The sequence below is a fragment of the Miscanthus floridulus genome, chromosome 3, assembly GCF_019320115.1.
Source record: "Miscanthus floridulus cultivar M001 chromosome 3, ASM1932011v1, whole genome shotgun sequence".
In the NCBI taxonomy this organism is placed as follows: domain Eukaryota; kingdom Viridiplantae; phylum Streptophyta; class Magnoliopsida; order Poales; family Poaceae; genus Miscanthus; species Miscanthus floridulus.
Genome location: NC_089582.1, coordinates 98,879,611 through 98,951,699, shown reverse-complemented (window position 1 = coordinate 98,951,699; position 72,089 = coordinate 98,879,611). Strand labels below are relative to the sequence as shown.

Genomic DNA, 72,089 nt, shown 5'->3' with positions numbered 1-72,089 from the left:
GATCTGTTGATCGAGGCATATCTAGATAGCCCATTGATAAGTCGCCCTGGCGTTCTTGAGTCCAAAGGACATGGTGGTATAGCAATATGCGCTAAAAGGCGAGATGAATGATGTCTTGATCTGATCTTCTCTCTTGAGAGAGATCTGGTGATAGCTAGAGTAATAGTCAAGGAAAGAGAGTAATTCATAGCCAGCGGTGGAGTCAACAACCTCGTCTATTTGAGGCAAATCGAAGGGGTCTTTAGGGCAGTGTTTGTTAAGATTAGTATAATCAACACACATTCTCCATTCTTTATTCTTTTTTCGAATGAGAATAGGGTTCGCTAACCAATTAGGATGATACACTTCTTTTATAAATCTGGCAGCTAAGAGTCATTTTATTTCTACCCTAATAACCTCCTTCTTGTCTGGCGTGAATTGGTGAAGTTTCTACTTGATCGGTTTGGCTGTCGGCAAGACATTCAAGGAGTGCTCGATCTTCTCCCGCAGTAGCCTCGGCATGTCTGCAGGTTTCCAAGCAAACACATCGGCATTGGCACATAGGAAGGAGACAAGCGCGCTTTCCTATTTGGGGTCAAGGTGAGCCCTAATCTTCATAGTCTTGGAGGGGTCATCGAGGCCGAGGCCGACCTCCTTGACTTCCTTTGACTTGGTGGAGGCATGGGGAGGCTCTAGCTCTAGAATCTCCATGTCTTTGGTAGGCACCATCTTGGCTTCGGTGACCACACTAGCCATCTGGATGGAGAGGTCGATAGCTTCGGCGAGGGTGAGACTCTCTGTCTCAAAGGCGTAGGCGATGGTGAGGTTGGCCTGTAGGTCCAAGACTCTAGCAGGCGAAGGCATATTCAACACCAGATAGGCATAGTGTGGCATGGCCATGAACTTGGCCAGAGCTGGCCAACCAAGTATGGCATGGTAGGCAGTGTCGAAGTCAGTGACGTAGAAGTTGATGTGTTCGACATGGTAATTGCTTGCCATGCCAAACTGGACTAGTAGGGTAATCTCTCCAAGTGGTTTGGAGGCCCTGCTAGGTACCACACCCCAAAAGGAGGAGTCAGAAGGTGTGAGATCTGACAAACCGAGGCCCAGCTCTTTTAGGGCTCCGGCGAAGAGGAGATTCAAAGCGCTCCCACCGTCGACGAGCACTTTTCTGAACAACACCTTTTGGACAGTTACGTCGAGGACAAGGGGGAAATGCCCTATGTAGGGAATGTCCACCCACTGGTTGTCCCTGCTAAAGGTGATGGGAATCTCAGACCATTGGCAATAGCTGGGGTTAGCGACGGCGTCCTCCGTGGTGACGTTGAGCACCCATCGTGCGGTGAGCTTCCATTCCCTTCTGCTTTTGGTGGAGGCAAGGCCCCCGAAGATGGTGGTGACCACCTTGTCATGGTCCTGGAAGGCATTGCCATTGCCCTCAGGTGGTCAACGACCTCCGGCTCCATCATTGGTGTCGTCGTCTAGCTTTTTGTTCTAGAATTCCTTAGCCAACCCGAGGCAGTCCTTCATTTTGTGCTTGGCGTTCTTGTGGAGTGGGCATGGGCCATCGAGGATCTTCCTGTATTGCTCATCATAGTTGCGCTTGGCGTGAGGTTCGTTGATGGCAGCGATGATGTGGTCTGGCCGACGGTGGCAATTTTGGCCAGACTTGGGCCCTTCTTGCCAATCTCGACCGCTGTTATAAGGATAACTACGGTCGTCGAAACGGCGGTCGCTATGGCATCGGTCGCCGGGGCGGTTGTCATACTGGCGTGTTGGTCGCTGGGTGCCCGCATCCTCGTTGAAGCGCACCTCAGCCTCCTCGGCATTGGCATACTGGTTGGTGGTTGTGATCATCTCGCCGATCCCAGTAGGCGGCTTGCGGTTGAACTTGAAGCGAAGCTCATGGTGGTGGACTCCTCGGATAAAGGCTGTGATGACCTCAACTTCCATGATGTTGGGGATAGAGTTCCTCATCTCAGAAAAGCGTCGGATGTAGCTGCGGAGGAGCTCAGATGGCTTCTGGTCAATGCGGTTTAGGTCGTGCTTGGTGCCTGGCCGAGTGCACGTGGCCATGTAGTTATCGGTGAAGACTTTTTTCAAATCCTCCTAGGATCTGATGGAGTCCGGGGCAAGGCTAGTAAACCATCTCATGGCGGCAGGCGGCAGCATGATAGGAAGATAGTTTGCCATGACATTAGAGTCTCCTCCGGCAGCGTGGATAGCAGTGGCATAGGCCTATAGCCACTATGTTGGGTTCATTCTTCCTTCGTAGGGCTCGACCCCAGTGATCTTGAAACCACAGGGCCACTGAAGCGTTCGGAGTGTCCTTGTAAATGCCAGAGGCCCTTCTGAGTTGTCGACGCTGTCGTCAGTGGTATTGCCATCGGCAAGTGGTTCGACAGCTAAGTCTGGGTTACTGTACTCTTGTTCGTACTCCTGATGGCGGCGGATTTCATCTTCATGGCGACCAAATCGGTGTTCGTCGATGCGCCGTCATGCATCTCGATGATTATTGAGATGCACCCGGATGTCTTGGTCGACCTCCTGGTCATGTTGGTGGTGAAGTTCAGCACGATCGCCCCTATCTCCACCTTGGGGGCTGCCTGTCATTGCGGTGTTGGTCGGTGAAGTGACTTTGGCGGTGGTCGGTCCTTGTGGCAACTGATCGGCGGATCAAAGGGTGGAGTAAGAGGGTCTCTGATCCTGGTGGATCTCATTGACCTAACAGTGTGTTGCTTTAAGCATGGCAGCGACCTTGGCGAGCTCAGGTGTCTATGGAAGGTGGGCGAGCTCATTAGCGGCTACTACCAGATTGGCGCTCGGAGTCCTAAAAATGTTGTGGCCATCAACGTGGAGAAACTCTTCATCGAGGTTGCGCTAGAGTGGCCTCCCTTGTGAGTCGAGCTACTGCTCGGCCATCACAAGGGCATGCTCATTTGCTCGGCATTGTGCATGGTTGGTGTTCTAGTTCTCGCAAGCGGCGCGTTCCTCCTCGGTCTCGCCGTTCCAGAGGGGGCTATCGACGCTGATGTTGAAGATCACGCCCCGCGGAGAGGAGGGAGAGGAAATTTTTCAGCGGAGATTTCGATGAGGGCCTCTATGGAGTCTTGGGACTCGGAGCCTGGACTCTCCTCCAGGATGGTGTGGAGGGATGCCCTAGGGTGCCGACTAACATGGAGCATGTTGACGGTCAATGGAAGCTGGTCGGCGAACTGGTTGGTGAAAGGATGAGCGTCTCCCACCTGGTCAGCGAATTTGCCCCTTAGGGCATCTTAGAAAGTGGTGGCGGCGTTGGCGAGCCCGAAGGGTAGAGCCATAACTCCTGGAGTCTTCTGAGCAGCCTCCGTGAGGTCTTTATTGGTGGGTGGTCGGCGCTAAACAAGGGTGTCTAGAGCTGATTCGGTGATGGAGAGGCAATCGATGAGCTTGTGACCAACCTAATCAATGGATGCAATCAGATAGTTGCTATTGATCTGCCTCCTCTAGTAGCAAGGAAGCAGGCAGCGGGTTGTTGATGAAGGCAACCTCAGAAGTGGTTCCAATATCAGATCTGCAGTCGTAGGTGCGGGGGTGATCGATGCAGGAATGATCTACATCGGCTCAAGGAGCTCTCTGACTCCATCAGCATTGATGATCCACGAGATCGACACGACCGTGAAGATCTAGCTAGGCTGTGGGAGGGACAAAGAGCCTGTGGAAAAAACCATCTTGTTCGACAAGGAAAACAACACACATAGCCCCTACCTAGCGTGCCAACTGTCGACAGAATATCATCGCCATTCCTCCGAGGGGTATCCCACGAAGGTAGATTGATCGGTAGAGGAGCGTGAGATCAAGAACAAGAAGGCAATAGAGACACACGAGTTAGACAGGTTCAGGCCGTCTGTATGACATAATACCCTACTCCTATGGTCTGTTGGTTTGTATTAGCTATCGTATGATATTGCGTGAGTTTGTTGGGGTCCCTGTCCACCTTATATAGTCCAGGGAGCAGGGTTACAAGTCGGTTAGATCTGAGAGATAACCAGAAAGTAATAACTGATTACAAGAATCTTGGGATCATACATATCCTAACAGATCTCATAGTATCTCTAGGATATCTTCCCGGTGTCTTGCGGGAAGCGCCGAGCAGAGTCATGCCCCGCAAGGCTTCGTCTTATGGGCTGGGCCACCTTAGGGGGCGCAGCCCATGTGGTCTGTCATGGGTATCCAGGGCCGTACCCCCCACACGGAGCTAGCCCTCAGATGTTGGGCGAGGTGGACCCAGCCCTCAGACATCGGGCGAGGTGGAGCCAACCCTTAGACATCGGGCAAGGCAGAGCCAGCCCTTGAGGGTAGGGCAAGGCAGACCCAGCCCTCAGACATCAAGCATGGCTGAGCTAGACCTTGGACGTCGGGCGAGGAGGACCTAGCCCTCGGGGGTCGGGCGAGTTGGAGCCATCCCTCAGGGCTTAGTCGAGGCAGAGCCAACCCTCAGGGGTTGGGCGAGATACGGCCCATAGCCATAGCGCCCACCGAGACAGAGCCAACCCTTGGGGTCTATGGGTTGGAGCTAGCCCTCGGGGATCGGGCGAGTTAGAGCCAACCCTCGGGGGTCGGGCGAGATAGAGCCCGTGGCCGCAGCACTCACCGAGACAGAGCCAACCCTCGGGGTCAGATGGCGTAGGGCCCACCATCTTGGTGGCCGGACAAGGCAGGACCTTGCAAGCGGTGTAGTCACGCTCTTGATCGTGCGAATGATCAATGTTGATGGTCATTAGCTCCTCCTCTTCAGGTATCCTAGTATTGGTCCCCGACACCCTTGTTCCTCTAAAATTTGTCTATATATTCTGTAGCACATATAAGCATTATTATTGGTAATATTTCATATGTAATATAGGAAACAACAAATTAGCTTATAAAAAATCATACTTAGTTCACATATGGTCCAACCTCATCGTAGTTATTAAGCACATACCAAGCTAACTTATTGATTTTGGCTTTATCCTTGATGTCCTTTACCCTAATCTAGCTAATGGGCTTGACACCATTCATGAAAACAGAAGTCTCACCAGGTACTGGTCCATCATGTCACATATTGTCGTCCTGATTATATCTTGTTTTAACATTGTCCATGAACCTCTCCCAAAATACCAATGTCTCACTTTCTAAGTAAGCCTCTGCAATTGATCCTTCAGGCCTAGCCTTATTTCTTAATAAATTCTTCAACGTGCCCAGTCACCATTCTGTTGGGTACATCCATCCATATTGTACGGGCCCTCTAAGAAGTGCCTCATTAGGTAGATGGATAGCCAAGTGCACCATAACATCAAAAAAGGCCAGAGAAAAAAATCTTATCAAGCTTGCATAAGATGAGTGGGATGTCCTGTTTCATCTTTTCCACGACTTCTTTCCTTAGAGTTCTACTGCACAGTTGCTTGTAGAAGTTCCCAAGTTCTAAAATAGCTTCGTATACATCTTTGGAAACAAAACCTCTTAAGCCTACAGGTATGATCATTTGGAGAGGGACACGGTAAGTATGCATTTTCAGCTTGCCAACTACATTGGTACCATATGCACTTATGGATTTTGCTAGGTTGGCTGCATAACCATTTAGAAACTTGACACCTTTAAGGAACTTACAAAATTCTGCTCTGTATTTTTCTATCATGACATAGTGAGCTTCTGGGAATTTAACCGAGGTGCCTTGCGGCATGCCGTGATATTGAGGCCTTATGTTCATATCATGCAAATCTAGCCAAGTGTTCGTTGTGTCCTTTGCCTTGCCCTCCACTTTCAACAATGTCCAAAGAATGTTTTCACATATGTTCTTCTCAATGTGCATGACATCAAGATTGTGTGGCAGCAATAGGTTCTTCCAATACGGCAACCCCCACCAAGCAGATTTTCGATTATAAATCACTGGCTCTTCTCCACGCTTTCATTTTCTTTTTCCACCGTGCTTACCTAGGCAGACATCTTTCACCTTCTTGAGTTCCTCAAGGACCTCCTGTAAGGTGAACTTTTCTAGTGCATCTCGGTCCTTAGTTTCTCCATCAAAATCCAAGCTCTTCCTCCAAGGGTGATCCCTAGGAAGGTAATGACGGTGTCCAAGGTACCCTAGCTTCTTTCTTAGGCTCCTTGACAATGGTTTTTTGCCGCAATAAATACATGCATAATAACCTTTTGTAGTTTGACCTGACAAGGTGCTCAATGCTAGGAAATCATGTATGCACCAAAGCACGGCAGCGCGCAGAGTGAAACCTTTCTTATTATCATGATGTAGTACATGAAAAGTGTCGACACCCTTCCATAGTTCTTTCAGTTCTTGTATAAGAGGCTCTAAGAATACATCAAAATCGTTTCCTAGAGAGGTTGGGCCTAGGATCAGTAGAGACATAAAGCAATTTGATGGGTTCACACATTCCCATGGTGGTAGGTTTAGAGGTGTTACAAGAACAGGCCACATATGATATGTCGAGCTAAAGTTGCCAAATGGATTGAAACCATCTGTGGCGATGGCAAGCCTCAAGTTCCTTGGATCATCTACAAAAGTTGGGTGCTTTCTATCAAGGTCCTGCCATGCCTCCCCGTCTGCTAGATGGCTCATTTCACCAGTATTCTTCTCTTGCTTAGTCTCATGCCATTCGGTGTCCGCTGCTGTTCCTCGAGCAGCAAAGATCCTCTGCAACCTCGATATTAGAGGAAAATGCCTCAAAACCTTATGAGTAACCCACTTGCTACCATCTGCATCCTCCCATCTAGACTCTTTGCATTTTGGGCATGCATGCAATTCCTCACAATCACCCCAAAACAACACACAGTTGTTCTTGCACACATGGATACTTTTATAACCTTGTCCCAATTCTCGGATATATTTGCATGCCTCCTCACATGATTTTGGTACGTTGCTACTAGGGAATGCATCTGACAGCAATGCCAATAGTGCATCAAAATAGCTATTGCTAACTCTATAGTGGGACTTGATATAGAGCAACCTGACAAGGAAGGAGAATCTTGAGAAGGTAGCTCCAAAAGAAACTAATTGCTTCAACTCATCCAACACTCTTTCAAAATTTGGGACTCTTCCAGCCCACTCTTTAGATGCCAACAGGTTTTGAACTAAATCATCAAAATATGGTAATATGTTATCATCGCGGTCCTCCTGCTCCTCCTCCTCCACAATCCAACCATCATGATGGGATCCATGCACATCTTATGGCTCTATAATGTCAATACCTCCTCCCTCTTCCCCATGATGAATCCATGTGGTGTATGTGGGTGACATTCTGTGTATAGGTAAGTCATCCTTCATCTCCTGCCAAGTTTTAACCACCTGGTTAAGACAATATGTACACGGGCAAGGGATCTTTTGCTTTGGGTATTTTTGTTTAACCATATCCATGAACTCTTCAACTCCTACGATGAACGTCGGCGAGAATGGTCTCCCATTAGGAATCTAGGATCTATCCATCTGTTGCTGCAAAAGTATGCAAAGTCTGTTAGAGTTTCAACCATTGGGTGGACAATGGCAAAATTTGCATTAGAACAAAAAGCATACAATGTTCAAGAGGACTAATCTATGAATTTGTTCATATCATACTATGGGACAGTCTGGTTTTCTATTTTTGTGTGATAAAAGCATTGATTTCAATTGAAATTCATATAGAATAGCCATTCTTTATGTGTTCTTTACTTTATCGTGTACAGAAAATGGAGTTCTATAATCACAGAAGAAGGTACTCAGACCTTTGTTCTACAAACTAGCATGGCTCGGCTGCAAGCCGCCTCTGCCGCGGCCCACACCTGATCACGCAGACGCCAATGCAGCCACCCTCCACTAGGAGAGCCCCACCACTCCACCAAAAGGATGCCTAAGCCACCACAGCAGACTGGGGATCCTCCGCCTCCGCTGCCGCTATCGCTGCCGTTGTAAGTCTAGTGAGCACATATTTGTTTCCACTTGCAGGGGATATATCCAATTTAGGTCAACATATAGGGCATCCACACAGCCAAATAGGATACTATAATGACTCCAAAGATATGTAAGCATAGCCAAGCGTCTAGCGCAATGGTAAAGACCCTCCGATCCTTGGTCTAGATCCTATGTTTGACTCCTAGGTATCAGACCTTTTTTGAGAAATTAAACCCCGACGGCACACATGGTACAAGTGACACGCAAACCGTTGGGTCCCATAGGTCAGAAGGAGATGGAGAAAGGTCCCATAGGTACACGTGACACGTAAGACGTCGGGTCCCATAGGTCAGATGCAGAAGGACCGAGTAGAGACTTTTATGATGAATTGCAAGTGTCAAGTGACATGCAAGCCGTCGGGTCCCACAGGTCGGATGTTGATGGGCCGTCGGGTCCCATAGGTCGGATGGAGATGGAGAACGGTCCCACAACTACATGTGACACGTAAGCCATCAGGTCCCACGGGTCAGATGCTAAAGGGTCCCCTAGGTACACGTCGGATGGAGAAAGGATTGAGCAGAGACTTTTTATGATGAATTGCAAGCATCACGGATGAGTAACTACAGGTTCCATAGGTACACATCGGATGGAGAAGGGTCCCACAGGTACACGTCGCTTGGAGAAAAGATCGAGCGGAGACTTTTATGATGAATTGCAAGCATCACGGATGAGTAACTGCAGGTCCCATAGCTACCCATCGGATGGAGAATGTACCATGTGGAGATCTATGATGAAGCGTCATTCATTACAGATTGAATATTGTTCATCATAGATGTGTAATTAGTTCAATGATGAAGCCCTATTCGTCATAGTATTAAAGGAGATCATCACAGATGAGTCGTGCGAGTGATCTATGACGAAACGTTGTGCTCTTCTATGACATTTTTTGTGACGATGCCTGATCTCATCATAGATAGGGAGGGTTGAAGGATCGACACCACTGATCTATGATGAAACGGAAAAATTCGTCATAAAAGCGATCTTCTATGACGGTTTTGGAATCATCATTAAGATTTTTGACATAGAAGTGGATATTTCTAGTAGTGATAGTAATAACAACCAATTGCGAGTGGTGGAGTATATACATACTCCTCCATTCTATCTCTTCATAACTCTTGGACACCACTAAACTAACACTTTCCAAAACTCTTTAGTGCTTCTCCACTCTCTAGAGCATTTTGTGATTGATTCTTCAATTCTTGGAGGGGTTTTGAGGAGTTGTGTACGGAAGAGCAAGTGGACTTCATATATGTTGATCTTTGAGCACTTTTGACCTTGCTTGTCTATTTCAATTTGTTACTCTTGGATTGGTTGTAAATTCTAGATGGCTAGGTGTTGCCTGTAAACCTCCCAACTTGTATGGTGTAGCTCCAAGACATTCATATTACCTATCGCTTTTCTAGTGGATTTCATCAGGCTTGATCTTTATATATGGTCGCTCGACAAGAGGGGTGTTAAAAGAGACTCAAGACCTTTGTGGCCTCAACAACGAGGATGTAGGCACGCCTTGGTGGTGTGGATGAACCACAAGATAATCGTGTGTTGTTGTGGTTGTACACTTGTTCTTTTATGTGTTCTTTCTTGATCTACTTGCTATGAAGTTGCAAGGGACTTTCAACATCCCAAAAATGCCTATCCTACCCCTCTCCACTTGTGGTAACCTCATATCTATCTTTCATTGGTTAATTTTGTGGAACGGTTAGCTCCAATTCTACCTAGGATTCAAAATTTGGGTCCAGGACAGAATTTTAGATCAAGGTCGAAATTTCCGATGATTGGTGGCTGATCTGTTACCGAGTTGAATTTTTTAGATTTAGCCTATTCACCCCCTTCTCTAGGCACCTTTGATCCTTTTAGTTGGGCTCCTGGTCACCAACAAGCATCATCAGGCTTGACTCGATGTCCTCTAGGTCATAGTCATTCACCATCGTGATGTAGAACGGGTGCTTGCACTTGTGCCAGCTGAACTACTTGTCATAGTTGAAGCATAGACCAACTCAACGATGTTATGCCATCTCTTCAACTATGAGGCGTTTGAAGGTAAGAGGCGGTGAACTAGGCAGGTTTGCTGTTATCGTTGTAGCAGCAGGCGGTGTTGGCGTGGTAGATGGCACCGGGTTGGGAGCAAGCTATGATCGGGGTGATATCCATGCTAGACTTATGGCTATGGACAACTTCGTGGGGTCGGCGACGATGTTAGCTCACCACTCATAGGCCCTAGCGAGAGTTATGGCACTCATTGTGTTCTCTAGGTGGAGCTTGTTGAGGTGTCCCGCACTTGCCACAAGTGCAAGGAAGTGCTTATTGAAGTCATTGATGGCACCGAATCGCTTGTTAAAACAATGAGATAAGTTGTCATAGTCCTTGGTTGTGTTGTCATGTGTGAGGCACATGTACCACTATTGCGCTCCTCCTGTTAGATGAAAAGATGTGTCCCCACACCTTTTCATTCGTGGGGATCCACTAGTAGTCGAAGAACTTCTTGCAATGATTCAACCACACGGTAATGGGTCCTTCTTGCCATTGAAGGTTGGGAAGGGCAGCTTGTGATAGCGTAGCTAGAGTATGGGGAAGGAGACCGGTGCCGATGACTCTTTCGGCACCGGTAGGGGGTCTCAACGTTTGGGGGTGGGTCGGTCTTCGACGGTGTGGCAAATAGGGTGAACGTCATCTGCTGGACGATCTCCAGGACACCTAAGGGCAAAGAGTTTTTTGCCTTCTCTTGGAGGAAGGCATGGGCGGTGTCCTCCATGACATGCCTAGAAGCGGCAACGCATTCACGCTCATCTTTGCCCATGTCTGTGGTGGCTGCATCCTTGGTGCCTTGCTGCCACCTTGCTCTACGGTGATGAGACGACTGTTGACATTGTCAAGGTGATGCTGGACCTTATCCATGTGGGTGTTGCATCAACTGAAAGTGTCTTGAGCCACACCTTGATCTCTAAGGCGGTGATGAATGTGTTGTTGCTATAGCCTATAGGTAATGGATTCCTGGTCTCCAGATATCAGATATGATGTTCGTAGATTGGTTTTTTGGTTGGAAGCGTAAGTCATATTGGAAGGAAGTTGGAAGGCGGGGAATGGGGAATCGACAGTGGTTCGTGGCTGCCTGTGACCCCAACAAAAACCAACACTCAGATTCCATCCGAGTTTCCATCTAAACCATCCATTCCTCACCAGTGGAACCACCTTATTTTTAAATGGACTTAAAATTTGATTTAAAAACAACTTAGTTTTAATATTTTTCTTAATTTGAAAGCTATTGAAAATATTATGAAACACTTTTGAAACTTAATGGGTTTAAACCTTTTGTCTTTTCAAACTTCTCCAAACTCATTTGAAATCCTTTTTAAACTTTATTTTCAAAAGCACTTAAAAACTACTCTCAATCATCTTTTTGAAAGGAAAATTTGAAGCAAAATTTTCAAACAAATATTGAGCTTATTTTAGGATCAAAGTTTTGAATTTTTTAAAAGAGAACAAAAACCTATTCAACATTAAACGGATTTTTAAATTCATTTCCAAATTCCAACACATTAGGGCACTCCCAAACCAAAAACCACATGGTGTCTACGTTCATTAATTAGGGTACCAGTACCAACTAAGCAAAAAAAGATGATGTGGCACTGCAATTAAACAAGTGCGAAAGATAGGAGGAAGAAATGGTTTATTAATAAGAAACCATGTCTACATGGGAACAAAAGACATAAAACGATGTGATAGGTTGATGAGGGAGAGAAAAGACATGTAATTAGACAAAAGGTTATTGTGTAGAAACTATCCATTAAAATCTTAACTTCTATTTGTAGTGTCTACACAAATTAAAAACTATTTGTGATTTCTAGCATTGTGACTGCCCTAAAATTTGTGTAGCACTGAATGCAGCAGACAATTAAATTGTTTTTTATAATTAGAAAACCACATTTTCACTTGTTTCAATTGGCAATCACTTAGTTAAATCTTTGAAAACGTTAGAAAATATTAAAATCAGTGCTTTATTAAGCATTTTTTATTCACAACTCAAATAAAAAATTTAATGTGACACGAGCGAGGGACTGTCAAATCTGACTTCATATACCTCGATTTACAATACTTGTCTGAGTGTTGAGCTCAAGAAGTAAGGAGGTAGATAAAATAATGTCCTTACCGTCGTTTTGTATCATCTAAAATGTGCAATGAAGAATCAAGAAAAAACAGTTAATGGTGCAATTAAGGAGGGTTAGTATTGAGGAGAGAAGGAGGATAGAGTTGCTAACAACAAGGGTGTTGAGTAGGGATGAAAACGGTACGGATATTTTCCGACCGTATTCGAAACCGAATCCGTTTAGAGGGGGTTGAGATCTGTCCGTATCCGAGTCTGGATATCCAACATCCGATACCGTATCCGTATCCGAATACTCAAATCGCATATTTATGATGTCGATATCCAATCGTATCATATCCGACATAGTTGACACTATCCGTATTCGAATCCGAATCCGGATAGAAATATGAAAACAAATGTAATATCGGTGATATTCGTCCGTATCCGATCCGTTTTCATCCCTAGTGTTGAGGATTGCAAAGAGCATAAAAATTAAGAAATGATTAGAATTAAAGAGAATATTAAACTTATACTCATTATGAATGTATATGCAAGCGAAGTTATACTCGTTATGAAGTGTATATGCAAGCGAGGCCCCTTCCCGCTATTCCTACCGCAGGGCTGCAGCTGGACTTCAGTAGCAAAAGGTTCCCGGAATGATGGAATCAAGGAATGGGAACGTGGAACAACCTGAGTGTCATTAAAAAAAAATTATGGTACAAAAGAGTGTATACTTATTTATATTGCTCGTTCGAGATATAAAATATGTACCTAGTATAGCAGCAACAATGTTATTATAGTAATACTTTTTGAAGTAACTAATATAAACTTGTTTTATTGTTGCCCGTTAGATTTTTCATCTAGCGTCCATATGGCGGTTATATAAATATCGCATAGCGGAATGATGTTTTATATTATTATTCCAATTCCACAATATTTGTGAATTAATAAGTTAGCCAAATATAAAACGAGGTCACATTTTGCACGATTCAGACTGCTAATCCTATTGCACCCGGCCCGGGGGAGAAGGCGGGACAGTACGTAGTACTGACGCTGGGACACAGTAGTACTAAGTGGCTATTGTCGCGTATTGTTGCCGCCTAGCAGTCTTCGACGGCCGACAGGCGGCGGTGCTGCGGTGACAGCGCCGGCAAGCCGCGGTGCCGTGGCAGAGCTTCATCTGTTGCGTCATGGACTCGTGTGCTTCGGCCTTTCGGGCGTGTTTCTCTTTTTTCTCCCCTTTTTTGAGGGTGGGTGTGGTTGCTCAGCAATGGCGAGGTTAGTATGCAGTATGCACCCTGCAGCGGTATGCTCTCCACGCTCCTTCTGAATCAATGTTGCATATATATATATATATATATATATATATATATATATATATATATATATATATATATAGGGAGAGGCTATTCAGTAGCCGGCTACAAAATAAGTTATTCTGTAGCCACCTCCATTTACTATAATTTTATATACTAATTTACCATAATGTCAATACATATTTACGATAGTTGGGTTACTATAACACATGGGGATATTTATCATAACGTTATATTAAACCACTTAGTAAGGAGTTACTATAATCTCATAAATTAACATAGTAATTATCATAACTCAAAGTGGCTACAGAATAAGTTATTCTGTAGCCAGCTACAGGATAGTAGTTCTATATATATATATATATATATATATATATATATATATATATATATATATATATATATATATATATATATATATGTGGATGTGGATGTATTTAAGATGCTTTGTGTTTATACGTGCTCGATTGTTTAGTCAAATAAACATGGTATGAATACACACGCTTATACATATTCAAATGGATTTATATCGTGTTTATTCGTCGTAATGTATATAATAATTATCTAGAATCTTGCTTTTCAATGTATGTTGATAGATGTAAGCTTGAATTCCAAGGTTTAATAGGTTCATTATTAGTTATGGTCCAATTTCTCTAATGATTAGGTTGCAAACTAATTACTTATAATTAGTTTTCCACAATATAGGGCTTGTTTGGTTCTTAGCCAGAAATAACCACACTGAACATGCGGCACGCCTAGCCTGTGACGAGGAAAAGGTACGCCACACTTTTGGCGCGGACATAAAAGAAAATACACTGCATGCATGTCTCCACAAATGCGGCATGCCACTAGTCGCCGCATGCATGTTGGGTCATGAATCAAACGGAAGTTATCTTAGGTGCGATGAGCTGTGGCATGTTCTGGCTAAGAACCAAACATGCCCTTAGTTAAAATTATGGAAGCGAGGGGTAACATGTTTGAGGTAGTATTGCTGGAGTTAGGATTAAAATATAGATATTATAAAAATGGGTGACTACCCAAACAGACAGATAGGTAGTTTGTTTTAATAGTACTGCTGCAGATGCTCTAAGCCCACGATGACATGAAGCAACATAAACTACAGGATACAGTAGAATTGTCGAGTGCCAGGGGCGCTCGGCAAATAGCACATGGCGTACATTTTAACAGCAAAGAGCTCTTTGCTGAGTGTCAATCATCGGGCACTCGGCAAAGCCTTTTGCCGAGTGTCAATAAACACTCGGCAAAAAAACTCTCGGCAAAAAAAGTTAACGGGATGGCACGGTGACGGCACTTTTGCCGAGTGCACGACGGAAAAACACTTGGTGTCAAGGCTAAAACACTCGGCAAAGTTTAGACACTTTGCCGAGTGTCACGCCCAATATACTCGGCGAACAAGCGCGCAACGGCCAGATTTTTATGGTCACTTTGCCGGGTGTCCATTAGAATACACTCGGCAAAGCCAAAACACTCAGCAAAGAATGTTCCCAGAATAACAGAAATTGGCCCCTTTGCTGAGTGTTTTGTCTTGACACTCGGCAAAGCGACCAATACCACCCATTTTTTACTAATCTGTCACGTATAACGGATCCCTCTTAATTCACAATAAATCATCACAATTCACAATAAACCATCATCACAGGTATAATTATATGTCACAGGCATAATAAACCATCATCACAATTCACAATAAACCATTATCACAATTCACAATAAACCATCATCACAATTCACAATAAACCATCATCACAAGTCACAACTAAGTCACAATAAGCCACAAATGCAAATGAAATCACTGCGGAGGCCTTGGAACCACTGCGATAAATCCGGGTCTTGAGGCTGATTATTTGATGCCGCCGATTGATTCTGCACAAAAGAGAAGAGATTGCATGTGTGAGACAAGATTGATATTTATATGTGATGCACTTAATATCTAAGGTTCCTTGACACATAGAGATTGCACTTAATTCTGCACAAAACAGAGAACTATGGAGCCCAAGCTAATCTTAAGAGTTTAGTTGCAATATTGCAAATGCACATGCCCAATATCATCCAGCTGACTCGTGGACCAAAACCTATCTAAACAAAGCATCAAGACTACCCACGACTCTACATCTCTATCTAGTCACAAAAATATGCAAAGTATTCAATCTAAAGTTCTCTAGGCCATTTTGTGCTAACATCTAAAGTTCAAGTCATTTTGAGCTAACATCTAAAGTTCTCTAAGTCAAAGTATTCAATCTGCAATATAAGGTGTCAAGTGACTCACATGAGTAGTTGTGGATGGCTGAGGTGGAGGGAATAGCATCAGTGGCGGTGGCAAAGGTTGACCCATACTCGATACAAAATTCTGCATGTATTGGAACATTTGGTTCATCCTCAACCGATTTTCTTCCTCTATCCTTTGCCGCTCGGCCTCTATCCTCTACTGAATCATATGCTCCATCGTCAGCTGTTGTTCTTCCTTCATGTTCTGCCGCTCGGCCGCCACCCTCTACTGAATCATCTCCTCCATCCTCGCCTCCATCTCCTCCCGTTGCTTTGTTTCTGCTTCCACCCGAGCTTATAATATTTCATCCCAATGTTACAATGCAAAGCTAAAGTACGTAACAATCAATGAACGATGAATAAAACAGAAATAACCTGGAGAGCCTCCATCTGAAACTGTGTAGTGGTTAGCCGTGGGCGTATCGCCGGGCTCAACCTCATGCTCCTTGCTCGGATCTAGGAGAGAATGGGAGTAGAGGCCATGTCGATTGTACTGTCGCAAATCCAGTACCGACCATGCTTCTTGTCTCCTCCCACCCTCATCATGATTTCTCCATCAAGATCTTGGGTGCTCGGATCGAACTCTGGCCCATGAACCTCCCTTGCCATCGTTGTGTACTCAATGACGCGGCTGTGGATGCTGGGATCGCTGTACGCCTCGGGCGGGTCCGCCGAGTTGAAGTCGATATTTGCCGTCGCCTTGCCCTTTTTGGACAGAACCCATGCCTTGAATTGGGAGCAAGGCTGGCCATCATGTGACGACGACTGTGGCAAAAATGCAAAATGATTAGAAATTATGCAGAATTGAGCGTTCGAATAAAGAAATGAATTCGTGTACCCATTTTTCCCTGTATTCGTCGAGGCTCAGGCTGCCTTGATGGTGTGATGCACCTGGCATAAGCAAACGCCGGTCCCAACAAGCGTTGTGCGTCTCCACTCACCCAGGCTCGAACCACTTGTCCACCATGTATTCCTAGCACCGGGTATGCTGGGCGCACCAGTACGGAGGCACCTACGTCATCAAGTGTATGACATATGAAAAAGTGAAATTAAGCATAATTAATCTCATAAAAAGTAAGTATTAATGTTTTATATTTACCTTCCAGAATTGTTCCCGGGTCAGGTTCATTGTTCTTGCCTCTTCTTTTTTAACCTTCATCCCTCTGTATTGAGCATAGTAGTCGATGATGGCCTGGACGCGCGCCTCGTAGTGCATGTCCTTCACGAGCTTCTTGGTGGCTTCTTTAGAGATGGAGGCCACCTTGGCCTCGTACCCCTCCTGGCAACTGTAGAAGTCCTGCATATAGACGCGATTTATACAGACATTACTTCAAGAATGTCCAGTGAATGTGATGTATTGAGCAATGTAGTGCGAGGAATACTTACCCATAGCTCGCCCTTCACCCGCTCCGCCTTGTTGGGAAATACCTTGCCGTCACGATCAGCGGCGTCGCGGGCGGTGACGTAGTGGTCCCACGTGTAGGCCGGCTCCTGCTCTTCGCCAAACTGCACTAAGCCAGGGAAGTGTAGCCTGCACAAAAGGCCAAGGATGCCATTGACCTTGCGGTTGTGATCACCCCCACAAAAGCCCAGCGCACGTGCCTGTACTTTGCTGAGTGTCCGTGTTTGCCGAGTGTTATCTTTTAAGCACTCGGCAAAGTTGGGTTTTGTCGAGTGCTATTTGTTTGCCGAGTGTTTCATTCAAAACACTCGGTAAATATGATCTTTGCCGAGTGTTTGATGAAATGCACTCGGCAAACCCTCAGGCACTTGGCAATTCTACTATTTCCGGTAGTGATATTGGCAAAACTCACTATCCAAAGACTCTTTTGAGACCTACGTGTTAATTCTTAATAGACAAGCTGTGAAAATAGACAAATCATATAATTGTCATTAAAATAGAAAACATTTGATTGTGTAAACCTTAATTATCATTGAAAGTGATAGTCAGATTGTCAAATTATCGTATTGTATATCATTGTAAAAATAAACCTAAGATAACTCTAATAATTTTTCACCTAAATTACCTACCTTTATATTATTATTATAAAAAAGCAATACAAAATCATAACCTAAACTAGCATTTAAAGCACTCACATATATATACCATTACAAAAGCAATAACCCAAAATACCACTGCATATATATACTTCTGAAAATGCACTTCTACGTTTACCAACACTATAAGGTAAGTTACATCTAAATTATTATCCATCTCAATCATATTGAAAAACAAGGACACTCGTATCACTGTGTGGAAGTGTGGATTCATAGACGCGTTGTGCCGTTGGTACATGTAGCAGCACCCCAGCAGGCACAGCAGCCGTGGGGCTGAGCCGGCCCAGAGGAAAAAAAAAGAACAGAACCCCATCCGCATGTGTAACCGTAACACAAGTAAGAATATGTAATTAGGGACCATCTTAGAATCTTGACTTGGTACCACAGAGGGGGAAAAATACTAAATTCACTAAACTTGATTTTTAATTTAATTGTTTTTAGCTTTAACCAACAATTGACATGTATGATGGGACCACGAGAAAACCTGTGTCGGCTGCTCATTGGATTATGAAATAAATATGCATAGTTTTACTTTAATAAAAGTGACAAAGGCGTCATATATATGTCGACCACTATATCATAGTGAAAAGATCTAAACACCTACTAAATAAAAATTTATCATCGAAAAAACTACATACATAACCCAACTCAACCTATTCTAGCCTGTCGTAATATATAGCCTTTATAGACTTGAAATGAATATATGTTGTTTCGACTCTAACAAATAATTTGATCGAAAGCTAGTGAGTGTGGGAATGAATTCGATAACATGACTCCACACTTCGAAAGTGTGCATAGGGCCTTTTTGTCATAGAATTTTCTTGTAACCATACCCGAAAAAAGTACCACCCTAGCTAGTACGCTTAGCAATAATCAGTACCTTAGGCCGAGTATATTCTTAGATGAAATAAAAATCAACAGAATCCCATCCCATCCTCAATTCCTCATGAAACCCTACTTTCTCCCAAGTCCAACCCTAGCTACTGTAGGGCTATGCGGCACCACTAGCAATAGCAAGAACAAGGCAATTAGGGGACCGTCTCCTCTATATAAGCCCTCTTCCACGGGGTATACGGTACCACCAGGACCAGAACGGGTGAAGAAGCCCAGCCAGCCAGTAGGATAGCCCTCCCAGATCTGGCCGGCCGGCTGCCGCCTTCTTCTTCCCCAATTCGGGAAAGACGACGATGAAGATAAGCTTGTGTACCATGGTTTGGTTCTTCTTCTCTCTAGAAATATCCCCCTTGCGCCCGCGCGCGCGCTCTCTCTCTCTCTCTCTTCGTGTCCAATTCTTGTTGCGTCTGCTTTGTACTGTAGTACTTTGCAGCGGTGGTCGACGACGGAATGGGATGGGGGCGCGGGCGCTGGCTGGAGCCAGGAGCTAGACGGTGTGGCTGACAGAAGAGAGTGAGCACGCATCGGCCAGACTGCATCATATACGGCGGATGGATGGATGCCTAGGCGCAGCTGCTGTTGCGTGCTCACTTCTCTTTCTGTCAGCTCTCTCTCCTCCTAGGGACTTGTTCCGCAGTATGAATCCATCGCCCCCTCCCACTTCCATCCATCGCTGCGCGCCGATGATGCGTCGTCGTCGTCGTGCAGGAGCAGCCGTTCTCCTCTCACATCGGTCGCCGTGGTGGTACTGTTTATTCTGAGCCGCCTGCCGGCCTGGTCGTGTCCCTACCTGAAACCTTATCTTGTCTCCCGCTCGGATTCCGATGACCTCTGCTCTTTGGAATAAGGTACTCTTAAATCTCATGGAAGCCGCTGAACGCATGTACGCCATGGATCCTTGCGCTGACAACGTTTCTTTTCTTTTATCGGTGAGGCTCTCGTTGCCATCTTTGTGGCTTCCGAAGATGGAATTTTGGCAGGCTTCAACCTTGGCGTGGAAGGGACGCGTGATGGTTTGGTTAACTTAACACCTGTCTTTGCTCACCTCCTCAGGAATCTGCTTAACGGAAAGCACTGTTTGACTAGTCCTTGCTACTTGCTAGGCCTCCTCCCTCCCTCTCTCCCTCCCTCTCTCTCACTTATCTACTCGTTTCCTCTTCCTTTCCGTAAAGATTTCACACAAATCCTTTCCCCCTTTTGTTGTCCTCATCTCATGTGCTTCTGTGACTATTGAGAGATAGGTGGGCGAGGCAGCCATGAACTTGGTGGTCGGAGGCAGATCTGCTTGGATGCAAGTGGAACGGGCCGGCCCCGGCAGCCGGCACGGCACCTACCTCCAGCGGCGGCTGCTTCTAGATCTGGAAACTAATGTTTCTTCTCCATCCAGCCGGTGAGTTCGTGCTTCTTCCTCTCTCTCTCGTCCTATAGCTTCTGCTAAAGCGTGTGCTTGCCTCCTCGTATCTGTCCTGCAGCTAGTAGTTTTGTGCTTGTATTGTTGCTTGCCTTTTTTCTGGAGTTATTATATCATGGATGGTTAATTGATTTCGTCTCTGAGTGTGATTGGGGATTTTGCATCTCATGGTACTCCTACTTGTGATATGAGCTAGCTAAGTGTTTTCTTGCTGTTAATTCGATGTTTCATTCATGCAGTTGTTGATCTGGTGTTCCCTTTAGCCTTTGCGTGCGTGGTCGTTCTTAGTTTTCCTGAATCGGTGTGAATACGAGATAGTATAGGCTTAGTTACCCTTGGGTCCAAGGTTATCTACCTCTTGCCCCCCCCCATAACTTGCTTAATTTATGGCCGTTTTTAGTTAGTCAAGTATATTATCTCCCATGTAGAAAATCTATATAATAGCACAGTGCAACACATGGTCGTTTTATTGTATGCAGAATAGAATGCTCGTTGAACCTATTGATTGATTTCCCACTTCCTATGTACTACTACCGAACTTACTAGCATGTATTTATGTTTTCAATCTATTATCTAAAAAACGGTAGTTATGTCTTCAGTGCTTCTGTATCATTTGTTATATCCTTCGGTTCTGCTTCTGCATCATCTCCCTCTCCACTCTTTGAAGTGTGAACTACCACAAATTAAAGCTGTTGTAACTCATTAGTTTATTACAAAAGTTTCAGCCAGATTCATAATATATTTGTTTATTTTACACTGATCGTGTAAACCTTTGAAGTTGTGTCTGATGTAATAAATGCAAAGCTGTAGTTGTGTTGCTGTATGCTTGGAACATTGAGTTTATATTATTGCTCATTAGTTTGTTATACAGAAGTTTCAGCTAACAAAAGAAAATATTTTTCCTTGGTCAAGATAAATTAAATGACAGTTATGAATTGCACATAAGGATCATCTCTGTTTGGTCTAAATTTTAATTGTATGTGATATTGTGGTATGTTACCTATGTATTTGGGTAGCACATACTGAATCGAGGTAAAATTCGCCGCATATGATGGTTGCTGTTATTGCTTTACAAATTCTCTTGACAATATCTAACAGATGAAGTTTCTTATTGCAATATCTAACAGTTTCAATCAAAATTAACCAGTGTTCATATTATTTCCTCTTGCAAACTATAGCAATACATGAGATTATTCTATAGTGAGAGTTAAGTAGTGACTAATTCTTTAGCAGAACAAAAAGAGAAGGTGCTTGGTGCAGTCTATGCTCCTGAAAGTAACTGGAATCATCTCATTTATATAAAAAATGGTTTAGTCTGCATTCAGATCATTGCACCTAAGGTAGCTCCATTTCTCAGTAGAAGATCCTACAAGGCTTCTGAACACAAAAAAGTTCAGGTGACATTTTTGGTTGGCTTGTACATTATGCATGCATATTGGTTTGTTGGCTGGTTTTTTGGACATTGTTCCTTTTGATATGATTAAGCGAAGACTAAGATTAACTAAGAACTCGTTCTTTGTTGATTTGAGATGCTCAACTATTCTGTTTGGTGCAACCAAATCATCCAACTCCAATTTAATTTTCCCTATACCACCTGGTTATCGGGTCATCTATGTGATTTTTTACATAGATGACGTCATGCTTAAAATATGACTGCGCTATGGATCCACTGAGTCCTATCTGTCGGCCTTGGTGATGGATAAAGTCATCACAAGGGACATACAAAGTAGATGTCCCTTGGTGTATGTTCTTTTACTGACTATGTAGTGCTATTTAATGAAAGTTGGGTGGAAGCCTAGATTTGTGGTGGCAGACCAGAGACCAGAGATTTTATACTTTAGCATTACTCCATCGCTACTTGACCTATGGAGGGAGATACCAAGATACTAGTTATGTTTCAAAGGTCAATTAATGCCCAAGAAAGAAACCTTTTGATATTTGGGATTGATGGTGCAAATAGATGGGGGCATCAACAGAGATGTTAACCATAGAATTAAAGTGGGGTGGATGATATAGTGCCAAGCATTTCACATTTTCTATCACATATGACAAGAAGGTTCCACATTGACTAAAAAGGTAAGGTCCATAAAATGACGGTTAGACCTACAATGTTGAATGGTGTAGAATGTTGGCATACTAGAAGGTGTTCAGTAATGAAGTGTTATAGGAACACATATGTTGTATTGCTATAACGACTAAATAGTCCAAGAGGGGGCCGGGTGGGCTCGGCTGACTTGAGCTTTAAAAAAAAGCATAACAACATTAACATATATATGTAATTCAACCCTTGCATGACAAGACATAGAATTAAACAAGACATACTAAGAAGAGTCTTAGCTCCATCAACCTAAGCCATATTCCAATTTTATCCGACTAGCGAATTGAAAAACCTAGCTAGTGAATCACACTAAGGCAAAACCAAGTCTACCTGTCAATTAAGGGGGTGTTTGGCACGGCTCCTCCTGAGGGGCTCCTCTGGAGGAGCCAGAGCCATTTTGGAGGAGCCACAATTTCAGGCTTCTCCAAAACAGCTCCGGCTCCTCTGCTTTTACTGAAAAACGGTTCCTCCACGAAAACGTTTGGCAGGGCTCCTCTAGAAGAGCCAGAGCTAGAGCCAGGAAGGAGCCCTGCCAAACAGGCCCTAACATCTCGAAGGCACACAAAGATTGCAAGAAAGTAAATGAATAATAATTAAAGAGATGGACAAGTGATAATTGGATTTTGACATGGTATCAAGTTGTTGCCCTAAGCCTCTAATACACATTGGAGCACCTACTAAAAGTTAAGTTCACTTGTGTCATAAATGCTCAGGATCCACTAAAAGAATCCATTCTCCACTCCGATTTAGTGAGTCTCAAACCAAGTACAAAGAGAGGAGCCTTGGACCTAGAACTCCACCAATGGAAGGTCACCTAGTCCTCCACTAGGCCATTTAGGTGCTAGCAAACACCTAGAGCAACACGTTTTCAACCTTCACATGAAAAAACTCCAAGTCGAGACCCAAAGGTTGGACACAAAGATCACTCTCACTAAGCCAATCCTTGATCGTGACTTGCAAATGCCCTTGAAACCCTCACAATAGCTTCCTAATATGATCTAGATGATCTTCCATGTCCACTAAGGCACACCACCGGATCATACGGTGAACATCATCAAGCATGTTCACATAGTGTCCAAGTCATGCATAGTGCCAACAAATGATTCGATGGGAGCCACAAAGGTATCATTGAATCAATGGTGCACATCAATAACTTGGACAGCTTATGATGCATAATGTCACAGTTTTATCCATTGGACTCCACGCATGCACCGTTTCATTTTACGATGAAAATTAGCAACTTGGTCACACTAGTTCAAGTCCCAATGGTGTCGCGTAGCACCAAATGATACACTAGCACTACTACAACATAGGGATATAGTAACACCAACTTGTGTTACTATAGGCTAAAAAAGGTGTTTTTATCTCTCTTAGTAACACATTGTTTTTGTGTTCCAATTGGCCATGTTACTATAGACTTACAATGAACATTAGCAGCTTGATCGCATTAGTTCAAGTCCAAATAGTGCCACGTAGCACCAAATGATACACTGACACTAATATAACACAGGGATATAGTAACACTAACTTGTGTTACTATAGGCAAAAAGAAGTGTTATTAATTATCTCTCTTAGTAACACATTATTTTTGTTTTCCAATTGTCCATGTAACTATAGATTGATCTATTGGAACACAATATATGTGTTCTTTTGTATAAAAAAAAGTGTTCCCACACTGTAACATATTTACTTATCCATTGGAACATTTGTTTAGTGTTGCAGTGATTTATATTGTAACACTTTATTTTAGCTCTAATAACACTTCCAGTGTTGTGTTAGAACACACGATTTGTAACACATTCACTTGTGCACTGTAATGTTTCTCAAGTGTTACATTGATTCTCTATTGTAACACTTCTAGTGGTAGAGAACATAGTTTTGAATAGAGGAACACATGGTTTGTAACACATGTTTTACCTATTGTAACATATTTAGATTTTGAAATAAATATTTACTTGACCCTTGCATGTGAAATACACATTCCGACAATCACACAAATATGACACATTGTAAAAGCACACAAACCACATGTTGGGGGTGTGTAATATGTTGGGAACCCCCACTATCATGTTTAAGGCCCAATTACATAGCTTGTGACTAACAAAATAATGTTTGGGAGGGCGTTTGTAGCCTTTGGTGTCATTTTTGTAAATACTAACCCCTCTTTGGGTCCGTTTGTAGCTCTTAGTGGTACTTCTGTAAATACAAACCCCACCAAGGGCATAAAGAGAACTTCCTCTCCCACCTCCCCTATAAGAGGGAGAGGTTATACGGGAGGTGGGGAGGTGAAGGGCTGGCTGTTGACTTGCCGGGCTCCCTCTCTCCTTTGCTTACCTCTTCGCTATCTCAGATTTTGTTAGCCACACCAACATTGGTGCACACCGTTCGTGCTCATGATTTTCTTTCGGGAGAGCGAAGAGAGGAACCCTTTGAGAGAGCCAACACTCCGTACGGGCAGGTACTCGCTTGGCCTAGGAGAACACCCTTCACTGGTTAGCCGGTTGCTTGGGTAGACTTCGCCGCCGCCGGTAACGGTGTTTTCGCACTTGGGCGAGGGCCGACCTGGGCGAGCACCCCTCCACACTACCTCAGCCTCGAGCATCGGCGAGCACCCTTCGCGGCGTTCGGGCGAGCTTGGGCGCTCGGCATCGGGCGAGCACCTCTTCGCACGCTGGGCGAGCACTCCCTTCGTGGCGCTTGGGCGACCCCGGCCTAGAAAAGCTACATTCGACAGCCCAACCGAAGGTCCGGCGAAACTTGGTTCCGCCTTGCCGGCGCAAGTCGCCTGCTCGCTGCCATGGCGATGGCATGACCTCTGCCTCCAAGAAGGCTACCATGGGTGACCCTCCTTTCCCCAATCTCCCACCCTCCATTCTCTTACAGCTGGCGGTCGAGATGTTGCTCGCGTTATGCGCGACCGAGATGTTCGACGAAATGCAATCGAAGTATTCCTGATGTCATCATGTGCTTCCTGGGATCTAGGATGGGGATGTTCTTTGGTGGTTGTTAGTCTACATACTTTTTTCTTATTCAGCATAAGCATTGGTGATGCAAATCTGCAGGAATTTCATAACTAACCCACCACCTAACCAAGTGGCCAAGTGCTGCAGCCTGGGGCGTCGCACAGAACAGATTTGTCCATTTTGTGTTTGCTTGTACTAGCTTCTGCAGGCCACGGAGTTACAAATTTGTAGGAAAATGTCGCTGTTTGACAAAGTTGAGTCGCCGTGGTATAGAAGAGTGTCAAGAATACTTTCTTTTCTAGTAAGGTTAGGGGGTCAATATCATTGGGAAAGTGACTGATATTGGTGGGTCGTTGCTGTAGAGATTTGAAAGGACAATTCTGAGACCACTAACCCAGTGCTATGAGAATAAAAATACAACTGACATACTCCTCCCCTCCTCCCTTTGTTCCCCTTTAGGGAAGGTCTTGAATTTTAGAATGAAACATGCATGCAGCATCAGCCTCGCTGTAGCTCAGCAATTTCTATGCCATTGGAGTATTTCTTTTTTGCTAGTCCTGATTCTTTGTGTAGTGCCGTGCTATGTTTAAACAAATTATGAAAATGCATTGCTTTGTAGCAAGGTGCATATGCATAAAATTATCTGCACATTTGAACTTTTTAATATCCATGTATTTCACATAGTCTCTCATGGAGGGAAAAAAACCAACAAATGTTGAACTTTGCATCTTGGGATGAAAAACTGAGCTTTTCACTGGATAAGTGAAAAGTAATAGGTTGTTGAACTATACCCTTCTTCTCTGATTCAAGTGTTTTATGGCGAAATAGTATCATATTATTGCAGAAAGTTCATTTGTTATACGGATTCTCAGCTATGAAGACTCTTTGAAATGTTGTCTTTTCTTAAGTTAGGAGCTTTTGCACAATTTTTGAGGTAAATTTCATGCATATGATTACAGGAAGAAAAACACCAACACCCTTTCCAGTCTAAACTTAATGGACTTAACTGATTATGAGACTGAGGTGGAAGGTGTCGTCTGTTAGAGGCAGTTCTTCAGTTACTTAGTTTTTTCTTTTCTTTTCAGTTGGCTTCAATTGCCTAAACTCATCGTGATCTTTTGGTTGGATGCTAGCTGGTTGACTGGAAGATTCTTGCTTAGCTCTGTTGTTTGGCGTTGAAACTTGTAAGCTGGAAACCCCAGCATTGTTGTTGTGTCAGAGTCCGTACAAACTTTTATATTAACCTGGAAGCTCAACTTGTTTTTCTCTGCAACTGCAAAACTTGTTTCTGTTTTCAAACTGTCAACAATAATATCAAGGCTTCAAAGTAAATGCACTTTTCCGAACTAAGTAATTTCCCAGATTGATGACAAGAAGCCCTTCCAAGACACAGAAGTTAATCATTTTAAATAGACTTTGCATTTTTTCTTTTGGGTCAGCAGCAAGCTCTTTCACTCCTTTTTGGTTTAGGACCTGTTTTGTTTCAGTAAGTTGTCTGGGTTAGTTGCACTGTCTGTTATCAGTCAGTGCATAGTTTCTCTGCTTTCCTTTCGTTTGTCAGGTCTGAACTTGTGTTATAATATTGCTCCGTGCAGTAGTAGTTAGCCGCACAATCGTCCAAAGATAGCAAAAAATAGGAAAATACTAGCTTTTTTTTACCCCTCCCAAAATGCTCATGAGCTGCTCTCGGCGCTTTGCTCTTAAGCCTCTGTCCTCTAGTCCTCTATATGATTATAGTATCAGTGGTACTTTAAAAATTCTTTCACTCCGTCCGTTTTTTGTTTGTGCAAACCTGTTTTCATATTTCGCAATATATTAAGTACATTGCAGTTTCAATCATTTTGCTTAATCTTCATCTAACCCTGCAGGATTAACAAGAGGTCAGTAACTTATTCTCCTTTAATACTTTGAAATTTCTATCCTCAACATTGAACTAGATGGTCATGAGTAAGAATTTTCTAATCTCAGTGTTTTGGGGTGTTTGGATCCCGGGACTAAAGTTTAGGAGGTGTCACATGGGGTGTCGCATAGGGTGCTCGGATACTAATAAAAAAACAAATTACAGAATCTGTAGGTAATCCGCGAGACCAATTTATTAAGCCTAATTAATCCATCATTAGCACATGTTTACTGTAACACCACATTGTTAAATCATGGACTAATTATGCTAAAAAAATTCGTCTCGCAAAACAGTTTCAATGTGTGCATTTAATTTCGTAAAAAGTCTATATTTAATACTCCATGCATATGTCCAAACATCCGATGGGATAACGACTAAAGTTTAGGAGGGGGAAACAAACACCCTCATACTAAAATGCCAGCTTTTCTAGATTTTTTTGTCTTGTCAGAGTCTTACATGATTTGCAAAATAATTCATCTAATCTTGCGATTACATGCAATCTCCCCTAAACTTGCAATATGTGCTTGTTTCCACCTTCAGTAAACTGTTCCACTCTATAAAAGCTATTCGGGGATCCTAAATCATAATTATGCTTTAAGTTTCCACTTTCTCCCCTGAAGATATGAGAAAAAAAGAAAAAAACGAAGAAGACCACAAGGTTCATTCGGACACTTCGCAGCAGGCGAACACCGAACACCGGAGCACAACTTCGTCAAAGCAACTCCAGAGCCCATCATTTCGGACAGCCTGGCCCAACTACAGCAGTAACACAATAAGTGCGAAATCCCAAATGCAGCATTTATCTTTTCACAATCATTTCGATCTTTTTAACGAACTCTGCTATTTCGCAGCCCAATCCCTTAGGAGCCTAACTCATCACTTATCTTTTCGATTTGCTCAAAAAAAAGTCACTTATCTTTTCGAAAGAAAAAAAAAACGCTGGATTTCGAACCTGAGGCACTACCCCAGCCAAGTTTTCTCCGGTCCGTGCCTGCTACTCCCTGCAGCGTTACCCAGGTCAGGAAAGGTCAAGCGTGCCTTACGGAGTCAGAAACCCGTCCGGGAATCCCGTGTGCATCGACGGGGAAGATTTTTCATGGCTGGCGCGGCGCACTGGCACGAGCGCAAAAATCATCGCGCCCTGAAAAGCAGTCGCAAGTCCTACATGGTAGAGAAACAAGGGGAAAAAAGAGCGCTAATAGTGGGTGCCTCCTGGGCCCTGCCGGTGACACCCTCGCCCAAATCTCATTCCTTTTCCCCCAAATCTTGCAGCCTCTCTCTCTCCTTCGCATTCCATTCATCGCTGCCCACCACCAGTTTCTCCCTCGCCGGTCGCCACCATGCACTCCCTCACTGGTGTGCACCACCCGTACCTCCGCCACCAGAGATCCTACACGCTGCCTCCAGGGCCCCTCACGGCAAAGGTCATTCCACCGTACCACTGCCGCAAAAACTCCGTGAGCCCGTAACCCTAGGCTGATATGTGGTCTGCCGACAGGCAGTGCCTCCGCCTCGACTCATCTGTCCGCCGCTGCTGCTGTAGGTCCATCGACATCGCAGGTTCCGGTATTATTCAAGCAGGGGCAAATGCAGGAGATGGGGTATCTGTAAATGCAGATGTTGCAGCTATGCAAATTGACAATGAAGCAGGTGCTATTGCTCCAAAGAAAGGGAGTGGAAAGAATAAACCCTTTTGCTTTCTTTGCCTAACTTAAGGGCACGTAATGAATGACTGCAAAACACCAATCTGTTGTGACATTTGTGATAGTGATACTCACGTTACCAAAGCTTGCCCTTCCATGAAGGGTGCAAAACCTACAGCAAAGCTATGTGGTTATGCAGTTCAAGGTTTGGGTTTTTATTATATCCCTTTCTCAGGTAACCAAAAGGCAAAAATTGATCCTACAGAAGCAATAGTGAAGGTCTCTGATGGTTCTCTTACTGTGAAACTAAGTCACAGTAGAGCTTGAGAGACTCGCACCAGACTGGAAATGGGTTGTGGAAGAAATTAATGAAAACTCCTTTGCCACAACTTTTCCATCTAGTGCTGAGCTAAAACGTATGGATGATTGGGGTCCTGTGGAAGCAAGGAGTGCAAAAGCAAAATTGACTGTTTCAGAGAAAAAAAAAGATGCAGAGGTGTACAAGTCTGAAATTCCTAAAGTTTGGGGACAGTTCCGTGGTCTCCCGAGCGACTTACGGAATTTTCCTATCATCTGGGCCGTGGGTACTATTCTTGGTGCCACAAAGATGGTGGATATGAAATTTACCAAGCGATTTGGAAGACCAAGGCTGAGAGTTGTTGTACTAAGTCCAGAACTAATTCCGGATTTATTTAACGTTGTAATTAGAGAATTTGTGTATGAACTCCAATTCTAGCTAGAAACAGAAGAGGAGGAAAATGACCCAAGACTAATTAATATGGATAATCAACCGGATGAATCCGGCAAAAAAGATGATGATTTGGACAAACTCAACAAAGACCCAACACCTAATGCTAAGGAATCAGACTCCAACAAGGAGAACGCAAAGAAAGATAAGAAAGATGGGAGTCCCTCTGCTCCACCAGCAGCAAAAAATTCAAACAAAGGGACACTAGCTGCTCTTCTGTCATGGCCCACTGTGGAGCTGAAGTCGACCGGGTTATTGACTCGACCAAGGCTTGGGTACTTAAATCCTTTGATGGGCCTTTGAATTCAAAACACCATGCACAAACCCCTACTGAAAATACCACGCCTACCCATTGGAGCAAGCGCAATGTGGCGATAGGAGACCAAGACTCTACTGAGAGAGCAGCCAAGCTAAAGGCACGCAAAATTTTGGAGGAACCTAATAATTCAGGTAACATTTTAAACGCATCTTTTCTTTCATTCTCTAATGATGAAGTTGCTCATAATATCAGTAAGGTGGGGGTTTCGTTAGGTTCAAATGATATAGTGTTAGTAAATCGATTAGCAACCTTAAACATGTGGAAAGGAGCAGACTGCATGTGTTGCCTAAACAAAAGGAACTACATGCTAGTAGCGAACAATTGGATTATAACTTAACAGATTCGGAGGATGAACTTGATCTCTTAGCTATTAACCAACTATGTGGTGAGATAGCCAAGGGTATGAGTGAAGGGGAAGCCAGTGATCTACAGGTGGTGCCTCAAAAAAATAAATCAAGTTCAAAAAAAAGAAAAAGAAATTATGCAAGAGAAAATCAAAAGAGAACCTTTAGTTTAACAATGAAGGGCATATTTTGGAATTGTAATGGGTTAGGTGACCCAAAAAAACATAGATTTGTGTTTGATTTGGTGCAGAAAAAGGAGCTAGGTTTTGTTGCCTTATCAGAGACCGGTAGGAGGGACTACTCACCAAATTTTCTAAAAAAATTGTGTGGTGGTAAGGACTTTTTATGGCACCGTAAACCTCCTCGTGGCAGATCTGGTGGCATGCTAGTTGGTATAAACCTTCTAGAGTTCGACATTGGTGAGATAGAAGGAGATTTCTTTATAAAATTGAAATTGAGAAATAAACAGGATGGCTTTCAATGGTTGCTTGTGTCTGTCTATGGGGCAGCTCAACATCATCTTAAAGAGGCATTTTTAACAGAGTTAGTCCAACTATGTTATAAAGAAACCTTACCTATTCTAATAGGTGGTGACTTTAACATCATTAGAGGGCCACAAGAGAAAAATATTGCCAACTACAATGATAGATGGTCATTCTTGTTCAATGCTATCATTGATGCCTTTAACTTAAGGGAGTTGAAACTTTCTGGAAGACAGTTCACTTGGGCTAACAACCTAGAAATTCCAACTTTTGAAAAGTTGGATAGGATTCTTTCTTGTACAGAGTGGGAATTAAATTTCCCGCATACCACTGTCCAAGCTCTATCAAGAGAGATCTCTGATCATACACCCATATTTATTAATATAGGGGAACTTGTGTCTAATAATAATCGATCCTTATTTAAATTCGAGTTGGGTTGGCTGTTAAGAGGGGTTTATGGATTTAGTTACAGCGATCTGACACGGTGCGGATGAGGAGCATAACTCTTTAGATCATTGGCAGGCTAAATTTAGACGCCTACGTCAATACTTGAAAGGGTGGGCCAAAAATACAAGTGGTGCTTACAAGAAAGAAAAGAAAAGGTTGCTAGAAAAATTGGATGAATTGGGTAAAAAGGCTGAATCAACTTTGTTAGATCAAAATGAATTGAATCTTAAGCATGTCTTGAATGAAAGATTGTCCGAACTTCTATGAGAGGAAGAAATAAAATGGTACGAATGTGCTGAAGTAAAGAATTTATTAGAAGGGGATGCCAATGCAAAATACTTTCAGTTAGTAGCAAATGGGAAACACATGAAAACTAGGATATTTAGGTTGGAGCAGGAGGAAGGTTTAATTCACGGTGCCACTGAACTTAAAAAAATATATCACCACTTACTATAAAAAATTATTCAGGCCATCTGATCATAACAACTTGGTGATGGATGAGTCATACCGTGATCACATCCCTCAAGTTATAGCCGAGGAAAATGAACTCTTGGTTGCTGAGTTTATGGAGGAGGAGATTAGAGGTGCAATTTTCCAAATAAACCATAATACGGCTCTAGGTCCTGATGGCTTTCCTCCAGAGTTTTATCATGTATTCTGGAATGTGATTAAGGATGATCCGATGGCTTTGTTCACAGATTTCCATAAGGGAGAATTGCCTCTACATAGCCTAAACTTCAGAACGATCATTTTAATACCAAAGTCTAAAGAAGCTAAACAAATACAACAATATAGGGGGTGGAAAGGAAAACATTTATCATATGGGGGTAGATTAGTGTTGATCAATTCTGTTTTGTCAAGCTTACCTATGTTCATGATGGTCTTTCTTTGAAGTCCCGAGAGGTGTTCTAAAAAAGATTGAATATTTTAGATCAAGGTTTTTTTGGCAAAATGATGAGCACAAAAAGAAATATAGACTAGCAAAGTGGAATATTTTGTGCCAACCAAAAGAGCAAGGCGGTTTAGGAATATAAAATCTAGATTTACAAAATAAGTGTCTTTTGAGCGAATGGCTTTTCAAACTTTGCAATGAGGAGGGCACTTGGCACGAGTTAATAAGGAACAAGTACCTAAAGAATAAGACTCTAAGTCAAATTGAAAAGAAAAACGGGTTTTCTCATTTTTGGAATAGTTTGTTGGGAGTCAAAGACATTTTCTTAAGTCTTGGGAAGTTTAAACTAGACAATGGAACTCAAATTAGATTTTGGGAAGATAAATGGTTGGGCTCCCAACCCTTGAAAATCCAATACCCGAATTTATTTAATATAGTGCATAAGAAACAAGCAATAGTGGCTGATGTACTTAATTCCACCCCTCTCAATGTGTCTTTTAGAAGGGCACTAGTTGGGAACAAGTTGTTCGAATGGCAAAGTCTAATTGTGAGAGTTGCTTTTATTAACTTAAATAAGGGTTGGGATACTTTCATCTGGAACTTAAATAATATTGGCTTGTTTTCTGTTAAATCCATGTACAAATATCTAGTCAATAATGGGATTAAGGTTACCCAGGAAATTTGGCATATGAAAGTGCCCTTGAAGATTAAGATTTTTCTTTGGTTCTTGAAGAAGGGGGGTGATACTGACAAAAGACAATCTTGCTAAAAGAAATTGGAATGGTAGTAAGGCTTGTGTTTCTGTAGCACACCGGAAACTATCCAACACTTGTTTTTTGATTGCCATTATGCCAGATTTCTTTGGTGTGATGTGTTTGTTTTGTTTGGAATTAATCCTCCAACAAACATGAACCATCTTTTCAATAGTTGGTCAAAGCTAGGAGGTTCCAATCATAATCATCTTTTATTGACTGGGGCTGCGGCGTTTTGCTGGGCAATATTGATCACAAGGAACGATGTTGTTTTTGATAAAGGTCACCCAAAAACTTTTTTGCAGGTTCTTTTCAGGGGGACACACTGTTTATGATTTTAGGCTCAGTTGCAGCGCTCGGATGACGACAAGGAACAGATTCTTGATGCTTGCAAGCTACTAGAATCGAGAGCCATGGAGTTCTTCGCATCGCATGGATGGTCCTTCGTTTACCGTCTTGAACTTTAGTTTTGAACCTATAATAAGTTTTAATTATGGGTGTGCTACTGTAATAAGTTTGGACTGATGCTTCTTGTTCTTAGAAGACTGAAGCTGGAAATTTTCCATTATAAAAAAAAGTTAAGTATATGCTAGATTCTAGGTATAAATCTGTATTTGAACATCAATTTGAGCTTCTCTAATAGATCTGCAGTAGCAGGGCAGCTTGGTTGGCAGCTCCCAGATGTGTTGTGGTAACATGGCAGCTTCTTGATGTGCTGTGGCACAACAGTGGTTCTGCACTGATGGCATGTGGTGCAGCATGAGTGGTGAGCATCTCCCCTTCAATACATGGTCCTTGCTTATCTGGGTTGAGTAGTTCATTTGTTAATTATTTTTCTCTAATTACATTGATACTGCTAGGTGTTGCAATTAACTTAACAGCTTTATGATTGAGTAGCAAAAGTGGGGGGAAAAGCTTCGTGTCCATATATTAGTAATTGAGATGACAAATCCTAAAATTGTAAGTGGAGAACCTATTTTGCTTCCTGAGTTGAAGTACTGTGTGGCATATGGAGGTCTTAATTTGTTATATGTGTTGTGTCTGCAGCTTACAGAAACTTGGATTGCTCCAACTCAAAGTTCTGCCACTGAGCTTAGAAGACAACTAGTCCCAAGCTGTAACTTCTATGAGGTAATTTTAAATAGTAGTTCCATGTAGTTTCATTGATTCTCTGATCAGCCAATTCAATGGAAAATTTTGGTTTTAGTAGCGCTTGTGGAGTTTACTTGATGCACAGATTCATTTTTCCATCTAGTTAAAAGGGTCAATTATTAGACATTTGGTTTAGTGGAAAATCCATCAAGTACTAGCAAGCATAACTCAATCTAGTTAAAAGGGTCAATTATTTAATATTTGGTTTCGTGTACATATATTAGTAATCGGGCTGACAAATTCTTAAACTGTAAGTGCAGAACCTAATTTTTGCTTCCTGAGTTCAAGTAGTGTATGGCATATAGTGGTCTTAAATTTGTTTTGGGACAAAATTAAATATCAACTTATATTCTAACGACTGGTTTTGTGGTTATCTAAGTGAATAATGTATGCTTTGAATCTGGCCATTGCATCTGGTTCATGCTGCACGCTACATGAAATTAATCTGACTATCTGAAGCAAATTGTGCTACTTGTACAGGTGGGAAAGGGAAAGCGTTGATTTTACTTCAGTTGCTTGAGCTCCTTCAGTTCCTTGAGCTCCAATCGTCGATCTCAGATTTGTCTAGGTACTGCTGCCATCTCCTTCCAGACCTCACTTAAATGATAGACATTTTAGATAGTCAATAAGTTTTTCCTCTGACATCTTGCCTTACATCACTATAACTGATTTTTTATTCTCATAAAAAATTGAGACTTGAGCTGTTGCAAAATTAGTAGGGTGTGATGACATTCTATGGACCGCTTTTGTGTGATAAACTTCTTGTCATTACTAGTTGTTTATTTGGTCTATCGGAAATGTTACTGTTAATATCAGGTTAATTTTTTACTGCTTTAGTTAACGTTAGAATGCTTGTTAGTTACTGTTTTAGCAGGCTGTACTTAAGGTACAATTCTACTTTGGTCAATTATCTGGTTGCAGCCTTACACTATAAGAGATATGACCTTCTATGACGATTTTCTCGTGACGACAGCTAAATTTGTCGCTAAGTCATTCTGCTTTACAATGTTTTTCAGTGGGTTCATGACTTTACGACAAAAATTATATGTGCGTCGCTAAGATCTTGTAGAAGTCATCGTAAACAGAAGGATTTCCATGTTATGAGGAACTATAGTTCTTCATGACATGCCAACAAACAATCGTCTTATTATTTAAATTTTAACTTGCTAAGCACAACTCCACGTATCATATGTTGAATTCAAAATTTTAAACTGTCCAAACTACCTCGAATGAAAAAAAGAAAACCAATGTTCTAGATCTCGATGTGACCAACAATGTTGTAGTTGATGACTTTTTAATTTCAAATTATTTTTGGTCCTAAAATTATATATGAAGTTCTTATATTTTGAAATTTAAAATTTTAAATTACCTCAAATGGAAAAACAAATAGAAGCAAGGTTATAGATCTTAATTAGATCTATAACTTTGTAATCCATGACTTTTTTGTTATAAAATATTTATTGTTTCAAAAGTCTATTGAAAGTTGTCACTCAGATTTTTTTATAATACCCATCTCCAGGTATTTCAACCTGCGCCAATTTTTTCCATCCCTTTTCCCACTGATGTTTTCCCCTCCCATGGCACCAAAATTTCCTCTGCGTGCTCTCGCCACACCAAATCCGCCAACCCTAACAATAACAAAAAATAAAATAAAAACCACATACTTTGGCCATCGTCAGTTCTCTCAGTTCTCACTCTACCGCCGTCCTCCCATCGACGCCTCCCCAAATTCCACTGAAGCCCCCATCACCGAGCTCCTCTAGTCCCAAGCCGAGCTTCGCTAGTGCCATGGCCGATCTCCTCCCGATGGGGCGACCGCCGCGGGGAAACACCACACGCCCCTATTCTTACTGAAGTCGGCCGGAGCCATGGCGGCATACACCGGCGGCTGAGGCAGCCACCCAGCCCCCTACTCTTCCTCGAGTTCGTGTCTCGGCAGATCCACCTACGGCAACGGTAGGTCAGCAGTCATCCTGTCGGTGCAGAAAGTGACCAACTAGTGAATATTTGTAGTTTTGTTGTACGTTGTGATCGGAGGTGGCCTAGCACTCAATGACACAAGATTTATACTGGTTCAGGCAACATGCCCTACGTCCAATCAGGGTCGGTTGGTGACTTTATTCCTGAGCCCAGGTGCTCAAAGTTTGCAGTGGGGTTATAAACGAGAAGGAGAAAGATGGGGTGTATAAGAGGTCCGGTCAGCTCCGGTCGGAAGGACCGAGAGTGACAGGAACTTCGCTATGAGCTAAGTGTTCAAGCGGGTGCTTGAGGTCCAAACCTGGTGGTTCTATGGTTGTGAGCTATCGATCTAAGGAACTCTGATCAACTGGAATTGGCCCCCCGTTGTTGGAGGAAGCGCACCCCCTTTTATAGATGAAGGGGACGGCTTTACAAGTGAGACAGAAAGGGTGCGTATGTTACCAAGCCTTGTTGCCCATGCCTACCGAGCCTTGTTGCCCACACCGGTGGGTACAAGATAATGGTAGGCGCCTACAACACTGTTGATGTTACTATAGAATGGCAGAGAGGTCGTGCTGTCTTTTTTCAGGGATGGTGGACGTCGGTACCTACAAATATTGTTTGATGCCTAGAGGCATGTGAGGAGTCTCGCTATGTTCACCCAGTTCGGTAAATCCTGGCGCCCATACCGCTATCGATGCCCAGAGGCATGTGGGGGGCCTTACCGTATGGGAGTTTTAGTGGCCCCTACAATACTGTTGAGGGAGATATCGGCGCCTACAATACTGTTTGTGTCAGGGTGGCTGCAGAGTACTGTTCCGCGTAGGGTATGGTCCCTAGTACAGTGGTTTTGACTTGTGAGCCTTGCCTTGCCTTTCTTTGCACGTCTTCTAGTTCCTACTGAGCGGGCGTCCCTGGTTGGATGGCTCTAGTCGGCTCTGAGTGCGCCGGTCGGAGAAGAGCGGTGAGCAGGGTTCCTGTGACCCTTGGTCGGAGATGCGGGGTCGAAGTCGGAAATAGTGTTTAGGGCCAGGCCTTCCGATCAGAGAGGTCGTCCGGTGGCGACTGGAGTTGAAGCGAACGCTCCGGTCGGAGAGGTGGGCCGAAGCAGCCGACGGGCGGGCGCTGCTTCTCTTTGGCCAGACCTTCCGGTCGGTGACTGGGCCGCCCTTCCGGCCTATCGCTTTAGACTCTTGGGTCAAGCCTTGGCATGGAAGCCGGTCCTCGAGGGACCCCAGGTTCATGAATCCGACAGGAGCCCCCGAGTCCTTGGGTGATTCAGGTAGAATCATCTGGGGGATTTTTGTCTTGCCGGTGGGTGCGCGTGAGCCACCCGCGGGTGTAGCCCCCGAGCCTCCAGGCGGTTCGGGCAGAACTGTCTAGGGGGGTTTCCTGTGTTGTCAGTGGGGGAGTTTTTTTATTTTGAGATGGAGTTTTGTCGCCCAAGGTGTCATTGTGCAGCCGAGGCGGTTCTTAGTTGTTCTGAGAGATTGGGCGAGAGGGAGCTTGCGGATCCTGGTGTCGGTGCGCGTCGTGGATCGAGCGAGGGAGTCAGTAAAGGGTGTTGGACGAGATAGAGCTTGACTGATCCTAGCGTCGATGCGCGCCGTGGGATCGAGTGAGGCAGTTAGTTTTGGACGTGACAGAGCTTCACTAATCCTGGCGTTGATGTGCGCCGTGGGATCGGGTGATGCAGTTAGTTTTGGACGAGACAGAGCTCACTGATGCTGGCATCAATGCACGTCGTGGGATCGAGCAAGGGACTCAGTCTTGGACGAGACAGAGCTCACTGATGCTGGCGTCGATGCGCGCCGTGGGATCGAGTGTGTTGGAGTCGTGTTTTGGACGAGACAGAGCTCACTGATGCTGGCATCGATGCGCGTCGTGGGATCGAGCGAGGGAGTCAGTCTTGGACGAGACAGAGCTCACTGATGCTAGTGTCGATGTGCGCTGTGGGATCGAGCGAGGGAGTCAGTCTTGGATGAGACAGAGCTCACTGATGTTGGCGTCGATGCATGTCGTGGGACCGAGTGAGTCGGAGTCGTGTTTTGGATGAGACAGAGCTCACTGATGCTGGCGTCGATGTGTGCCGTGGGATCAAGTGAGTCGGAGTCATGTTTTGGATGAGACAGAGCTCACTGATGCTGGCATCAATGCGCGCCGTGGGATTGAGCGAGGGAGTCAGTCTTGGATGAGATAGAGCTCACTGATGCTGGTGTCGATGCGCGCCGTGGGATCGAGCGAGGGAGTCAATCTTGGATGAGACAGAGCTCACTAATGCTGGTGTCGATGCGCGTCGTGGGATCGAGTGAGTCAGAGTTGTGTTTTGGACGAGACAGAGCTGACTAATGCTAGCGTTGATGCGCACTGTGGGATCGAGTGAGTTGGAGTCATGTTTTGGATGAGACAGAGCTCACTGATGCTGGCGTCGATGCGTGCCGTGGGATCGAGTGAGGGAGTTAGTCTTGGACGAGATAGAGCTCACTGATGTTGGCGTCGATGCGTGCTGTGGGATTGAGTGAGTCAGAGTCATGGGGCGAGATTGGGGTCGTAGACCCAGATGTTTTGGAGCGTAGTCGGAAGCGCAGCCGGATGACATGAGTTCGGAGTCGACGCAAGTTTGGAGTCGCGGTCCCTGGTTTTTAACGCGAGTTCGGAGTCACGGTCCCTAGTTTTTGACGTGAGTTCGGAGTCACAGCCCCTGGTTTTTTTGGAGCGTAGCCGAAAGCATAGTTAGTTGGTTAGTTTACAGATCGGACAAGGCGGTGCTCGCGGATCCTAGCGTCGGTGCGCACTGTGGGACTGGGTGAGTCGGAGTCATGGATCCTAGCGAGTTCAGGGTTATAGTCCCTAGCATTTGTCTTGAGCCCCCAAGCCTTGTTGGGCCTTCATAGGGGTCGATGTGAGTTGTGTGCGTTACCCCCATCCTCGGTTCCTCACAACCGGAGGGGCTGAGTCTCGTCTCCTGTCCCGATCGCTCGGGCTCGAATGACGTCGCTCGGTGAGTTCGCTAACTAGTATGATCGAGTGGAATTTGGGTCCATCGTTCGTGACGGGTCAGCATAGCCCTCTTGTGACATTCCATTACTCCTTTACCTACAACCCGGCAGATGCCTGGGTCGTTCTGGAGATCGACCTGGGTGGCCTAATGGCCTCCCCTTGATGGAGATTCTGTGGGCTTAGCGCGAGGTTCAGGATCAAACAAGAAGGTTGAGATGACCCGGTCTACCTAACTGGGCGAGGGCCACATGGGGCTCATCTACGTTTTTCTCCCCTAGCTCTATTGGTTGCTCATGTCGAGTGAGGCAACCGTCGCTTCGTGATGCAACACGGAACGTTGTGATGGATTTCACTACACGTGCGATGCTTAGTTCCCGAGCCCCCGGGTGGTTCAGAGCCTGAATCGTCTGGGAGGTTCGGGCATATGGAATGAATGCGCGTATGGATGTATGAAATGATTGTAAGGAAATAGAGGGGGTTGGTAGTGCTCACCTTGATGGCTTGAGTGATGGGGTTCGGAGAGTTTCAGTCGGAAATATCCGCCTGGGACCTATGCTGGTCAATTGTGGGTGAGTCCTTGTGTGAACAGTTTTTGTATTAATGAACACATGCTCACCTTGATTACCTGAGTGACAGGGTTTGGAGAGCTTCAGTCGGAAATGTCCGACCAGGACCTAAGTGACAGGGTTCGAAGAGCTTCAGTCAAAAATGTCCAACCAGGACCCGTGCTCGTCGTTCGTGATGGAGTCAGCATGGCCTACATGGGGCGCCCCTTCGCTTCCTTACCTATCATTCGGTGTCTACCCTGAGTGATTCGATCGAATCAGGAGGTCGGATGGTTTCTTCCGGTGGAAGATTTCGCTTTGGGTTCCTCTAGGTCTCGCCTAGGGAAGCGGGAAGCCACCCGCGTGTGGTGGCGCTTCTATTCCTGTGCCCATCGTGCGGTAGTGGTTGGTCGTGCGGTAGTGGTGGGCCATGGCCAAGCCATGTCCCTTCTGATCAGGAGCCATTTCGTCATGTAGGGCACATCTCATCGGTCAGGGCGTGTCTTATCTGCATTAAATGGGAAAGAGAGAGAATTCCTCGCTCCGCCGTTCTGTCTTCCCCGATCAGCACGGCCTTCCCTGACTGTTGTTTCCTTTTCCTTAAGTAGGAGAAGGGAGAGGGTTTTTTCGCCTCGTTCTTTTGCATGTTCCTCATCTGCCACTGCCTTCCCTCTTCCTTCTTGCCGTGAGCGTTCCTGAGAGCCACGGAGGTTTCTAGGAAAGAAAGAGGAGAGAGCAAAGGGGAAGAGAAGAACTCACCAATCCTCTTGTGATCCCAGAGTGAAATTTCAGACTAGAGTCGTCCACCGTGAGGAAGTCGGTGCTAGAGGCCTTCGTCAAGAAGGGGTTTCTGCCGCCGTAGGAGGTGGCGCACTAGAGGGTTCCCAGGGGGGAGGAGTTTCCGTAGCCTCGGCCCAATGAGGTGGTGTCCTTCCTCACCTTCCATGAGCATGGGTTGGGATACCCTGCGCACTGGTTTTTGCATGGACTCCTTAATGAGTGGGGTCTGGAGCTGTAGCACCTTAATCCGACGGGGGTGCTACATATCACCGGCTTCATCACCGTCTGTGAGGCTTTCCTCAGGATGGAGCCACACGTGGATTTCTTCCGGCGGCTGTTCTCCGGGAGGACCCTGACGGCGAGGAATTTGGCCGAAACTGCGCTGGTGGGAGGTTTCGCCTTGCAGAGGAAACTGAGTGCGGGAGGTTCATACCCCGCGTACACCCCCTGTGACTCCAACCAGGGGTGGCATGGGGAGTGGTTTTACATTAGGAATCCGGTGGCGGCACCATTCCCGGTGTTCACCAATGGGAGGCCAGAGAAGCGGGATAGCTGGTCGTGGGGTTGCACCCGCACGAAGAAGCACAAGGTGGGAGTCATCGAGGAGGAGCTCCGGGGGCTCGTAAAGTGGGGCCTTGACAGGGTGCGGGTGTTCCACACCCTCTACCACCGCAGGGTTGTGCCGTTGGTGGAGAGGACGTGGCCGATGTGGAGGTACAGCGGTCAGTCGGACCTAGATCGTGCATCGCCGGAGGACCTGCCAGACGACGAGGTCTGGAGTCGCCTGGGGCTAGGTGCTGCAGCTGAGGCCTAAGGAGACGGTTGTGGGGAAACCCATACCGTTCAATGCCTCGGTCGTATCCAGACTAGTATGATCCCTTCTTTTTCATTCGTGTCCCTTCCTCTGCTTTTCCTATTTCTTGATTTCAGGTCATCCATTCCACAGGGGCTTGAAAAGTACAAGTCCCGACCACACCTTCCTAAGGGACCGGAGGGCGTGGCCCGGCAGGCCACCTAGAAGGAGGCGGCAGATGCTAGGAAGAAGAAGAGAACTATGGAGGTTCGACGGAAGTAGGAGAAGGAGCGGGAGGTCACCCGACGCGTGAAGGCTGGGGACGTAGGAGCGATGTCGAGTCAGAACTTGCGTCGGATGATCCTACGGATGTGAACAACATGGTCTTCTCCGATGAGGAGGAGAGTCGAGAGGTCATTGGGACTTTGGTGGAGCGTCGTGACCCTACGACGACGTTCGCTGGTGAGGAGCATGAGGCCGCGTGGCGTGCGGTGGTTCCCGCGCCGACGAAGCGTGCGGTGAGCGCCGACGCCGTTGGCGGACGGGCGGCGAAATGGACGCGGTCACCGCACCCCTTAGCGGTGTTGCTAGTCTCGTCATCGCCTATGGAGGACGTGGTTGAGCAAGCTGGGTGGTCCGAGGAGCAGACTGGTGCCCGTACGTCATGTGACTTGCAGCCGGCGGATGCTTCGCCCGTTGCTCCGGTCGGGGAGTCCCGAGCTGGAGGTCGTAGCGACCCGGAGGCCGGGCAGGAGCCGATCAGGATGACTCCGCCCCCATCTGAAGCGAGGGGCGCGGGTTGTAGCCTAGGAGTGGTCCTCGTCCTGTAGGTCTGTTGTCATTGGGGCCTACCTTCAGAGTCATGCCGCTCACCTCTCGGTGTGTTTCCCTTTGTTGCTCTTCGATCTTTTGCTGGTTGAGTCTTTTTGGAGTGTGACTTACCTACAATTTCTATCAGCGACCGAGGGATGACAGGGCTGAGCATCGCCTTGACTCCTGTGCAGGAGACCTGTAGGCCCACCCTACAGCGTGCTACGGCGAGCGATAGGGGGAGCAGGGTGGTGGCGGCGAGCTCTTCCCTTTCGGGGGCGGTTGCTGCCATAGTGACGGCGGCGATTCCGGTGCCGACGGCGGGGGCTATGTCAGAAGTAACTCTCGTGGCCCCTCCTCCACTAGTCACGGAGGAAGAGGAGAGGGAGACTGAGCTCCTGGCCTCACCGGGCGGAGGGCCGCCTGGCTCATGCTTGTCACTGGGGCCAAAGGCATCGGAGGAAAGTGCGGCTGGGACAGAGTCAGGACGCCCAGTGGCGGTCCACATGAGTGAAGTGGTGGACATTCTGTCTGATGATGAGTTTGATATCGTGGCGGGGCCATCGGTGTCGCCGCGGGAGCTGGCGGTGGTCCAAGTGGAGGCTGGGCCCTCCGATGGGCTACCGGAGGGTGACCTAGAGTGGGCCTACCCTAAGGACCAAACGGAGGCGTGGTTTGTCCTTTGGGATTCTTGGGAGCATCAGCTCTGGGACATCCTTAGGGAACAAGGGCATGCCGCGGTGTCCGAGCTCACCAAGCTGTCCGAGAAGCTTGGAAACGCTTAGAGGCAGGTTAGGTTTGCTCAGCAGTTGGTGGAGGTCGACCTGCAGCTTGCCATGATGGTCAATTTTCCATACTTTGTCCTTAACCTTTGAACCTTTTGTTGGTTGCCTTAGCACGCCTATTTTTTGTAGAGTCTAAAGGAGATGTCGTCCCGCAAGTCTTACTTCCTCCGGACAGAACACGCCCGGATGGCCGAGCTTGAGCGTCGGGTAGAGTCTGCCTGCCGCGAGTCCTAGGACCGGGCGGCCGAGGCGGCCACGGCACGAGCAGAGGGGCAGCGTGCAATGGAGCGAGCGACTACCGCCGAGCAAGGGCTCGAGGCGGCAAAGGCCCGTCAGGCGGAGACTGAGGCAGGGTTGTGGGCATCCCTGGCGAACACCGAGGCGGTGCTTCAGGAGGCCTTGGTGGCCCTTGAGCTAGAGCGGAGCGCTTTGGCATCAAAGCGGGCCGCCCTGGAGTCGACACGGAAGGCCCTACAGGTGCAGCGGATGGCTCAGTTGGAGGTGGACCAGGAGGTGCTCACGCTCCGAGGCCGGGTGAGGGGGACGGAGGACGTGAGTGCCTGGCCGCGCGAGCAGGCGGCCTGGCAGGTGAAGGATCTCTCCATCCTTGAGAACTTCCACGTCGGTACGTGCTTTTTCTATTCTTTGTTTTCCTTCAGCCTATTTCTGAGCTTGTCGCTCTTCTCTCAGAGCTGGGTGGAAAGGTGAAGATGCTAGAGTGGGACCTAGAAACGATCAAGGCGAACCCTCAGCCGGAATGCGAAGGAACTGGCCAAGTCCTGTGAAGAGCGACGTGCTCTCGAGGGGAATCTTGACCAGATCCGCAACGTTGCCCAGCTTGTCATCTCAGACGTCTTCGGGTCGGCGCCCAGCACTAGCGCACCTGCGGTCCAGCTGGCGGAGGTCCTAGATGCGGTTCGGGACCTTATCAGGAGCGGGCTGTTCTATAGGGCATCGGGGGTGCTGATATCGGTGGCGATGCACCATCCGAACCTAGACTTCACCGCCATCTACAGTGGGTATGCTGAAGGCTTGAGCATGGAGGACGTCTAGTCGACCGGGGAGGGCTTGCTGCCACACGCAAGGTCGGTGGTGGAGCAAGTCTCTACCCTATGGGTGATGGACGTCCGCCGTGAAGACATGGCCAGAAGCATGCACGGAGAAGACGCTGCCCAGTCTACAAATGGTGCGGAGCCTAGGTCAGAGGTGAACGTTGCCCCGGCCCCAACCGAGCCGAATGTCATGTCACCGGGGAGTAAGCAACCTGCGCCCCCATCGGTCGCTCCGACAGCTGATGCTGCCGGGCTAGTCCAATAGCTTGCAAAATATAAGTAGTTTAGTGAAGGTAGAAGTTTAAGTTTGTGGGGGAGCCCCCGTGTAAATATTACTGTGTGTTTAATGACTACCGTCGGTTTTGTTTTCTATCATGGAATTTCTCCTTTCGGGGGAGGCTATTCCCTTTCTTTCCTTAGTTTCCCCTTAGCATAATTTTGTTTTTTATTCTTTCTTTCTTGTACCTACCCATTTGTCCCATAGGCCGCGACCTTGGGAGCCCGGGGCGTGGCCTACGAGGCTCGGCTGCTCATAACCATAGGAAAAGGTGGGGTGCGATCGGTTGAAATGTTTTTAAAGCAAAGCTACGTAAAGCAAAACTAAGGAACAAACTATCCCGTTGGTTGGGTAGGAAGGAATTTCACCATATGTAAACAAAACAGGGAGGTAGTCAATAAGCATAATGATAGTAGTGTACTCTAGTGGAGCCCCCGAGCGCCCCAGGCCGAAAAGTGTTCGGGTCGGGATGCTCTTACAGGAGCATATACTAAGTAAACAAATGATAAGATTGAAGCTTAGGGAAAAAGCGACATAGCTATTTCAGGCGTTTGGAGAGAAGGGCGTCGTTGTCATCCTTTGGTCGGTACGCATCCGGTTGGATCACTTCGTCCTTTAGTTGTCTGAATCATAGCCCGCTACGCTCCCTTTCTTGGTTGCTGCTTCCTTGCCTTTTTCTTCCTTTGGCCTGCCGGCTTGCCATAGAAGGTGCTTGAGGAGCTGGCAGTCCTTGTAGAGGTGTTTTACGAGGTAGTCGTGGTTGGTGCATGGGCTCTCTATGAGCTCGTGGAAGTGGCCGGAAGGGCCCTGCTGGGGCTGCGTGCCCGCATGATCAGCCGTGGCGACCAACACGGGTTGGCCGGTCGGCAACGATTCTTTCTGTTCTTTTTCCCCCTCTGCGTGGAGGGGCCTTCATCCTAATCTAGGCGCTTGGCCTTGCCCTTGCCCTGGCCTCCGTCGGAGCGCGGCGGGAGCGATGCTTGTTGGGGGTTTTGGACAAAGGTCCGCGGTCCTGGGCCATCAGGGCTAGGACTCTGGTCACTGTTGCGTGTGTCTTAGTTCGGTCCGAGCCACGTGAATATAGGCAGTCAGTGTGGAGCAGTCGCTAGGTCAAGACGAGGTGCCGGTGCGGCCTCCTGTGCCGTACTCGGCGATTGTAGCGGCGATCGGGTGGAGCGACCCATCTACCACGTCCTCGTTCCCTTGGCGGAGAGCGAGGACATGAGTTGGCATCATGATATGGAGCACTCCTCTTGTTGAACGGCGGTGGTCTCCACTAGTGCCCGGAGGTTCCGGTGGATCGCCTATTCATGAGGGTCGTTCGGCTCGGACATGCCGCGTAGAAGCATTGCAGTGGCGGCGATGTTCTGGTTCGCCTGAGTGAAGTGTGGGGGACTATTCCCCCTATCCATGGCGTTGTGCTGGACCTGATGGGTGTGCCCCCTGGCACCGCTCACTGGTCTATGAGCGCAGGGCGTAGTGTGGTGCGCCGGACGTGCCGACGCAGTTGGTGGCTGATGCGGCCACCATTGTCGTAATTCCTCCTCGTGCTTGAGTGTGAGCTCGGGGGTCTCCACATGAGGGTCTGGAGAGGTGCGAGTCTGTGAGGACTCCACTTCCGCCGGTGGGTGTCCTGAAGGGTTCGCCATGGCGCACTCCTGGGACAGATGGTGGCTAGGTGCCATGTCGCCAATGCTGGAGCCGTCACTCTCACCATCGTCATCCATGAGGTCGAGGAAATAGGTGGGAGCATAGCTCGCCGTTCCCACAAATTCGGATGCGAGAGGGGGTGGCACAGGCATCCTTCGGAGCCCCCGGGCGTATGCATCCGCGGAAGACGCGAGGCCATAGGGGAACCGGTCATACGGCGGTTGCGTTGGGGATAACGGGGTTCCATCGGATAATCGCCGAAAGATAAAGAATAGTAAGTAAATAATAGCGTGTATATTACTCACAGTGGGGTTTGAGCAGAGAGTTTGCTCGGAAAGAAGCGCAGATGTCGTGTCGTCGAAGCCATGCATCCCGGAGTTGATGGAGGACGCTCCTCCGATGGGTGCCAGGACGTGAGCCTCCTCGCGGAGATGTAGCGCGTCGAGCCAGTCGGTGATGAAGTTTAGGCTTCTGAAGAGGAAGGACTGTGATGGCTCGAAGACATGTGGAACCCGCATCCCAACGGGTGAGAGTGCGGGAAACTCCAACGAGCCGAAGCGAATCATATCGCTCGAGCCCACCACGGCGAGGGTGCCAGAAAAGTGGGCCATCCGATGACCAAAAAGTGTTGAACGTATAGCGTCTTCCCCATGGACGTGCCAACTGTTGGTGCAGAAAGTGACCAACTAGTGAATATTTGTAGTTTTGCTGTACGTTATGATCGGAGGTGGCCTAGCACTCAATGACATAGGATTTATACTGGTTTAGGCAACGTGCCCTACATCCAGTCGGGGTCGGTCGGTGACTTTATTCCTGAGTCCAGGTGCTCAAAGTTTGCAGTGGGGTTACAAATGAGAAGGAGAAAGATGGGGTGTATAAGAGGTCCGGTCGACTCCGGTCAGAAGGGCCGAGAGTGATAGGAACTTCACTATGAGCTAAGTGTTCAAGCGGGTGCTTGAGGTCCGAACCTGGCGGTTCTATGGTTGTGAGCTATCGATCTAAGGAACTCTGATCAACTAGAATTGGCCCCCCGTTGTTGGAGGAAGCGCACCCCATTTTATAGATGAAGGGGATAGCTTTACAAGTGAGAGGGAATGGGTGCGTATGTTACCGAGCCTTGTTGCCCATGCCTACCGAGCCTTGTTGCACACACCGGTGGGTACAAGATAATGGTAGGCGCCTACAACATTGTTGATGTTACTGTAGAATGGCAGAGAGGTCGTGCTACCTTTTTCAGGGATGGTGGACGTCGGTACCTACAAATACTATTTGATGCCTAGAGGCATGTGAGGAGTCTCGCTATGTTCACCCGGTACGGTAAATCCTAGCGCCCATACCGCTATCGATGCCCAGAGACACGTGGGGGGCCTTACCATATGGGAGTTTTAGCGGCCCCTACAATACTGTAGAGGGAGATGTCGGCGCCTACAATACTGTTTGTGTCAGGGTGGCTATAGAGTACTGTTCTGCGTAAGGTATGGTCTCTGGTATAGTGGTTTTGACTTGTGAGCCTTGCCTTGCCTTTCTCCGCACGTCTTCTGGTTCCTACCGAGCGGGCGTCCCCGGTCGAACGGCTCTAGTCGGCTCTGAGTGCACTAGTCAGAGAAGAGCGGTGAGCAGGGTTCCTGCGACCCCCGGTCGGAGACGCGGGGTCGGAGTCAGAAATAGTATTTAGGGCCAGGCCTTCCGATCGGAGAGGCCGTTTGATGGCGACTGGAATCAAAGCTAACGCTCCGGTCGGAGAGGTGGGCCGAAGCAGCCGACGGGTGGGCGCTGCTTCTCTTCGGCCAGACCTTTCGATCGGTGACTGGGCCGCCCTTCTGGCCTGTCGCTTTAGACTCTTGGGTCGAGCCTTGGTGTGGAAGCCGGTCCCCAAGGGACCCCGGGTTCATGAACCCGACACATCCCGTCCCCTTCCCTCTCCTCCCCTGCCTTTTGCCTCGAATCTAACAAGTGAGGGTCGAATCTATGCAGGGTTAGCTAGATCCACGGTCGCCCTTGGAGAAGGATGTCGAATCTCTGTCTCCAATGGGAGCCTTTCTTCTTCCTCTGCAAGATCCGACAGACTGTTGATCTGGCATGGTGGAGCACTGGTGCTTGTGACCATGTGATTTGTTAGGTTTTGTTTAGTTCTCATTACCTCCTTGCTCATGTAATCACTCACCTGTACTGATTTTTACTCAATAATAATCGTCTTTCAACTTCTGGGGATTTTTGATAGGGTGGCTTTAGGTTGGATCTTTCGGTGTGACACAAAACGGTAGGCTAGATGGAGTTTCTTCTATGGATTTGATCTATGGTGCTTTATTCACTTCCGAGTTAGTTCTTCCTCATATTTCTGATACACATGTTGCCTATTTTTTTGTCTGTGTATACACAGTCCAGATTTAATAGAAATGTGGTATTTGGTTCATAGCTGTAACTGACCTTTTATGCAGCAAAGATCTCTTGTGTGACTGTTGTTAAAAAGTAAAAATGACTGCTAATATTATCATGGAAAAATCTCTTGTGCTTCGATCTTTTTTCTAGGAAAAAAGAGAGTAGATTCCACACTAACCTGTGCAGTTTTTACTCTGAACATTAGTTTAGTTGCTCCATGTCTATTAGTGAGGTGTGGCTTAGTTTTTAGGTCACTTGTAGATTTACTTTCCCGGGCCACAGGAGAAATTACTTGGTGAGAAAAAAAATGAAGCATAACTTGTCCATTAGTTGCATTGACATGTTGTGTATGGAAATATTAAAAAAAAGAGTCTGATTGCTTCTATTTTACATTTGTCATGGACCATATCTATTGTTGTTTCCATTACTGCTACTGTCTATTGGTTACTTATGTCCATTAGTTCCATTCATGTTTATTTGCACAAGAGAAAATGATCTTTCTACTATTTGGAAAATACCAGTGCATCAATATAGAAAATTTTGGCAATCTGGTATTTCCTTTCAATATAGAAAATTTGAGATACTGAGATGAATCATTTGGGTTAGAAGTTTATGTGAGAAATAATGTTGTGACAACTGGCATACTGTCTACAGACGGTAGTCCATTGTAAGTGACAAACTTATTCTTTGCTTTCCCAGTCTATATCTTCATGCATGCACATGACAAATGACTGCTAACTTTAGCTTGTCCATATTTGGTCTCACTATTTGCAAACATGTTCAATCAAGTATCTAATCTAATTTAATTCAATTTCAGGGCAGAAAATTGGTAGCTGTGGGCACCTTGCAGCAAGTGTTTATGCTGGGGCAGTTACAACCTAACACAGGTCATTATAGGATCAATTTTGCACAAGTATTTCTACATTGCGTCTTTGAAATTTTCTCTACAGAGCTTCAAGGGCTACTAAATAAAACAGCTATACATTGCTGCACCTCTATCCCACATAGTTGTAATTCACCTGGCAGTATTTCATTCTTGTGTTACTTAGGATTTTAATCTTTGGTGATAGGCTGACGATGAACTGTTATGCGAGAATGAAGTAGGATCTCTGCACCTTCAAGAAAGGAGTGAAAAGTATGAAAAGGTACATGTTAGATCAGCTACTCCGCCAAGCTATCTTTAATGTGCAGTTTCCAACCAATTTAGATGATACAGGCTGTGATAATGTACCCTTGTAACATTATCAATCTGTTCCTTTTAAAGCCTCTTATTTAGGTTTGTGTTATATGTAAAATATATTAATGTAGAGGCCTTAAATGCAGAGTGCAAAAGTTGGTCTGTGTAGATCATTTGGTGTGATAGTACGAGGCAGACTCACAGTTGTTTCACAGATATGCCTTATGCTTCCATGCCTTTAGTTTTCCTTAGTTGATAATACCTTAAGTAGGTCTTGGATTTGTATGTGAATGGTCCAGTCAACTCTAAAGCAATTGGTTGTTTAGAAAGTGCTGCTGCTGTTGGGATTATGGGATACATTTTTTGGTAGGATTTCAGATTTTGTGCATTTATATTTAGAAAATTTGTCTAATAGACACCACCGAACTATTGCTTTTTGGAATCTGAATATTTTTACACCATGGATGGCGCTTCCAGCTAGCTATTCGTTAAAAAAGAATCTGAATATTATTGAAACTGATTTTTTATGATAATGCAAACTCAAGCTGTTGTCCTAACCTGAGATGAATATACTCTTTACTATTACTACTCCTTAGCTACCCTTGTGCAATCCATTTTAGCTACTCACCCAAACTATTTTTTTTGTCATGTTAGGCTCAAATGAAAGCTATCATGGCTCAGTTTGACCAGATGGGGAATAACCAAAGACTCTTGTAGAAGTCGTTGCTCATGTTTTGCCATCAAATAAATTTCTTCGAAATGTTGGCCTCAAGTCAATGGCCTCCAAGAGAACACTACTGCTGCAGCAACATGTGTACAAGAGTTGGTGCAGCACTTAGATAAATTTCATGGCGATTATTTTGCTACTTGTTGGACCTAGTACTTAGTTATTGACTTATATGTGAGGTTCATGTATTTTTGGTTGAGTTTGACATGAGAATTACTTGGACATGCAACTATTAATGGATCTGATTTGCCAAGCGGTGTAATGAATGTGGCCATTTTCAATTTGCTTGCTGGCTATAAACTGATTTTGTTTGCTGCAATATATATAGTCAGCTACAATATATTGAATTACCATGTTATATGACTAATATTTTATGACATTTTATTATCCTACGTGGCACCTGCATAGACATCTATGGTCAATGGTTCATGACGTTTTCTTTGCTTATTAACAACGATAATTGAGCGTCTTAAATCAACGACGCAAGTATGATCGTCGCAAAAGTTACGATGATAATGTCAGTTTTGTCACAGAACAACTTTAGCTACGGGGAATAGGTGACGAATGCATTTTCGTCGCACGTGCGCCGTAAACTGTGAAACATGACAAAATTTATAGTTTCTACGACATTAATGTAACGTCGTAGAAGGTCCTATCTCTTGTAGTGTTATGCCCAAAATATGTATGAATCGTATTGGTACTTTGCTTGCAGCTCATTTGTCAAATGGTTCAAATAGGCATACCACCGGAATTAACTAGTCCTTTTGAATCACAATAATTGTTACATCACTGGTGATATGGCTACCAGCCTACAACTAGACCATTCTAAAATTTTTATGTTCCTACAAGTATTGATTTACTGTATACGCACCAAACATGAATATACCTCTTATTTCCATCTTTCATGGTTCATGTGCCAACTGTAAATTATTCAGACCATTTCTTTTTGATGTAGATGTCAACTGGAGATGGATCTTCATGTTTCAGCAAACCTGGACCACAATAGTGTGGCATTGACTAGTGATGGTTGGAAGGATTTCGTGGAGCCAGCATATTTTGTTCATCGTAATATGCATTTGGGCTACAACCAGCATGTTTGATCAGCGTGTGTGCTGTGGAGCAAAAGTATTTTGGTAGCAACCTTTGATGTGGCTGTCTTGGTTTTATTGCAGCAAAGACTATAAATATTATCTAGCTACTGCCATCTAGAATGTAGACTATTAGGAAGTAGTAGCTCATGATGCCTCTGATTTATGACATAGGGAGGTAGTAGCTTCATACTGAGACCAGTATGACTTATCTAGCAACTTAGGTTCTCTGCTGACTTGCAGTTTCATGTATGAGTTAGGTTGGCACACGTTGTCAGATGTATGAATTTTTAGTGATGATGATATATGTATTGAGACATTTGAATACAACATTTATTGTCGTCTTATGGTTGAATGGTTCATCATTGAGCTTATGTGAAAAGGATCGGTTATGAAGTTCAATGAGCTTATCGATATTAAAAATGTAGTTTATGTTAAGTAATCTGCTGCTCCTCTGTGTGAACGCACGACAGGGGGCAGGCACCGAAAATGGCTCCTTGCTGCTGTACTATAGCCGCTACAGACGCAGGCGCCGAAAGGCTCCCCTGCCGCACTAAAGCCACAGCAGAGGACAGGCGCCAAAGTTAGCCCTACTGTCAGTTCTAGTCACTGTAGCAGCATGATAGCCTGATATGTCTGTATACTAGGATTAGATGAATAGAGTTGTATATATAGTTCCCCACTGCAACTCAGTAAAGAGAGCGAGTCCAGTTTTGCCATCTCCTCTACATAGCTCCGGCCAACGCTGGTGCTTGTGCTGTGTGTGTGCTCTGTTCTCCCTTCCTTCTTCTACCTTTTGACATAGTGTGTGGCCGGCAACGCTGGTGAGTGGTCGGCTCACCCGTGCCGGCGATCTAGGGGGGCCAACAAGTGGTATCAGAGCCGTACAAGCGCCGTCGCAGGACTAACCACTGGCGATGATGGACGGTCTGGAGATGGGCAACAGTAGCGGCGCTGCTGTGGCTGCCCAGCCACGATAGGAGGTCGTTGTGCGCACGGTGCTGGAGGTCAGCGGCACCAGTTGGCCGACGCTGACTCGCACCAACTATGGCGAGTGGGCGGTGACCATGAAGGTCAAGCTCAGAGCCTAGCGGCTCTAGAATGTTGTTGACAAGGGCACCTACAACGAAGAAGATGACATGTTAGCGTTGTAGGCTATCGTCGCTGCAGTGTCAGCGGAGTATATGGAGCTGTTGGGGGCGAAAAGCTCTGCTAAGAAGGCGTGGGAGGCCATTGTGGTGATACGTGTCGGTTCTGATCACACAAAGAAGGCGATGGCCCAGCTGCTGAAGTAGGAGTACGCCAACCTCAAGTTCAAGGATGGTGAGGCGGTGGAGGATTTCTCCCTCTGCCTGTAGATGCTCATCAGCAAGCTGAGGAGCCATGGCGTCACCATCGACGAAGAAGAGGCGGTCTCCAAGTACCTCCACTCCGTGCTGGCGAAGTACATCCAGATCACTCTCTCAATAGAGACGATGCTGGACCTGTCCACCCTCACCATTGAGGATGTGACAGGCCATCTGTGGGGCGGTGGACGAGCACATGGAGCAGGCCACAATGTCGAGGGACAGCGGCAAGCTGCTACTGACAAAGGAGGAGTGGGTTGCCCAGAGGAACTCTGGAGAAGCCTCCTCTAGCCACGGTGGCGATGGCAAGCACTGCAGCAAGGCTTCTTCTTCTTCTTCAAAGAAGAAGGTCAACCCCAACGCCTGTCGGCACTGTAGGAAGACGGGCCATTGGGCAAAGGAGTGCCCAAATCGCAAGCAGGAAAAGAAGGTTGAGGCTCATCTAGCACAGGCTAATGATGATGATGAGGCCACTCTCCTGATGGCGACGTTCTATGCACTACACGACGTTGAGGCCATGGAGAAGGGAGAGGTGATGGCAGTGAAAGGGCTTGGGAAGGCTCTGATAGCTGTCTACCTCGATGAACCGCGTGCCCAAGTCCAACTTGGACGTGTGGGTGGCGAGCAGGAGTAGTGGTGGTACCTAGACTCTGGCGCCAACAACCACATGACGGGCTCCAAGGCAGCCTTCTCCGAGCTCAACGACGATGTGACCGGCACGGTGAAGTTCATTGACGGCTCAAGGGTGGTGATCCGAGGGCACAACACCATCATCTTCATGTGCCAGAACAGTGAGCACCGCGCGCTAACGGATATATATTATATCCCGCAGGTGCATTCAAGCATCATCAGCATTGGCGAACTGGATGAGCGCGGCAGTGAGGTATTAATCAAAGACGGTGTCCTTAGGATCAGGGACTGGGACCAGCGCCTTTTTGCCAAGGTGAAGAGGTCCTAGAACCGGCTATACCTGCTCGACTTGAAGGTGGAGCAGCCGGTGTGCCTGGCAGCATGGCACACGGAGGAGCCATGGCTGTGGCATGCTTGGTTTGGCCATCTCAGCTTCGACGTGCTTGGTCGGCTAGAGAAGATGGTCCGAGGGCTGCCCGACATCAAGCACAGAGGCGAGCTATGTGACAGTTGCTTGGCCAGAAAGTAGAGGAGGCTGCCATTCCCAAAGGCAGCCAAGTATCGCACGATGGACGCTCTAGAGCTCGTCCACGGCGATCTCTGTGGGCCAATCACGCCAGCCACAAATGGTGGTCGGTGGTACTTCCTCCTACTCGTGGATGATTACAGTCGCTATATGTGGCTACAACTCCTAACGAGCAAGGACGAGGCGATGGCGGCGATCAAGAAGTTTAAGTCGCACACGAAGGCAAAGAGCGACAAGAAGTTGCAAATGCTGAGGACTGATCGCGGCAGCAAATTCACTTCGGTGGAGATCGCTACGTACTACGCAGATCAGGTTGTGGTGCGATACCACACCATGCCACACTCGCCACAAATAGAATGGTGTGGTGTAGCGATGGAACCAGACGGTGGTCGGCATGGCTCGATCCATGATGAAGGCCAAGGGTATGCCGGCAAGGTTCTGGGGTGAGGCGGTGACCACGGCAGAGTTGATCCTCAACACGCGCCCACCAAGGCCCTAAAGGGTAAGACGTCGTTCAAAGCTTGGTATGGGTGCAAGCTGAGCGTGTCCTTCCTCTAGACATTCGGCTGCTTCGGCCACGTTAGGAAGATGAAGCTAGTCCTCACCAAGCTAGAGGATAGGAGCACACCGATGGTGCTCCTAGGCTACACGGAAGGTACCAAGGCGTATCGGCTTTATGACCCATGCGGAGGCAAGGTGGTTGTCTCGCGCGACGTTGTGTTCGACAAGAAGGCGGCCTAGGACTAGAATAGTCCGAGCACGGGGGAAGCTAGCGGCTTCACCAGCACCTTCATCATCGAGCACTTGGTCATCCATGGTGGTGGAGACACTAAAGAGGAGGTGCCAAGCACTCCAGCAATAGAGCCAAGCACTCCTGGGGTGGTGCCGAGCACTTCAGGAGTGGTGTTGAGCAGTCCTGCAATGGTGTCGACCACTCCAGGACGGGTACTGAACACTCCCATAGCAGAGCCGAGAAGTCTTACAGTGGTGCCGACCACTCTAAGACTGGTGTGGAGCACTCCTGCACTGGTGCCGACCACTCTAGGAGTGGTGATGAGCAATCTAGGAGTAGTGTCGAGCACTGCAGCGGGGGAGCCGGGCACTCTAGGTGTTGTGCCAACCACTCCAATGGAACAGGGAACTCCATCGATGCCGATCGAGTTCGCCTCACCTCCAAACAACATCACTGAGTTCGTGGATGCCTTCCAAGAAGGTGAGGAGGTGCGGTTCCGTAGGCTGGACGATATCATGCGGCACAGGGCCCTCAGGCCTAGCGGGTCGGCTGCTCAATGACCTAGAGCTGCTTCTCATCAGTGCAGAGGAACCACCCAAGTTCGCGCCTTCCGAGCACGATGCAAATTAGTGACGGGCGATGCCGTAGGAGATGAAGGCAATCGAGGAGAACGAGACCTGGGAGCTCGTTGATCCACCTCTAGGATGCCGTCCGATCGGCCTGATGTGGGTGTGCAAGGTCAAGCGGGACGAGTGTGGCACCATTGTTAAGCACAAGGCACGCCTTGTTGCCCGAGGCTTTGTACAACGCGAGGCCATCGACTTCGAGGAAGTCTTTGCGCCGGTAGCACGCATGGAGTCTGTCTGACTGCTACTGGCTTTGGCAACAATGAAGGACTGGCGCGTCCATCACCTGGACGTAAAATCAGTATTCCTCTATGGCGAGCTGGCGGAGACGGTCTTCGTTAGACAACCTCTGGGTTTCGCAGTCAAGGGAGCGGAGCATAGGGTGCTCCGATTGTGCAAGGCGCTCTACAGGCTGCGGCAAGCCCCACGAGCGTGGAGCGCCAAGCTTGACTTCATGCTGGACGAGCTTGGGTTCACACGGTGCGCAACCGAGCACGCGCTCTACACGTGGTGACGGGGGAAGGAGGAGCTTGTCGTCGGCGTGTATGTGGACGACTTGATCGTCACTGGTGCGCGTGCGGAGGACATCGACAGCTTCAAGCGTGAGATGGCGACTTGTTTTCGAAAGAGCAATCTCGGCATGCTCTCCTACTACCTTGGCATCGAGGTGAGACAGGGGAAGGAGGCGCTCATGCTCGGTCAGAGCGCGTATGCCTCGAAGCTGTTGGAGCGGAGCGGCATGACTGAGTACAAGCTGTGCGTGACTTTAATGGAGGAGCGACTGAAGCTAACGAAGGCCAGTAGCATGGCGAAGGTAGATGCAATAATCTACCGGAGCATTGTCGGCGGTCGGCGCAACCTAGTCCACACGAGGTCAGACATTGCGTTCGTCGTGGGCTACGTCAGCCGCTTCATGGAGGATCCCCGAGAGGATCACTGGGCTACGATAAAGTGGCTGCCGCACTACGTCAAGGGGACGGTGGATTAGGGGATCGTCTTCCCCAAGTCCGGCGGAAGTAGGTTGCAGCTCACTGTGTTCAGCGATGCAGACATGGCAGGGGACATAGACGGACGGCAGAGCACTTCTAGCGTGCTGGTTTTCCTCGGGTCGGCTCCAATCTCATGGATGTCGCTGAAACAGAAGGTGGTGGCACTGTCTACGTGCGAGGTAGAGTACGTGGCGGCGACCACAATGGCGTGCCAAGCTATGTGGCTACGCCGACTACTGGGCGAGCTGACCAGTGTGGAAGTTCACCCACCAGCACTGATAGTGGACAACCAGCCCACCATCGCCCTTGCGAAGAATCTGGCTCTCTATGACCAGAACAAGCACATCGACGTCAACAGGGACTATGTCGATGGAGGGAAGATCGTCATCGAGTTCGTTGAAATGGTCAGCAACTCGCGGACGTCCTCACCAAACCGCTCGGCCGTCTTCGGTACATGGAGCTGAAGAAGATAATCGGCATGGAAGGGGTTCTAGGGTTAGCAGCAGGATTAGGGGAAGAATTGTTAAGTAATTTGCTGCTCCCCTGTGTGAACGCACGGTAGAGGGCAGGCGCTGAAAAAGGCTCTCTGCTGCTGCACTGTAGCTGCTGCAGGGGCAGACGCCGAAAGGCTCCCCTGCAGCGCTGTAGCCACAGCAGGGGTAGGCTCCAAAGTCAGCCCTGCTGTCACATCTAGTCACTGTAGCAGCATGGCAGTCTGACATGTCTGTGTACTAGGATTAGATGAGTAGAGTTGTATATATAGTTCTCCACTGTAACTCAGTAAAGAGAGCGAGCTCAGTTTTGCCATCTCCTCTGCAGAGCACCGACCAACGCTGGTGCTTGTGCTGTGTGTGTGCTCTGTTCTCTCTCCCTTCTTCTACCTTTAGCCATAGTGTGTGGTCAGCAATGCTAGTGAGTGGTCGGCTCACCAGTGCGGGAAATGCAGGAGGGCCAATAGTTTACTACAGGAAGCAAGAACATTCCCTGACGGCACCATAGCCGACAAGGAAAGTCTGATTCTTCCTTGATGGGTGTTTAGCTGCAGGGAAAGTTCAAAGCTTCCTTGACGGTCCTGTAACCAACAAGGAAACACTTTTCCTGACCGGAGAGGGAAAACGACACGGAAACTCTCTCCTGACGGTAGTAACCGTTGGGGAATGGCCCCTGACGGTTTTCTGTCAGGGAATGTCTACTTTCCATCACGTTTGTTTCCTGATGGGTTATCCCTGACGGTAACCGTCACGGAAAGTCTACGGTTTTAGGTATTTTCCCTGACGGTTTCCTCGGTCACGCAAAAAAAATTGCCGGGGTAGTGAGGTATCAAGCCTTAGAAAGCATTGTACTATCACGTCTTTATGTCCGTCCTTTTTTTAGAGGGCGAGTACAGGAACCGAGGGAGCAGCTTCAGCATTTTCTTTTCTCTATATCCGATTGGCCAACTGAGTCCAAACTTTCTGATAAAATAATTTTCGGTCAAAGTCTCGTTACCCGGCCTGAGCGAAATTATTCAGAGAGAGAGAGAGAGAGAGAGGAATATGAAGCAGACGCTCCGCATGACATTGCCAACAGATGCGAGCACACACATTTCGGACACGTGCTCAAATGCCGCGAAAGGCAAGGAACTAACTAGCAGTACGAATAGTGTGAATGGCGTTTAAAGATGACGAAGTAGTGTTTGTGTCGCACGCAGCCCCACCCCAGAAAGATAAGTGAAGCGGACAAGCGGTTGCCTATCTTCTATCTATTCGCACTCGTTTATAGTGCCATGCTTCATTTGCGTTATAACTCGTGAGTTTTCGAAAAGTCTAGAAAACGAGGTCGTCCGAGCCACCCAGTCACCCAGAGGCAGGGGAGATTTCGCCCCCTTACTTGCTGACATGATTTCGTCATGGCGAAATCATACGACCCACTTGCAAACGCAATTACAAAAGAAACATTGGTGACGAAAGGGCGTCCTCCCGCCCCCTCGTACAGGTTTGCGTCGTAAAAGGTCTTATTGGTGTCTTGTCATTTCGCCAGCCCGAGCGCCAACGACAGCCGGGACGTAGTTTAGCAAGTGTGAAATGATATCGCCATTTCGCCAGTGCAAAATGACGGCGTGGGTTAACCTACTGCCCTGCCAGGACGAAGCGACAATAAAGACCGCCGCGCCGTTCCGATCGTGCGAAATGTCGCCAAAAGCTGACTAGCTCGTTAGTGCCAACGACATCAATTTTCTTTCGGTGTTTCGTTTCCATGCAGTCTCCTTTCCTCTGAAGGGTTCCGAACATCTCGCCAAGGTTCTCACAGGCCCAGCAAAGAATCTCTCGCCAGAAAACTTGCAGCGTGACAGCTGTTTCGAACTGAACTCCAGATAGATGAATCACTTTCTTCTTTTCGCAAAAAAACGAAGTGCAATACTTCTATGTCCTATCAGTTTCGAGCTAGTACTCCGGCAAGCGCCGCATCATTTCGGCCAAGCCACGACAACCTCACAAGGAAGTCGACTCCTATCACCAGCCTAACCTTTTCGCAGGTTCGAAGCGAACTTTGTAATCTTTCTCAGTTTGCACACATAAGTCACCAGCTAATTCCGCAATGAAAAGCCAGCCAATCAGTTTGACCAAGATAAGTAACCTTTTCGTCCAATCAATCTTTTGTGCAGAAATAAATAAACACCTCTTTCATAAGCACAAAGCGAAAGTTATTCCATGGACTTTAATTGTGCAATTTAGTCTGCTTCACTAACACCTTATTTCGCAGCTTCCCTCGCCCTGTGTTGCTTTTATATTACGTCTGTGCATATGTCTCTTGTTTCGCATGTATGACAGACAGACATCAGAATTACCAATGGAGTATTCACGCATAGCAGTGATGGGTAGTAAAGGAGTATCCGTGCACGTCGGAGAAGGGTATCCATCCATGCAGTATTCGGAAATGGCAAATTAACGTGCATTCGCACACGACGGCAAGGACAATCCGGCCGGTTCTCTCAAGCCTGATTCTCGAAAGCTTCAGTCCGGTGATGGGCTTGCGAAGAGAATTTCGTATCACTGCTCACGCCCAGAAAAGTCATAGACACAACCTTTCGCTCGATGAAGTATAAGGAGAGAGAGAGTGCATCGCTCTAAGTAGCTTGTTGCCATTCGCTGTTCGCTCCGCTTTAAGGGTTTTCAAATCATTAGCTAACCACTGATAGCCCACGGGATCACCGGCTCAAGTTAGTGAATCACTCATCAGTCTTGTCGAACACCCATCAGTGTTGCCGAGCACCTACTAGCTAAGCCGACTACGAACAAGCATTGTCCGTCCCCACACACTATGGCTAGAGGTTTAAGAAGAGGGAGAACAGAGCATACGCACAAAGTACAAGACACCAGCGTTGGGCGAAGCCCTATATGGGAGATGGTAAATCTAAACTCTATTTACTGAGTTGCCGTGGTAGTCTATTTATACAACTATATACTTCTAGTCCTAGTACAGCGCACATGCTGCAACTGTAATTAGATAACACAGCAGGACTGAGTTCTGCGCCTGTCCCTGCATGTGGCTACAGTGCGGCAGGTGAGCCGTTCGGCGTCTACCTCTACAGCGGCTACAGTACCACAGCAGGGGCCCACTTCGGCGCCGCCTTCTCTTGCTGTGTGTTCACACAAGGAAGCACTAAATTATCTAACAATTCTTCCTCTAATCCTTCTGCTATCCCTTCTACCCCTCCATGCCGATTATCTCCTTCAGCTCCGTGAGTCGAAGACGTCCGAGTGGCTTGGTGAGGACGCCGCGAGTTTCCGGACCAGTTTCGACGAACTCAATGACGATCTGCCCTCCATTGACACAATCTCTGAGGAAGTAGAACTTCATGTCGATGTGTTTGCTCCGGCCGTGCAGAACAGGATTCTTCGCGAGGGCGATGGCGGGCTGGTTGTCCACCATCAGTGCTGGTAGGTGAGCTTTCGCACCGGTCAACTCACCTAGCAGCTGGTGTAGCCACACAACTTGGCACGCTGCTGTGGCCGCCGCTACATACTCTGCCTCGCACGTAGATAGAGCCACCACCTTCTGTTTCAGCGATAGCCATGAAATTGGGGCCGACTCGAGGAAGACGAGCACGCCAGAGGTGCTCCGTCGTCCGTCGATGTCCTCCGCCATGTCTGCATCGCTAAACACAGTGAGCTGCAGCCTACTCTCGCTGGTCTTGGGAAAGATGATCCATTGATCCACCGTCCCCTTGACTTAGCGTAGTAGCCGCTTCACTATAGCCTAGTGATCCTCTCTGGGATCCTTCATGAAGCGACTGATGTAGCCTACGGCAAATGCAATGTCCGGCCTCGTGTGGACTAGGTAGCGCAGACCGCCGACGATGCTCCGGTAGAGTGTTGCATCTACCTTCTCTACGGTGCTGGCCTTCGTCAGTTTCAGCTGCTCCTCCATCGGAGTCACGCATGGCTTGCACTCAGATATGCCGCTCCGCTCCAACAGTTTGGAGGCATACACGCTCTGACCGAGCATGAGTTCCTCCTTCCCAGTCTCACCTCGATGCTGAGGTAGTTGGAGAGTGCGCCGAGATCGCTCATTCGAAAACGAGCCACCATCTTGCGCTTGAAGCTATTGATGTCCTCCGAGCGCACGCCGGTGATGATCAGGTCGTTGACATACACACCGATGACGAGCTCCTCCTTCCCTCCATCGCCGCGTGTAGAGCGTGTGCTCAGTTGCGCACCACTAAAACCCAAGCTCGCCCAGCGTGGCGTCAAGCTTGGCGTTCCATGCTCGTGGGGCCTGCCACAGCCTGTAGAGCGCCTTGCGTAGTCGGAGCACCCTGTGCTCCTCTCCCTTGACGGCGAAACCTAGAGGTTGCCTAACGAAGACCGTCTCCGCCAGCTCACCATTGAGGAAGGCCGATTTAACATCCAAGTGATGGACACGCCAGTCCTTTGCTGCTGCCAAGGCTAGTAGCAAACGAACGGACTCCATACGCGCTACTGACGCAAAGACTTCCTCGAAGTCGATGCCCTCGCGCTGAACACAATGGTGCCGAGCTCATCCCGCTTGACCTTGTACACCCACTTTAAGCTGATCGGACGGCATCCTAGAGGTGGATCGATGAGCTGCCATGTCTCGTTTTCCTCGATCGCATTCATCTCTTCCAGCATCGCCCGTCGCCAGTTTCTGTCATGCTCGGCCAGCGCGAACGTGGGTGGTTTCTCTGCGCTGACGAGCAGCAGCTCTTGATCATTGAGCAGCCGACCATCCAAGCCTGAGGGCCTTGTGCCGCTGATGATGTCATCCAGCCTGCGGAACCGGACCTCCTCACCTTCATGGAAGGCATCCATGAACTCAGTGATGTCACTTGGAGGTGAGATGAACTCAATCAGTGTTGATGGAGTTCCCTATTCCGCTAGAGTGCTCAGCACAGCACCTTGGGTGCTCGGCTCCCTAGTTACAGTGCTCAGCACTACTTCTAGACAGCTCGTCATTACTCCTGCAGTGCTCGGCACCACTGTTGGAGTGCTTAGCCTCAGTCTTTGAGTGGTCGGCACCACTGCAAGACCTCTTGGCTCCACCACGGGAGTGCTCGGCACCCGTCCTGGAGTAATCGCCACCACTGCAGAACCTCCCAGCACCACTCCTGGCGTGCTCGGCATCCCTCTCGGAGTGCTCGGCACTCCTCCTAGAGTGCTCGACATCCCTCCCAAAGTGCTCGGCACTACCCCAGGAGTGCTCGGCACCCTTTTCGGTGTGCTCGGCACATCTTCCCCAGCGTCTCCACCATCGTGGATGACCAGGTACTCGACGACGAAGGTGCTGGTGAAGCCACCAGCTTCCCCGTGCTCGGACTGCTCCAGCCCCAAGCCGCCTTCTCGTTGAACATGACGTTACGCGAGACAAGCACCTAGTCTCCACATGGGTCGTAGAGCCGGTATGCCTTGGTACCCTCCGCATAGCCTAGGAACACCATCGGTGTGCTCTTGTCCTCTAGCTTGGTGAGGTTCGGCTTCGTCTTCCTAATGTGGCCGATGCAGCCAAATGTCCAGAGGAAGGGCACGCTCGGCTTGCGCCCATACCAAGCTTCGAATGACATCTTTTCCGTTAGGGCTTTGGTCGGAGCACGGTTTAGGATGAACACCGCCGTGGTCACTGCCTCACCTTAGAACCTTGTCGGCGTGCCTTTGGCCTTCATCATGGATCGAGCCATGCCGACCACCGTCTGGTTCCGCCTCTCCACCACACCATTTTGTTGTGGCAAGTACGACGTGGTGTGGTGTCGCACCACACCCCGATCCGCGCAGTACGCAGCGAACTCCACTGAAGTGAATTCACCGTTGTGGTCAATCCTCAGCACACGGAGCTTCTTGCCTCTCTCGGCCTCCACGCGCATCTTGAACTTCTTGATCACCGCCGCTACTTTGTCCTTGCTCATCAGGAGTTTCAACCACATGTAGCGACTACAATCATCCATGAGCAGGAGGAAGTACCGCCAACCACAATTTGTAGCTGGCGTGATCAGCCGGCAGAGGTCACCGTGGACGAGCTCGAGAGCATCCTTCGCGCGATACTTGGCCGCCTTTGGGAATAGTAGCCTCCTCTACTTCCCGGCCAGGCAGCTGCCACACAGCTCACCTCCGTGTTTGATGTGGGGTAGTCCTCAGACCATCTTCTCCAGCTGACCAAGCGCGTCGAAGCTGAGATGTCCAAACCGGGCATACCACATCCATGGTTCCTCGGTGTGCCTTGCCGCTAGGCACACCGGCTGCTCTACCTTTAGGTCGAGTAGGTACAACTTGTTCAGGGACCTCTTCACCATGGCAAGAAGTCGCTACTCCTGGTCCCAGATCCTAAGGACTCCCTCCATGATCAGTACCTCGCTACTGCGCTCATCCAGCTGACCAATGTTGATGATGCTAGAATGCAACTGTGGGATGTAATATACATCCCGTTAGCGCATGGTGCTCCCCGTTCTGGCCCCTACAGATGATGGTGTCGCGCCCTTGGATTGCCACCCATGAGCCATCACCAAACTTCACCATATCGGTAACATCATTGTCGAGCTCAGAGAAGGATGCCTCAAAGCCCGTCATGTGGTTGCTGGTACCAGAGTCCAGGTACCATCGCTGCTCTGGTCGGCGCCCACACGTTCGAGGTGGACTTGGGCACGTGGTTCATCAAGGTTGACAGCCTTTAGGGCCTTCCCAGGTCCTTCCACCGTCGTCACCTCTTCCTTATCCTCGGCCTCCACATCGTGTAGTGCACAGAACATCGCTATCAGAATAGTGGCCTCATCATCATCATAAGCTTGTGCTAGATGAGCCTCAGCCTTCTTCGCCTGCTTGCGATTTAGGCACTCCTGTGCCCAATGGCCCGTCTTCCCTGTGGCAGAACCTCCTAAGTTATAGGGCCCACATGCACCTGTCACTGTCCGACGACCTTTGACATTTTATGCATATGTTTCCATTAACTTAAAAAGACTGTCGGGTGTCCTCGGGGAACCCCGAATCATCCACGATTTCCGAGCAGGATCACGTTATAGAGTCATTGCAGTATTACAACATTTATTCAAGTATCAATACCAGAGTAAAAACAGCAGAAGTATTATGATAGCATAATTTACAAACCAGTTGTTTCAAACCTTACAAACTAAGTTTGATAATTATTACAAACCATAGTAGTAGTGGAGCGACATAATTAATATATACATAACACACAAAATAAACATCCTGCCCAAGAATCACACATTTTACTTCTCATCGTCAGAACGAATGATAGTCATGCAGCACGATCCAAAACAGATCTGCTCATGAGGCTCACCTGCAACAAGGGCTCAACGAACCCTGAGTACAAAAGTACTCAACAAGACTTAACCGAAACAAAATTGAGAAGACTCAGGAATGCAGGCTCAGGGATTCAAGGTATAGCTTTAACAATAATCAAAGTTCTTTTGCGTAAAAGCTCTTTAACAAAATTCTTCATATAGAAAACTTCATAAAAACATATACAAAGCTGACTTGATCCATGTTGAGATCATGAAACTTCATATCCAACACCTTCACAAGCCTTATTCGAGTTCCAGTTATTAATACTACGATGATGAACAGAGAAGTGAGTCTCCATAACCGAGGAGCAACGACGATTCGAACCGATTAAAACCCAGCTGGGGATTCCAGACCACACGATATATGCAGGTCCCTGACCTACATATACCAACCTACCCTCGGATCCTCTAAACAAGAACGAGTCCGCGCCACCCAAGAATACAGTACTCCACCAATCCAGCCCATTGCCACTTGGGTACATGCTATTCCCGCCATCTCTCCACTCCCAGTGCGCGAGTAGCCATTCTCGTAATAGAATCGCCAAGTTCAGGCTTACCAGAGTATGTGGTTAGTACTACAAAGTCTCACCACACACAGTTCAACAACGGACGTGCCTTAATCGACCCAGGCGGAAAGAACCCGCTCACAAGACCTCCATGTCTTGTGGCTCACACACACCGAGTCCACCCGGTCTAGATTTATTACTCCACATGCTCATATTTCATGATAACATAAGTAACCAAAGATCCATTTAAAACCCGCAGGTGATAGGTAATCACCTGGCTAAACATGACTAAGCATATCTAGTCATTTTCGAATTAAAACTGGTAACAAGGTAGATATGGAAAAACAAGGTTGGTAATGCACCAATTAGGTTTCCACTTAACTCCTAATCACTTAATGCAGTAACGGAAAGCAAAAGCGAATTTAATTTGTAAAACACAAGGTAGGGTTGTATGCATCCGGGGCTTGCCTTCGTTGATGGAAAAGTCTGGCTCCTGCGACGTTACACAAGTATTCGATCCCACCTCAACAGACGGATTAACCTCCTCCACAACTTGATTAACTACCACGTGCTCACCTTCATTCACTACACGTAGTAACATTGCCATGTTTAACATGATGCGAGATACAAAATATGATGCTCGATGATGGATGCCAATTAACAACTAATTAAACATATTCATAAAACTTATTTCAATTGAACTTAATTTTTTTTTTGTAAAAGTTCATCACATGATAACTAAGTGGCAAAACAATTTTCATAATTTTTGGATAATTAATTAAGCCTAGAAAAATAATGAAAACTCATTTATTAATTAATTGAGCAATTTTTATCACATTCAAAAATGACTGAAAAGTAACATTTAATATTTTTCCTAAATAATATACATCACAGAGAGGTCACACAAAAATTTTCATAATTTTTGGAGCTCAAAATAAATCTACACAAAAATAACAAATTACAGCACTATTCAATCATTTCTGAAAAAGGAAAAATTCCATTTTGAACTCACCCGCTCACACAAACAACTCGGAAAGAACCAGGAGTCACACAAACAACTCGGAAAAAGAACCTAGAGCTCACACAAATAACTCGGAAAAAGAACCTGGAGCTCACACAAACAACTCGGAAAAAGAACCTAGAGCTCACAAAAACTACTCGGAAAAGAACCTGGAGCTCACAAAAACTACTCGGAAAAGAACCTGGAGCTCACAAAAACTACTCGGAAAAGAACCTGGAGCTCACAAAAACAACTCGGAAAAAGAACCTAGAGCTCACACAAACAACTCGGAAAAGAACCTGGAGCTCACAAAAACAACTCGGAAAAGAACCTGGAGCTCACAAAAACTACTCGGAAAAGAACCTAGAGCTCACAAAAACAACTCGGAAAAAGAACCTAGAGCTCACACAAACAACTCGGAAAAGAACCTGGAGCTCACAAAAACAACTCGGAAAAGAACCTGGAGCTCACAAAAACAACTCGGAAAAGAACCTAGAGCTCACACAAACAACTCGGAAAAGAACCTGGAGCTCACAAAAACAACTCGGAAAAGAACCTGGAGCTCACAAAAACAACTCGGAAAAGAACCTGGAGCTCACCCCGAACGCACTGGAGCATAAAGCTGGATCAAAAGAGCAATGGATGAGTGGTTCGACGTGCACATGAAGCACCAGTAGCTCACCCTAAACTCGATGGAGCAAAGAACAGGGCTGGAGAAGCAACGGTGAAGCAGGTCGACGATCCGAGCAACCACGGCGGAGCAAAACGTCGACGGTGGCAGTGCTCCGGCGACTGCGGTGGACAAAACTACCAAGCAACAAGGTATTAAGCACCACGGCATCAAGGCAAAGCTGGAGCTACGCCGAGCAAGGACAAATACGCACCGGAGAGCTCTGGCCACGGCGACACGCTCACGACGGCGGTGCTGCCGGCCGTGAGGAAGAAGAGCAACGAACGGGGGTTCCCGGCGAAATCAAGTGACCAAAACTGGCTGGCTGGGTGCGCAAGGATCAGGCAAAGCTAGGACAGGCTTTGCTGGGACGGCAACGGCGCTGAATCGACGGTGAAAGCTCGACAGAGCAGCGGCGATGGCGACGGGAGAAAACAGAGGAGAAGGAAAAACGAAGAACGACGACTGCACAGGCTTTATAGGACGGCCAGGAAGCAAAGAGAAGCCACGCAGGGGCCTTTCCCATGCCAGCGCAAAGCCAAGGGCGGCCACAGTCGCGTCTGGAAGCAGAAGGAAGATCGTAGGCGGTGAGTTGGCTTCCGCGGTTACTGTTCATCAGAATTACCAAACTGCCATTCTATTTAAAAATCCAAATTACTCCCAAATTTATGTAACAACTCAAAAATCTCCAAAAATAAAAGTTGTTCCAAATTTAAAGTTCTACAACTTTGCTTTTATAACCATACCCAAATTCGGTCTACATTTTGAAATGCAAATTTGAATTCGAAAAGGGAACATTTAAAGAATCTCGCCTTTTCAAATTACTTCAAATTTTTCTAAACAACTTTGAAAACTCCAAAAACAAACTTTGTATAACTTGACAAGCTCTACACTTTTGCTTTTAGGCCCAACCCCAAAATATGCTTAGATTTTGAAATGAGTTTTTCAGGGTAGGCTTTAAATACTGAAAAATCAAGGTTTTCTTGAAAATTCAAAATCCAAACCAAATTTTTAACTCAATTCAAACCATACAAGGCAACACTCATAACATAAATGTAGACTTGTTTTAGTGAATGCATATCAAAGTTTTCCATATAACCAAATGCTTTGCAATGCATATGATGACATGTCCTGTTTTAGTATTTAAACACCCGAGGTGTTACAATCCTTCCCCCTAAAAGAAATCTCGTCCCGAGATTCAAAGTCATAGGGTAAGTAATGGAAAAGGAAATGTGTCAGTCCAAAAATATCCAAAATCTGTTCATAAAACAGCTGAGGTTCCTTTACAAACTTGGTTGGTAACAACATAGTACACTAACATTATTCTATATTGCCGCAAGAAACTCTGGAAATTTTTCTAACAAGTAATCTTCGGATTCCCAAGTAGCTTCTTCTTCTGAATGTTGATTCCATTGTATTTTGTAGAACTTGATTGTCCGTCTTCGAGTAACACGATCTTTCTGATCTAACACTTGGATAGGATATTCGGAATAAGTTAAATCCGGTTCTAGTTCCACTCCTTCAACTTCAACATTCTGTTCAGGCACTCGGAGACACTTTTTCAATTGAGAAACATGGAAGACATCATGCACAGCTGCGAGATGTTCAGGTAATTTCAAGTGATATGCCACTTTTCCATACCTCTTCAAAATTTGATATGGTCCAATGTATCGGGGTGCCAACTTTCCTTTAACACCAAAACGGTTAACTCCCTTCATTGGTGATACTTTCAGATAGACAAAATCTCCTTTGTTGAATACCAATGGTCTCCGCCGTCTATCCGCATAACTCTTTTGGCGGGACTGAGCTATCTTTAGATTACTCTGTATTTGCCTAACCTTGTCTTCTGTTTCTTTCACAAGGTCAACTCCAAAGAATCTTCTCTCTCCCGGCTCAGACCAACTCAATGATGTTTTGCATCTACGACCATAGAGTGCTTCAAATGGAGCCATTCTAATGCTTTCACAGTTCCTGTGTGCGGTGGTGAGACGCCTTAATTGATCCTGTAATTCTCCTACCTGTATAGCATCCAAAGCCCTATCTCTAGTAGCTTGTGCTAATTCTGCAGAAATTCTCTATATCTCCGCCTGGGGATCAGGCCTAGAGCTGCTACTACTAGCACCGTCATTCCTAGGGGCAAGTTGGTGATGAGGAACTCCTTTGGGTCCAATGGACTTACAGGGCGTCATCTTGGTACGAGCCATACTGTAGGAAGCTAATTTAATCCAAGTAAGACCACTTGATCAAAGTCTAAAGAGCAGCTATGATGGATTACATTACTTAAACCAGACTCACTACTCAACTCTAGACTCAGAGGTGAAGGAAGTAACGAGTGAATTAATAATGATGCATGAATCGTTCTTACGAACAAAATCATCAAAGCTTATAATGCACATAAACAACATTTATTTTTATATAGGGCATAGTAATATTACTACTCCACCACACAAAACCTTTTTAATCAAATAAGGAATGGTGAGAAAGAAATAAGATAAGTCAGAAGCAATTTGGACCAAATTAGCAAGTTAAATTTAGTCATCCCAAATCATTTTGAAGTTTTTGTAAATCAATACAACAAAAACCTTGTAACGATCGCTCTGATACCATTCTATGGCAGAACCTCCTAAGTTATAGGGCCCACATGCACCTATCACTGTCCGACGACCTTTGACATTTTATGCATATGTTTCCATTAACTTAAAAAGACTGTCGGGTGTCCTCGGGGAACCCCGAATCATCCACGATTGCTGAGCAGGATCACGTTACAGAGTCATTGCAGTATTACAACATTTATTCAAGTATCAATACCAGAGTAAAAACAGCGGAAGTCTTACGATAGCATAGTTTACAAACCAGTTGTTTCAAACCTTACAAACTAAGTTTGATAATTATTACAAACCATAGTAGTAGTGGAGCGGCATAATTAATATATACATAACACACAAAATAAACATCCTGCCCAAGGATCACACATTTTACTTCTCATCGTCAGAACGAACGATAGTCATGTAGCACGATCCAAAACAGATCTGCTCATGAGGCTCACCTGCAACAAGGGGTCAACGAACCCTGAGTACAAAAGTACTCAACAAGACTTAACCAAAACAAAATTGAGAAGACTCAGGAATGCAGACTCAGGGATTCAAGGTATAGCTTTAACAATAATCAAAGTTCTTTTGCGTAAAAGTTCTTTAACAAAATTCTTCATATAGAAAACTTCATAAAAACATATACAAAGCTGACATGATCCATGTTGAGATCATGAAACTTCATATCCAACACCTTCACAAGCCTTATTCAAGTTCCAGTTATTAATACTACGATGATGAACAGAGAAGTGAGTCTCCATAACCAAGGAGCAATGACGATTCGAACCGATTAAAACCCAGCTGGGGATTCCAGACCACACGATATATGCAGGTCCCTGACCTACATATACCAACCTACCCTCGGATCCTCTAAACAAGAACGGGTCCGCGCCACCCGAGAATACAGTACTCCACCAATCCAGCCCATTGCCACGTGGGTACATGCTATTCCCGCCATCTCTCCACTCCCAGTGCGCGAGTAGCCATTCTCGTAATAGAATCGCCAAGTTCAGGCTTACCAGAGTATGTGGTTAGTACTACAAAGTCTCACCGCACACAGTTCAACAACGGACGTGCCTTAATCGACCCAGGCGGAAAGAACCCGCTCACAAGACCTCCATGTCTTGTGGCTCACACACACTGAGTCCACCCGGTCTAGATTTATTACTCCACATGCTCATATTTCATGATAACATAAGTAACCAAAGATCCATTTAAAACCCGCAGGTGATAGGTAATCACCTGGCTAAACATGACTAAGCATATCTAGTCATTTTCGAATTAAAACTGGTAACAAGGTAGATATGGAAAAACAAGGTTGGTAATGCACCAATTAGGTTTCCACTTAACTCCTAATCACTTAATGCAGTAACGGAAAGCAAAAGCGAATTTAATTTGTAAAACACAAGGTAGGGTTGTATGCATCCGGGGCTTGTCTTCGTTGATGGAAAAGTCTGGCTCCTGCGACGTTACACAAGTATTCGATCCCACCTCAACAGACGGATTAACCTCCTCCACAACTTGATTAACTACCACGTGCTCACCTTCATTCACTACACGTAGTAACATTGCCATGTTTAACATGATGCGAGATACAAAATATGATGCTCGATGATGGATGCCAATTAACAACTAATTAAACATATTCATAAAACTTATTTCAATTGAACTTAATTTTTTTTTTTGTAAAAGTTCATCACATGATAACTAAGTGGCAAAACAATTTTCATAATTTTTGGATAATTAATTAAGCCTAGAAAAATCATGAAAACTCATTTATTAATTAATTGAGCAATTTTTATCACATTCAAAAATGACTGAAAAGTAACATTTAATATTTTTCCTAAATAATATACATCACAGAGAGGTCACACAAAAATTTTCATAATTTTTGGAGCTCAAAATAAATCTACACAAAAATAACAAATTACAGCACTATTCAATCATTTCTGAAAAAGGAAAAATTCCATTTTGAACTCACCCGCTCACACAAACAACTCGGAAAGAACCAGGAGTCACACAAACAACTCGGAAAAAGAACCTAGAGCTCACACAAACAACTCGGAAAAAGAACCTGGAGCTCACACAAACAACTCGGAAAAAGAACCTAGAGCTCACAAAAACTACTCGGAAAAGAACCTGGAGCTCACAAAAACTACTTGGAAAAGAACCTGGAGCTCACAAAAACTACTCGGAAAAGAACCTGGAGCTCACAAAAACAACTCGGAAAAAGAACCTAGAGCTCACACAAACAACTCGGAAAAGAACCTGGAGCTCACAAAAACAACTCGGAAAAGAACCTGGAGCTCACAAAAACTACTCGGAAAAGAACCTGGAGCTCACAAAAACAACTCGGAAAAAGAACCTAGAGCTCACACAAACAACTCGGAAAAGAACCTAGAGCTCACAAAAACAACTCGGAAAAGAACCTGGAGCTCACAAAAACAACTCGGAAAAGAACCTAGAGCTCACACAAACAACTCGGAAAAGAACCTGGAGCTCACAAAAACAACTCGGAAAAGAACCTGGAGCTCACAAAAACAACTCGGAAAAGAACCTGGAGCTCACCCCGAACGCACTGGAGCATAAAGCTGGATCAAAAGAGCAATGGATGAGTGGTTCGACGTGCACATGAAGCACCAGTAGCTCACCCTAAACTCGATGGAGCAAAGAACAGGGCTGGAGAAGCAACGGTGAAGTAGGTCGACGATCCGAGCAACCACGGCGGAGCAAAACGTCGACGGTGGCGGTGTTTCGGCGACTGCGGTGGACAAAACTACCAAGCAACAAGGTATTAAGCACCACGGCATCAAGGCAAAGCTGGAGCTACGCCGAGCAAGGACAAATACGCACCGGAGAGCTCTGGCCACGGCGACACGCTCACGACGGCAGTGCTGCCGGCCGTGAGGAAGAAGAGCAACGAACGGGGGTTCCCGGCGAAATCAAGTGACCAAAACTGGCTGGCTGGGTGCGCAAGGATCAGGCAAAGCTAGGACAGGCTTTGCTGGGACGGCAACGGCGCTGAATCGACGGTGAAAGCTCGACAGAGCAGCGGCGATGGCGACGGGAGAAAACAGAGGAGAAGGAAAAACGAAGAACGACGACTGCACAGGCTTTATAGGACGGCCAGGAAGCAAAGAGAAGCCACGCAGGGGCCTTTCCCATGCCAGCGCAAAGCCAAGGGCGGCCACAGTCGCGTCTGGAAGCAGAAGGAAGATCGTAGGCGGTGAGTTGGCTTCCGCGGTTACTGTTCATCAGAATTATCAAACTGCCATTCTATTTAAAAATCCAAATTACTCCCAAATTTATGTAACAACTCAAAAATCTCCAAAAATAAAAGTTGTTCCAAATTTAAAGTTCTACAACTTTGCTTTTATAACCATACCCAAATTCGGTCTACATTTTGAAATGCAAATTTGAATTCGAAAAGGGAACATTTAAAGAATCTCGCCTTTTCAAATTACTTCAAATTTTTCTAAACAACTTTGAAAACTCCAAAAACAAACTTTGTATAACTTGACAAGCTCTACACTTTTGCTTTTAGGCCCAACCCCAAAATATGCTTAGATTTTGAAATGAGTTTTTCAGGGTAGGCTTTAAATACTGAAAAATCAAGGTTTTCTTGAAAATTCAAAATCCAAACCAAATTTTTAACTCAATTCAAACCATACAAGGCAACACTCATAACATAAATGTAGACTTGTTTTAGTGAATGCATATCAAAGTTTTCCATATAACCAAATGCTTTGCAATGCATATGATGACATGTCCTGTTTTAGTATTTAAACACCCGAGGTGTTACATTTCCATAGTGCCGACAGGCGTTGGGGTCGACCTACTTCTTCTTCTCCGAAGAAGCCTTGCCACGACGCTTGCCATCGCCACCACGGCTAGAGGAGGCTGCCTTCCTGGAGTTCCTCCAAGCAGCCCACTCCTCTT

At 46.5% G+C, this 72,089-nt stretch overlaps 1 protein-coding gene and 2 long non-coding RNA genes across 4 annotated transcripts; all 3 read left to right on the top strand.

Moving 5' to 3' along the window:
• The first annotated feature begins 18,762 nt into the window (after nt 1-18,762).
• On the top strand, nt 18,763-32,999 carry LOC136546238 (uncharacterized). Of its 2 annotated transcripts, none has more exons than XR_010781312.1 (3): nt 18,763-19,422; nt 19,509-19,964; nt 32,879-32,999. It is a non-coding gene; the product is annotated as an uncharacterized lncRNA (long non-coding RNA). The 2 variants fall into 2 exon arrangements; XR_010781313.1 differs by lacking the exon at nt 32,879-32,999 and adding an exon at nt 26,132-26,265.
• Nucleotides 33,000-33,278: 279 nt separating this feature from the next.
• On the top strand, nt 33,279-49,925 carry LOC136546237 (uncharacterized). Its single transcript, XR_010781311.1, has 7 exons — nt 33,279-33,339; nt 33,434-33,533; nt 33,621-33,704; nt 34,206-34,293; nt 48,573-48,642; nt 48,826-48,900; nt 49,587-49,925. It is a non-coding gene; the product is annotated as an uncharacterized lncRNA (long non-coding RNA).
• Nucleotides 49,926-55,215: 5,290 nt separating this feature from the next.
• Nucleotides 55,216-55,596, top strand: LOC136544105 (uncharacterized mitochondrial protein AtMg00810-like). The gene has a single exon (XM_066536373.1). The coding sequence runs from the start codon at nt 55,216-55,218 to the stop codon at nt 55,594-55,596; it is 381 nt and encodes a 126-aa protein (XP_066392470.1).
• Nucleotides 55,597-72,089: the final 16,493 nt, after the last annotated feature.

What these genes read in the sequence shown, in the direction of transcription:
- LOC136544105 (XM_066536373.1), top strand. Translation starts at nt 55,216, where the DNA reads ATGGCGACTTGTTTTCGAAAGAGCAATCTCGGCATGCTCTCCTACTAC.